Source organism: Ascaphus truei, chromosome 3 (assembly GCF_040206685.1).
Source record: "Ascaphus truei isolate aAscTru1 chromosome 3, aAscTru1.hap1, whole genome shotgun sequence".
NCBI lineage: Eukaryota > Metazoa > Chordata > Amphibia > Anura > Ascaphidae > Ascaphus > Ascaphus truei.
In genome coordinates, this window is record NC_134485.1 from 255,187,899 (window position 1) to 255,259,987 (window position 72,089).

The following is a 72,089-nucleotide window of genomic DNA, read 5'->3' on the forward strand; positions in this document are numbered from 1 at the left end:
CAATTACCAGGCCTTCTGGGCCTGCAGACTGGTACTTCGCTACCTCTTTGTCTTGTGACTGTTTGGCTTTTGGACCTTCCTCCATCAATGTACCTTCAGCGTTTGAGACTAAAGATCGGTCATTCACCGCAAGTTCTATGTTTGGTTCCACACCATTTAGCTTCAGTATTTCAGCTTGGACGGGATTCTCATTAGCTCCAAGTGTTCCCCATGGCACTTTTCTTTGACAGTCGACAGACTTGAAGATTTGGGCCTTTCTTTCCTGACTCATTACCTTACTCTGATAGGAGTACCACTGGAGCTCCAGTGACGCTTTTCCCCACGTACAAACGTGGACAGCTTTCTGCCTTATTCTTGAGATCGCATCTTTATATTAGCTGTTTTTCTGGCAAGAACGCTACTTCGGGCCCCGTTGACATGGTTGTAGGGCTGGAGTTTTATGGCGTCACTCCACTGTAATTTGGCCCTTTTTTTCCGTGTTTTAGTGTAAAGCAGTTTGGGAGTACTGCAATGGCATTGCAGATATGGTTATCGAACTGCCCCGCTTGCTTAGGATGATATAGGATCTGTGTCTGGACTGTATGGCGCCAGTCATAGTGCGTTTACTCACATGGCTTTCTCCCGCCATCCTTCCTAGGATAAACATCCCGCAGCATTTCTGAAATGTCAGATTATCTTTTCCTATTTGTAGCAGGTTTAGTTCCCCAGCAAGAGTCCTCTGTTTCTTATGTGCTTCCTGCAATTCTCCTGCCATCTTTTCTATGGTCTCCCTCTGTGACCCCAGTGTCTCTTTTAAAAATTTTTATCTCAATATCTTTGGCCTCCAATGCCTTCCGAGCTGGTTCTATTTTCTTTTTAACAGCTTCAGCTTGATCCTGCAGTTCCCATTTTAGAGCATCCACCTCTTCCTGGTGCATGCTCTGCGCCTGCATCAGCGCCTCCATCATATTTCGGAGCTTGGCGAATTTCATTGTTGTTTGCGTTTTCCATGCCTCTTTCTCCTGGGTGAACTGACTTTTCTTCCAGTGATGCTTTGGTGGTGCTTAGTGTGGCCGTCTGTTCCTCAGGTTGCTCTGCGGGGACACGCTGGGTACTCAGATGGTACTGCAGCATGGAGTATGTTGCTCCAGGGAGTAATCTTTTTGCAGTACTTTTTCTGCATTCACCAGTGCTTCCCGCACTTCTAATTTTTCCTGGATCAATTGCTTCTTTACATTTTCTACTTGGTGAAGTTTCTTATCTCTTTCACTGACCTGGTCAGTCAAGTCTGAATTTTTCTGTCTCAGAGTTGTCTTTGCTTTTCTTATAGTCTCTAAGCGAATCATGATCTCTCCCTCCGCACCCTTCAATTCACAGACCTCTGTGCTGAGAGCGTGGGCCTCATGGCGTGAGAGTTCCAGCTCTGTGCTGGGGATCTGTATCTCTTTCTGGGAGACTTTTAGCCCTTTATGCAGCCTTATTTCTGCACTCTCCGGTACTTTTTGCACGCCAGAATTCTCCTGTGTAAATTCTCTCTTTACCCTACCAAGCTCTTCTTTGAGTGTGTGAGCCTCTTGCTGAGAAATGCTTAATTTTGTGAAGAGGTTTTGAACGTCTTTCTGGCATAACTCATAATACAGTTTCCAGTCAGTACTTGTTTTCTCTGATTCGCTCGGCTTTCTGTACATGGTGGTAGCAGTATCCTTTGTCGACTCAAGGTCAGTCAAATGTGAAGCTTCTTCCTCCTAGCTTTGGTTCTCCATTTTTACTGTCTCTATATCAGTCAGGGCCTTCTCATAGGTCTTCTTTAATGTACATAACTCTGTGTTTAGACATGACTGGCGAGAGTGTTCCAGCTCTATTTTAAGAGCGTGAACCTCTTTTTTTGAGACGTCCAATTCTCTATGGCAATTGTGAACCTCTTGCATAATCTCCTCAATTTTCTGTTTCAGATTAGCAATCATTTTATCAGACGCTTCTTACCCAAGCGTTCCGTTCTGGGCATCACAATTGGTGGAGAATGCGGGCATTCCAAAAGGCACTAAGCAGCGGAAACTGTGGGTTTGAAAATAAATGCAGTGATTGACCGCTCAACTGAAGTGAAAAGCAAGTAAAGTCTGCTCCCCTGTGTATGACTAGTTGATGAAGATTTTTTTATGAAGAAAGTGGAAATTTCAGCTACCATGAGCTGAGTGTAAAGAAAGGATTGCTGTGCGGTATAAAGGAAATAGCGTCTCCAATAGGTCAAGGTGAAGAATACACCTGAAGGTTGAAAATTGAGGAATTTCTGACCACGCTTCAGCACAGAAAAACAGAATGTTCTGGTATCCTAATGCAAAGTTTGCAGCAATTGGCAAAGACCCAAGAATATACTGCGACATTGGTACAACATTCTTCAAAAATACAAACAGAGAATGCTGCTACCTTAATGCAAGGTTTACAACAAATGACAAAATCCCAAAAATGAAAACACTGCGTTGTTAGTAGAGCAGATGGCGAGGTCTCTACATCATACTCTAAAGGAAGAGCAACACGAGGGGCAACTTCATCTACACCAGGAGCTTCTAGTGTTGGGAAAGTGAATTACCGCCCAAACTAGCGGGGCCCCATGGGTCACTCGCCAGGTAAAATCGCACCTCGTTCATAAAATGACAATGGACGATGACGTTAAGGCGTACTTGTCAATTTTCGAGTGCTCCACAGTACGCGAAGGGTGGCCAGCTGAGCAGTGGGCTGGAATAATTGCTCCCTTCCTGGTGGGTGACTGACAAAAAGCCTATTATGACTTGGAGCCAGAGCAAGCTAAAGACTATGACATCCTGAAGGCGGAGATTATGGCATGGCTAGGGGTCAACCTTCTCGGTTCGGGCCAACGGTTCCATTCCTGGCGTTATGATTCAGAGAAACTCCCCACTCTCAACTCTACGACTTTATACACTCTGTAAGGATGTGGCTCCAGCCTGAGGTATATACCACTGCTGCAGTTGTCGAAAGAGTCGTCATACACCGGTTCCTGAGGGGTCTTTCCTGCAGCATCCAGAAGTGGGTGAGCCAGAGTGACCCCAAAGACGCCGAACAGTTGGTCGCCTTAGTCGAACGTTAATTGACTGCCGAGGAGATGTCCAGGAGTTCAAGTCTAGATGAGTTTTCCGATTCTCGCTTCCTGCGCATCAGTAGGTCCGATAATACTGTTCCTCAGAATAACCGTCCCCAAGGACTCATAGACTTGCATAAAGGAGTAGGAAGTCTCACAGCACCTAGGAGGGACTCTGGTCCCATTATTCCCAGTAGACTGGAGACAAAACCCCGAATCAGTTTTGGAAAGTATACAGAGTGCTTCAAATGCCATGAACTTGGACATGTAGCCGCAGTTTGCCCTCAGAATGTGGACCAAATGGAATGTAACCTTTCTGTGGAGCATTCTTCGCGCAGGGTTTCTACGGTTAAACACAATCCTTTCAGTTCAGAAGAGGAGGAGGAGGACTCATATTTAGCCCTGCATAAAGGACAGCCTCTGTGGTTAACAGAAGCTGCAGGAAATGTTTACCCTGTTGGGTCAGGAAAGACCACAGATGAACTACAGCACAGAGCACTTGGCGCAATCGTTACAGGAATGACGACAAGCCTTGGGATGACAAAGGCTACCAATACCGCCATAAGCAGAAAGCCGAATGAGTCAGAAAGAAAGAGTGTTGACTGGAAATAGCTCTACGAGGTGTCCCAACAAGACGTTCAACACCTCATCACCAAGCTAGAAGTTTCTCAGTGAGAGGCTTCCACGTTAAAAACAGAGCTGGGTATAGTAAAGCAGCAAGTACTACAGGAGAGACTGAGTACCCAGTGGTCCCCACCGAGCAGCATGAGGAGCTGAAGGCCACCCTGAGCCTTACCTGTGCATCACTGGAAGCAGAATAAGAAAAAACAAAAAACTTCAAAACCTTGGTGTCTGAAAAGTTGAAATTGGATAAAAGGTTTACAGAATTAAACTTACAGAAAAATCTAGAGCTAAAGCAGATAACTGAACACACGTACCAGCAACTCACAACTCTGCAGGAGGACAACCTCACAAGAGACAGAAAATAGCACCAAGAAAGCACAATCTGTGCACAGTGCGGGGGAGGGAGAGGGTAATGAGAGGAGCTGCAGCTGTTGCCTATGCAGCCTCAGGGAACTTGAACACTGCAGAGGAGATACCTGCCACAGATGGAGCAGCCTGCAGCAGTGGAGGAGAGAGGTCACAACCAGCCACAGATGGTGCAGCACAGAGGAGCATCCCAGGAGAAGCTGGAGAGTGTCCAGGGATAGCAGAAGGCAGGCAGAGCACAGGGTCTGCATGCAGAGGTGCCAGCACAGGGTCCAGCAGTTACCCCCAGTTTCCAAGCCCCACAGCCAAGCGGATAAATGTGGCGAGACTGCGATATAAAGGTACTGGGGATATCCCTGATAAGTGTTTTATTAGCAGAGACCTTCTGAAAGAATCTATGGGGTTTCAGGCCTGAGACTTTTTACCTTTATACACACCCCAGGTAGCAGGGAGTATGATGTAAGCTTTAAAACGGGAGATCTGTTAGAAGCTTATTGGCATAGATTTGAAGATTTGAAACTCACAGACCTGTGGAAAGACGTTGTGGCCATTCCTGTGAGTCGTCCAGCAACTACAATAGTGACTATTATTTTTCACAATGAGGCTGTTGCTAAGCAGGACATTATATATTGGTTACAGAGGCAATGCACTTTACTTTCTGACTTGGAAAAATAGAGGAGGTGATCTGGGAAGGAGGGTGGTTGTAGACAGGGGGCTGGAGGTGTAAAGTCAAACTGCGGGAGAAATATGGGATTGTTCATCAACTCCCAAATTCCCGTTTCATTGGGGGGAGGGGGTGCAGGGGGTCTGTTTCTACATTGACCAGCCCAGACTTTGCTTCAAATGTGGATCTAACAGACATTTCAGTGGAAGTTGTGCAAACTTAGGTGCAGTCAGTGTGGGGTTTTCGGGTATAACTGTTCTGTTTGTCCTAATGTTGTGTTGTGTAATTTGTGCGGGGACAGGGTAATTCATTTAGGGAGTGTCCTGACACAGTGCACAATAATGCCCCCAGGATAGCGAGACAGCCCTAGAAGAGGAGACCACTGTAGTGGAGGACATCCATGTATTTGTTCAGCCCTCATCTTTGTTGCCAGATACTGGAATAAATGCATATGGGAATAGATCTCCAGAGTCATGTGAGGCCCCTAGTAATAAAGAGAGTACTGCTATGGAGATATCCTCAGAGCAGAAGGGTGAGCAGGAGCCAACAGAGACAGGAGGGGTGCAGCATCCAACAGGGGTAGGATGGGAGTATGTAGCTTCAACAATAAAAAAGGCATGGGTAAAAAAGCCACCATGTGGAGATATCGGGGATCCCCACCTTGAATGCTTTTGATGTACTGACCTAGGGGGCCATTATGGAGGAGGGAGAAACACAAGAAGCCCCCAAAAGTGAGGGAGAAGAGGAGCAAATAGAAGTTACTGTGAGAAAAAAAGATGTATCTGCCCACTGACCCCTAACAGCCTATACAGGTGACACTGTGAAGAGTAACACTATTAGGTCTAACATTCCCTGTGTTATTGCAGAGTGGGACAATGTGACTATTTGATATTTTGGATTGGTGTATTTTTTTCTCCCTTTTGTGTAGAATGTAATATTTGATGTTTTTGTATTGTATATATGTTGCCTGTATTTCAACAAATAAAATTGCTGGAAGTGACACAGAGTGAGAGAGACTGTTTTCCCCAGAGAAGGGGGGAGATAGAAGTGCTCAACAGCTGTGGAAGCTGTTACAGAGGAAACTTCAGAGGAGTTTCCCTGGGCTCAAGTGGGGGCTGAGTTCCTCTAGAAAGACAGGAGGAGAGACCGTGCTGAAGCAGGGACATCTGCTCCAAAGGAATGACAGATAAACAAAAACACTTTATTGTTGTATGCAGAGACTGTGTTACATAGTTGCATATGCCACGGCATGTTTTTGGCTTGGGCACCAGTTTAGCTGGCCATGCAGTTAGTGAGGCTGAAAGCTATGGTGTAGTTAGTTTTCCCTAAAGGGAATATGAGTTATTTTTATGTGTTGGTTTGATTTAAAGGGGTGGTGGGCCTGGTATATGATTTAATCGCTATAAATAAAACCTCTGCAGTTAAACTTTAAACAGTGTTTCCGGCCTTTAATTGGGACAAAAGAGACAGCAATGTGGTCTGGGCATCACTATATATATATTTACATAGCCAGTATAACCAAACCCACACTGATGAGACCCATTAAGGTCAAAACGGCTGTCTGTGGGTGGGTTTACTAGCTATGCATCTTAACCCTGGCTGTGCTCAAACTGTGACCATGCAGCAAGCTTAAGCCTATAGGGAACCATGTTAATGGTTTTGAAGCAAAAGGTGGCACTGTGTGCTCATTTGCATGTCATTTCCCAGAATCCCTTGCTGCAGTGGAAGTGCTGTGTGCTGGGTGATAATGGTGAGAAGCAGGGTTGCAGACCTGTCTAAGACATGCAAATGAGCACACAGTAATATTTCCATTTGCTATATGCTTTGCTATGGGGGTTTTTGTCACTTTTTTGTACCCACTATAACTAAACTTAACCTACTGGATACATGAATTGGGGACCTTACATCCCCAGGGTCTTAACCGTGATTATGACTTGACGGGCCTCTGAGGAGTGGACTTTATGTGGCCGAAGGATGCTAATATTGGTTATCTATCGGTGGGATGCTATTTGGGATAGTGGCGTTTTATTATGGTACTACCCCATTTGTGCCAACCATTACCATTTTGCTCCTTGTTAGTCCATACACATGCTATGTGTACCCGCAATTATCTCAGTATATACACGTGACCAGTTTGTGGGGTTCCCCCTGGTTTTCGTGTAAATCCGTAGTACTCAACGTATTAGGTTCTGTACCTCCTGTATTATATTGTACCCTACATACTGACTTTATATCATCCTGCTTGTTACCTGGGCACCAGCCCATCTGATATGGACTATTCATTGCAGTTTAAAATATGACATGTCTGTCCGTTTACTTTAATTGTATTTTTGCCTTAATTGTTCTATCCATCCTCTCCATTGCGTCCCTGTCCCTCTTTTATTTATTTATTAGTCACTTATGATGTGTTATGAATATTTTTTATTGCTCTCTTTGGTTGTGGAACTGCTGTTCACTTTGTTAGTCAAGATTTTTGGATATGCAGTTGGAGAGTTTAATGACAGAGTGAACCAAGCTTGGAGATGGTTTGTCCACTCCTAACTTTCAGCTGAGTGTTGTTTAGTAATTATATGATGCATACACGGGCTCTGATTGGCTGTATAGTTACGCATCAGTATATACACAGCTGCTGGGTGTTTGCAATCTTGTTCTCTATGGTTTTCTCTATGGTTGTTCTTCCTATATATTCCACTTTCTTTTCATTGACAATACAGAGCTTGAGAAAAGACCTTGTGGTCAGAAACGTACGTCTCTCTGCTAGAGTTTCTGTGATTGCCTGATGTATATCGTGGATTAAAACAACTTTTCAATTTGAGTGTGCTGCGGATTCTACCTTTTGTATATCCCACAGACTGGCCGGTGTTCCCAGTCTATCTGCCAGCACCTGGATTTCTGATAAGTATTTATTACTATTTGTATGAGTATAGTTCCTTTCTTGTGTGCACCCAGCTTCAGTTTTTGTGTATATATATACTATATATATTTATAATTTACTAATACTGTGGTAGCTAAGACAGATACTTGAAGGGCGCAGTCTTTTTTGTCTGTTAAATTGTATATATATATATATATTATATATATATATGTATATATATATATATATATATATATATATGTATATGTATGTATATATATGTATGTATATATATATATATATATATATATATATATATACATATACATATATATATATACACATACATATATATATATATATATATATATATATATATATATATATATGTATATATATACAATTTAACAGACAAAAAAGACTGCGCCCTTCAAGTATCTGTCTTAGCTACCACAGTATTAGTAAATAAATTAAATACAATTAACTCCTATCAATAAATTATCAAATATCAGTAGCAAAGTTATGAATAATCTGAATAACACACAAATACAAATAATAATTAAAACTAAATAATTAATTAATAAAATAAAATGAATAGTGTGAGTTAGTGACTTAGGGCCTCATGCAGTAAGCGTTGATAAGGGAAATATGGCCATGTTATAGCCAAAATTGGGTTTGAGATTCAGTAAGCGCCGATAAGTGCTTCATATCGCCAGGTTTCGGAGCCGATAATTTGGTTATGGCCAGTCGCCTGCCGATAAGCCTGTTTTCGACACTGATCGCCACTTTTTTAAATCGGCTGGATTCAACAAAAAAAAACAGCTTATCGGGGCTGATCGGCACTACGAAATTGAGATGTTATGGCCGATTTCTCCCGCCAACTAAAGTTGGCATTTTGGACGGGAGAACGATCGCTAAGGCTGCCGGAACGGCACTTAGAAAAAAAACATCTTCTGTACATCAATGGAAGTCAATGGAGCGGGGACGTATAACAGTATAGTACTGTTTACGTTTCATTGCTCACAATACAAGGGGGATTTGCATTACAGTGTGGGGGCATTCCCTGCATTGTGTCACAGCTGACGTGTCTTATTTGCATAACATTCGACTTTTACATGTTTTCAGCATTTGCGGGTCACATTACTCATCATGTGATGATGTGGCAAGGGAAAATACTATACTACACTCTTAAAGGAGAACCTCACATCATATCACACATTTTACTCAACTCAGCGACAATTATTTACATGATGTCACACATGTCACACATGTCACACATACACAGTATATTAATCTTCCTTTACATTACACAATGCTTGTAATGTGACACGCATCTTTAAACGTTCATGTACATCTGTATTCTCATGTTTACATATACTTTTGGGTCCTCCCTATTTTCATGACGTCACTTATTGGACGCTCAATCACATTGCATGTTTACATTGTAACCGTTGCATTACAAGCACTTCAACCTAACTTATACACACATGTACAGTAATTCATCATTGGGACACCTTGTAAACTCATTCTATACCAACTATCCTCCTTACACAAATGCATGCATATGCACACGACTATTCATTGTTGCCAACATGTCACAATAACATGGATAATTACACATGTTACACAAAACTTTTCCCACGTCAATCTCAGCCTTTTTGTCTCATTACATGACTGACTCTTGCGTTCACAAGTGTTACATGCATTGCACATGCAACTATTTATTTGCAAGCAATCTTTGTACAAAGCTTCACGTCACATCATTGCCAAATATCATCATTCCCTGCAGAATACACACAACAAATACTTAGAACAACAAGTGCACACAGCTTGCCACAGAAGTACTTTATTATGTTAATGTAACACCTTGCATTTTACTATGTCACCTGACATCATCACATACCTATTTAAAGGACGCACATTACCTGCTCATTCACAGCTACTCATTTCAAAATGTTGCGAATGTTTAGGAGACGCAGGAACATTCTTTTCTATGACATGCTTGCTGATCAAGAGAATGATATAGGGCAAGGTAGGGACACACCGAGGGACAGTGACAGTGACGCGGATACGACAGGGACAGGGAGAGGGACAGGCCGAGGGACAGGTAGAGGGACAGGAGATCAGAGGAGAAGACAGAGGAGACAACTTGTGCCTCGTCCGCGTCTGTACAGGGAGAGAACCCTGTTAGATGGGATGAGTGAGGAGGAGATTGTAAGTCGCTATCGTTTGAGTTCAGCAGCAATCTTAGCTCTTTATGAGGAGATAAGGGGGGATTTAGATTTTTTCACAGCCAGAGGTCGTGCAGTCCCTGGGCTTGTTAAAATGCTGTGCTCATTACATTATCTTGCTTCCGCGTCATACCAGACAACTGTGGGCATAGTGGGCGGGGTCTCGCAATCTACATTCTCGCGGGCCTTGACCCAGTTTCTCTATGCACTCAATAGACGCGCTAGGAATTATATTCATTTTCCTACAGAGGCAACAGAGTGGCTGGAAGTCAGGACTGGCTTTTATAATATAGCAGGGATACCATCTGTGCTGGGTGCAATCGATTGCACACATGTTGCTTTGATTGCACCTAGTCAGAGTGAGCATGTGTACCGCAATCGGAAGCACTACCATTCACTCAATGTACAGGTGGTATGTGATGCCACGATGAGGATAATGCATGTGGTACCCAAGTTCCCTGGTTCCAGTCACGATTCCTCTATCCTGAGGAACTCTTCAGTCTTCCATGCGTTCGAAGAGGGACATTTTGAACCTGGTTGGCTGCTGGGTGAGTACATATTTACATGTTCTAACACAAAACACATGTTGATTTAGGAATGTTGGCATTGTACAATTTGATCACTAATGTCAGCTTATGTGTGCTCCATTCATTATAGGTGACTCAGGATACGGAATTAGGCCGTGGCTCTTGACTCCGGTGCTAAACCCTCAAACTGAAGCAGAGGACAGGTACAATGCAGCCCATATATCTACAAGATCTGTTATAGAGAGGACATTTGGCCTACTCAAGACCAGGTTTAGGTGTCTGGACAGAACTGGTGGGGCTCTTCTATACAAGCCTCAAAAAGTGTCTGATATTATCCTTGCCTGTTGCATTTTGCACAATGTTGCACTCAGGCACAATGTACAGTCAGACCTAGCTGAGGCTTTGGTAGACGAGCATCCCACCCATGTAGCTGCTGAAAATGAACAAACAGCCAGTGGTGGCCAGACACGACAGAATCTCATCAATTCATTTTTTTCTTGTAAGTACAAACTCATATGTTCCTAGTACTACTTTTATAGTTTAATTATGTTATATTAACAATAATGTTTCTTTATATAACCTTCTGTTAGGACACAGATGAATATGGGTTGCACACCTTTCTTTTCTCTGCTGTGTGCACAAAGGGATGTGGCACCGGTATGTTATTGTTGCACAGGTTATATAATCCCTCTTCAATTGTACTTTAGTTGTGTGTATGTGAATACAACTTGGGTAACAAAGCAATAATATTTTAGCATTGTGTTATTCCTTATGCTAAGACAAAACACATATTATGCCCATAATCATTCATGCTTCTAGTATGCTTACATACAATGTTATTGGTGCAGTGTAACATGTACATCCATATGATGTGTACACCAGGCTGATTTACATTTTGAATGTCATGAAATATACATGGTGTTGTACATTTAACACCAAATACACACTTTGCTGTGTTGTTTACGGTACTGAAGATGGCATGTCAATGTTTGCAATTTATATATTGTTCCTTTGCATTATAGGTATATCTCCAGTATGACTGATCATGGTATGTATATTTGCTGACATCTCTCATAAGATGTGGCTACCTCAATCTTCCTATAATTATTGGAACTAAAAACCCAACATATTGGTTTAAACACAAATGTTACATATATGTACTTTCTGTATCATGTATATGCATTTAGCTACTCTTGAGCTTTCATGTGCATTGTATTACAAAATGATTACTCACATTTCATCACATTTTATGTATGTTTCCTTATAATTTCCATTAATGTAATATAGAGGTGGTTGGAGAAAAGGGGATAACTGTACTTATTTGTTTACTTACGGGAGCACATTCATCACTAGCATAGACACACTTTTTAAGACAACTGTTTGTGTCTCTATCAATTGGTGTAGGATCCATGTATAACACCGACAAATGATAACACCAGCTTTATTATGGTAGCTTATATCATCATATTGACTATACTATGTATTTCTAAACGATTAATAAACACAGTAAACTATAGTTAGTTAGGTTAATGAAATATACACAGAAACGTACTTCATAACATGATGGTGATGTCATATTCAGAACATCATGCATTGGAGGGGACCATAACATCTGGCCACTAACATTATTTGCTACAGTCCCAAACCATTTTATCTACATACCCATGTAACAAGAGATTTTAAAAATAAATGGCTACTTGGTTGTAAGTGTCCTTTACATTGGGAGAAGGAGTGGCTCACTGAGTAAAGACACACACTGGCACTGATAGTTTGAAGCAGGGGAGTCTGGTTCAATTCCCGGTGTGGGCTCCTTGTGACCTTGGCCAAGTCACTTTATCTCCCTGTGCCTCATGCGGAAAAAAAACATTTGTACGTTCCACGGGCCAGGGACCTCAGGCTGAAACATGTGTCTGTAAATCGCTGCGTACAACTAGCAGCCCTATACATGAACATGCTCATATTATTATTATTATTGTTACATAGTTTCGACAGTCATACGTTCCATTACATATTAGAATACACAAATGTGTTAGCAGAGTGGGAATGGTTGTTATATATAAAACACACCATGTCATAAAATGTTAGTAGTCATTAAAGAACACTCAATAAAAATTCATGAGGCACTCTTTTGCAACATCATTATGTTAATTAAGTGCTTATGCAATATAGGCATAAGGGTATCACATTTTTAATTGTTTGTTAATAAGCGCTGCAAGCAATATAAAATTAGTTCCATATGTAGTATAGTAGTCGGTGGCTCCTCCTCACAATCATCTCATATAAAGGTAGACTCTTCTGAAATCATACATTGATCCGATTGTATCTTCCCCGACATCTCTGAAATACAGCAAACACATGATGGTCAAAGATGGCACCTTACTAGATATGCATCCGTGACAACGCGTTACGCAGCTCTATATGATTGTGTAGATACACACGTCAGTCACTTATATGTTAGAAGTAAAACTGTTCATCAGTATGTAATGTTTCTTTACATTTGTAGCAGGCATAACTATGTATAAGAAGTGAACGTTGCCTGTATACTGAAAGATGTGCGCGCACATCTTTGTGTGCGCACGCACTTCACGCTTGGCTCCACTAACTGTTAGCGCATGCGCAAAACAAAGCGTACGTTGTGCGTTCAATACATGTTGAAAATACCAGTAAACATAACATCTTTATTTCAAATACAATGAAGACGAAACTACATTCGTTCTAAACGAGTACATCTGTATTCTTTTTAAACAGACGTGTTTGAACAGAAAGCACGGCCGATAACACAATGCGCAAATGCAATACGTGTGACGTCATGTTAAGCCAGCGTGAAACGCACGCTAACACTCCTCCCACTCAATTAACATTCGGCTAACGCCCAGGGTACGCCTACAAACACTGAGCCGCACGCATCACACACTGCAGTTACCGTTACTATAACAAAACATGACAGCCAATAGGCTTTGAGGCGCGCACGTCGCTTGGGGGCGGGACTTACATCACTAATCCTTTTTAAGGACGCCTTGGCCCATGACAAGGGTCCCACGTCATACGTGGTGGACCCGGTTTTCAATGTTGTAGATGTTGCATGATAACAAAACAGGTATGTGTTAGAGTAATGGTAAAATGTTGCTAATATGTTTAAAGGGATAGGAAAGTACGTATATTTATTCCGTCAGCAATGTGTACTACTCTTTCAGGTCCTACTATATTGTATTAGGAAACAATTTGTTTGTGATCGCTACATGTTATGCAGTCTGCAATGTTACGCTGTATCCACGCATTGAAAGTGAAAATGGTGGTTACAAAAAAAAAAAAAATTTAAACGCAGAGTCAACGCATAACGATTGTTATATTTACCATTCTTCTAGAATTAACTCTTCGCCTGGCTGCAACTGGTCGCTCCAGAAATGCAAGCCATTTTCATCCACGCTTAACCCAACCGCTGAATCCAGTATGGCACATATCTCCTCCAGGATGCGCTCATAGGAATCGCCACTGCTTTCTTCAAATAATTGGTCGGGAGGTAGGTTCATTTCTTCCGGTTCCCATTCCAATGCAATTTCAGCTGAAAGGCTTGGTACATAATCATAGTACTTTTGTTCTTGTACAATGTGGGTTTCAGGAATGGAGGCTGCAGATATTGCAGCACGTATCGATTCAAACGGATCAGTAGTAGCGGATACATTGCTATTGCCATTAGGAATAAATATGCCTTTCACGACAATATAAGTGCCGTCTTTCAGGATAAATTGTTTTTCCGGGGCAATCTTCCAGAAACCATAGGTGTGTTGTAGCTTATCCTGGTCACGTTCAAAAAAGTCATTACTTGATAAAGTGAATCTTATTGAGGAATTAAAATTCCGTGCATGCTTACGGTCTTGGTAATAAGGATATTTTGCTCGAATGAAATCATCGATTTGGCGTGTGCTTGCTTTCTGTCCGCGACTGTTCAAGATGGCTTCACAGATCATGTACTTATACCCTAAAAGGGGATTAATATTGTTAACGAATTCATCAGCCATGTCTGAGTAGCACAAAAGCTGTGTGCAGGTCTGTGTTATTTGCTCATCAAAATGAATGTGCTGAATGGCTAACAAACTCCTGTTTTTCCTTGTCAAGGTCAACAAAAGTAACTACTTTGACTCCTTATTTCAAACGCCAATTGGATTTGTTTGTCTAATTGGGTTAACAGTTGTGGTTCGTGATATGGGACTGTGGGAGAAACATTTCTCCTTCTTTTATCTCGTTTGTGAAAAACATCCCTAGACTGTGAATGCGTTCACATAGTGTTTTTTTGAAAACTAACAAAGACCAGTGTGTGAAAATATTTCTTAGCCAGGCATATCAGTAAAAACACACCTGCAAAAAGAAATGTTTTTTCCCCGCTTACATTTCTGTGTGTATGTGAAAGTCTGGTTAACTCCCTGTCTGCATGAGTTTAAATACGTGTGTATATATATATATATATATATATATATATATATATATATAAATATATCTCTTATAAAAATATATATATATTTATATATAATATTTTTTTTTTTTTTATATTGCAGGAGTACACACAACATTGATGGCATTAAGTATACCTTGTATGAAACCTATTTAAATGGTGAGAAACATGATTGAATTAAGTAATAAACATTTGTTTAAGCACAATACTGTTAGAGTCTCATACTTAGGATATTTCTCAAACATTAGGCCTGTATTATTAAAATAGTGTGCTTTCACAAGGAAGCATGAAGTGTATTAGTTTGTGTATACCAGTTTATATAGTACTATATATATATATATATATATATATATATATATATATATATATATATATATATATATATATATATATATATATATATATATATACACACACATATATACATATATATATATATATATATATATATATATATATATACACATATATACATATATATATACACATATATACATATATATATACACATATATACATATATATATACACATATATACATATATATATACACATATATACATATATATATATATATACACACACTCACACTCACACTCACTCAGTGTGTGTGTGTGTGTGTGTGTGTGTGTATATATATTATTATACATTCTGAGATGTTATAGAAACGAACACACAACTGATTAAAGGACAAAATTACAATGGCCAAGCAAGGCAAAGGTAAGTAATAATTTACACATAATCCTGCTGTACACGTACAAGAAAGATGTTTGCACTTACTTAGGTGTTTTAATAATTGCATGTGACTAATATGCATATGCAATTCTTACATCAATTAACACACCCAAATGCAATGTTTTGCTGCAAAGTCAATGGCAGCTTCTCTAAACTTAGCAACTGGCTCCTGGTGGACCATTACTGAACAGACGATTACAACATAAATATTTATAACACAATTAATTATGAGTGTTAACATTTCCAAAACTTCACGTGTACAAGAACATAGTTGAAAGTTTGGAAACAACACAGTCTTCAGCATACATACAATAGTAATTAGATAATGTGAAGTCAACAAAACAAGGCCAAAGACATATTTTCTGAATTATAACATTTATTTTTTTTGTTCCTTTTGCGAGCGAGTAACAGGCCTGCTTGTTGTCTCTTGAATTTTCCTTTTTCTTTTGCCACCAACTTTAGGCACAACAGAGCCACTTTGAGTGGCCTCTGGCACTTCACGGGCAGGGCTTGTGGCCAGTGACTGTTCACCTACGGGGCTTGTGGCCAGTGACTCACCTACAGGGCTTTTGGGCAGTGATTCACCTACAGGGCTTTTGGGCAGTGATTCACCTACAGGGCTTTTGGGCAGCGATTCACCTACAGGGCTTTTGGGCAGCGACTCACCTACAGGGCTTTTGGGCAGCGACTCACCTACAGGGCTTTTGGGCAGCGATTCACCTACAGGGCTTTTGGGTAGTGACTGTTCACGGACAGGGCTTGTGCCCAGTGACACATGTGAGCAAGTTGGTAGACACTGCACAAGTGATGGTTGGTCTGTTTCATGTGTGTCTTTTGTTGTTTTTGACCAAAAACTGGTCAGTAGTAACTGCTTATATTTTGTTTTTGTGGGCTCCTTTGTAGGTGTCAGCTGCTGATTTTGTACAGATGGCAGTGGTAGTATGTCATCAGGAACCTGCACAGCAATCTCTGCTACTTGACCGGTAACATTTGGGCCTGGTGAATGAATATCAGATGAATGTGGTGAAAACTGACCTGCATGAACAGATCCTGGCTGGGAGGTGTTGAATTGTGGTACATTAGTCATTCTCCAGTAATTAGCTTGTGTTTGCTGAACAACTAATGCTTCGAATGAGGTGTTGATTTTTTGCAACTGTTTAGGCACTTCAATGAAGACTCTGTGGAGATGTGCCAATTGTGATACTGTTTCTTCCTGCAGTCCAATCATCCTTTCCAGCACTGTCATCATGTCTGAATGGCGACGATTTTCTGCGTCCACTATTTTTCCCTCTGAAGCTACAATTGCATCGTATGTGGAAGTTGATGGACGATTTGGCGGTACAACAGTTTCTATTGGCACCTCTTCATGGTCACATGATTGTATTTCAGTCTCTTCTGTGGCGTCATCCTCATCATACTCATCATCCTCATCACCATGATGTTCTAAAAAGAAATGTACACATTATTAAATGGCATGTTAATGTATGCTGTGTTACTATGTAATTGTACTATGTCCTAAGTAACACCTAACATGTTAGCATACGTTTTATAACCTCATTAAAAACTACCTTGACTTACGAATAATGTTTGGACTCAGTATGAAATATGAATGAATGAAAAGTTGCTCTAAACTCAGAAGTCCTACATGATAATTAACATCACTAACACAATACATGTTGCCTTACACTTAATTTTCACTGACACTAAGTAATCCTATTTAAAGAAGATGTGCAAAACAAATAATGCACATGACAACATAACATATAGAAGAGCACATATTATATGGCCAGCAAATGATACACTCACCTTCTAGTAGTGTTGAGCTGGCTGACCCAGGTGAAGACACTTGTTCCATCTCAGGTGACACATGTCCTCCAGGGGCAACTATATATAACAATAACATAAGTTTTACATTTACATGTGTAAATATTGAACAAACACTTATTGTATGTTCTGTATTTATGATTAACTAACAACATCAGTTCCTTAACCGAAAATGTGTGTGAAAGTGAACATAAATAGTTGTAATAACACTGTACATGCCTGTGTACTTAGAATTTTTGAGTTCCCTAACATACAACATACTATGTTTCTGCAGTAATGCGTGAGGATAAATAGATTAAATGAGTACATAAAAATCATATGTTGTGTAGTGATATCAGTATCATAATGTACATAACTATCATGAGATGACCATTCACAATGGTTATCATGAAGGTGGTCATATTGCAAAAAGTGTTGTTTTTGGTAGAGGATATGTGTGGTACATTAATCGAAGATGTGGCACACCTGAATGTGGCTGTGACTCAACAAGACAACACATGCAGTGTGTGATAATGTGTCTTTCATAGTAGTTCAACTATAGATATGAGTGAACTAATGTGTGACGTACGCTTTGATAAGTAATGAGTTGTTGGGGCATTTAGTAGCTAGAGTTAAGCTTTCAAATGAGTGTGATTAACTTCAGTTGTGCTATTCAGGTTGTAAGAAAGGTATTCCCTTCCCCAAAAAGCCTAATCAGCCACACCTTTCAATGACTTGAAACAGGTGCAAATGGTGTGAACTAAGTTGACCGTGAAATGAGGCTGTAATTAGTGTGTGTGCTGAACCCCACCCCCTCTGTTGAAGTGTATGCTGTGATGAGATATTAATTGCAGCTGCTTTAACACAATGGTAGATGAGCTAAGTAGTCATCTGCAGTGTTTAAGTTATGAAAACAATGACATAACATATGCTACGTGTGCCTCATTATGCTGTCTGTATATGACATAAAGCAAAAATGGACCTTTTCATAAGCAACTATAGATGTGTTAGTGCCAGTGATGTTTGTAGGCCGTTACATGCAATTTCTTTGATGCATGCTTAAAATAGGCAGTAATGTCATGTTTGTCGGAGTAAAATCAATAAAATACACAATAACATGATACATATTTCTGTTCTGTACCTGTAGCTACTAATAATTTCTCATGAACATGTGTTACACGTGTACTACCCTGTTGTTCCCCATCTTCGCCCACCATCAATTGCTTCCACTGCAGCTATGCATTTTGGGAATTCACATGTAAATGAGCACGCAATGGCACGTGCTATATTAGTTACTGCTTTTAGTACGACTACTACATATATGTCTATTTTGAGATATATATATACAGAATCAGACATATACATATATAGATGCAGGTATGCTTATATTGTGAAGACAGTATAAAAAGCAGTGTAACTATGCAAAATAACTGTAAGCAACGACACGCCTAGTACAGTAATATTTATCACCTGCTGGAAATTGTGACGGATAAATTCCAATGTCACGGTCACCAGCCAAGCCTTCCACGACGACGGTAAGTAATTTTGGCCGAAGCAGCTCCTCCAATGGAGTCAATATGAGACGTTGTGGTGTGGGCCCACCTCCAGTGCCAGTAGCATGCACGCGTTGGTCTTGTATTTTCTTTTTCAATTTGGACCTAATATCATCAAATCTTTTCCGACAATGATACTTGTCCCTGACACTATTCCCACAGGCATTGACACCAATGACTATTGTGTCCCACATTTCTTTTTTGCTTGCTGCACTTGTCCGCCCTTGAAAAACATATAAAAGATATGAGGTAAATGAATAATAATATAAGCACCAGTTTCCTACACTGCTAGCTGTTCCAAGTGATAGCAAACATGCTGTTTTATGTGTAATATGTGCAGCACATGAGCATTCACTACTAAACCTATACATGTAAGCAAGGTTGCATTCATATTGTATGCAGTTCTGGCAAATTGACCGCCTGTGTTTATTTGTCCTTGTAAGGCATGATAAAAAGCTGTGTTTCCACACTAATGAACATAGAAAGATATTGTGTACCCATATTTGCATATGAACAAAACTCAGATGACCTAGGATCACATGTATTTGAATAATAAATGTAAAGTTACACTTACCTACTAAATGTCCATATATACTGTCATAGTGCTCCAGAATGCCAGTGACAAGAGCCCTATTTTCCTGGTCATTGAAGCGAGGATTACGTGGCTTCTCCACACGTTTTTTCCGAGCAGGTTTAGGGTCAGAGCTTGGCTGGTGCTGACTGGACTCTCCTTCTTCCAATGGAAGAGCCTCCAAAAGCTGGCCACCAGCAAGCACGCCACCACCATCCACCCCATCAGCAACTGCGCCACCAGCAGCACTCCCAGCACCAGCACTCCCACTCCTAGCACCAGCACTCCCACTCCTAGCACCAGCACTCACACTCCTAGCACCAGCACTCCCAGCACCAGCACTCCCACTCACAGCAACAGCACTCCCACTCCCAGCACCAGCACTCCCACTCACAGCAACAGCACTCCCACTCCCAACAACAGCACTCCCACTCCCAACAACAGCACTCCCACTCCCAGCAACACCACTCGCAGCACCAGCACTCCCACTCCCAACAACAGCACTCCCACTCCCAGCAACACCACTCGGTGCACCAGCAACATCACTCCCCTGAACAGAACGTTCACTCCGACGCGTACTCCCACGAGTAGCACTCCCACTCCCACCAGCATCACTCTTCCCACGCTTTGCGGGCATACTTCCAGCACTCACAAAAAACAGACAAGAAATGTACAGGCAATCACACGACCCACTTCCACATATAAAACAAGACAAAGATGTAAACAAAACAACAAAGGACAAAGCTCACCCAATACACAACAAGTCTCTCAGTCAATATGCAAATGTTCAATCGTCCAGCTCTGTGCGTCTCTCTCTCTCTCTCTCTCACTCCCAACAACACAGAGAATGATTAGCAGTACACGTTGCCTTTAAATATGGCGCGCAATCAAAAACATGCTTGTTTCGCCTGATTCAGCAAGATTTGTGATTGTGCAACCTAACAGCACCCCGCCACGCACGCCGATACACCTGTGTGTGATCGGCTCATCATCGTGAGAGTGGGCGGATTTGTTTTCTGGTTGATTTTGAATGTATTCGGCACTTACTGCATACGGAGAGGGAAAAACGCCAATAACATGACTAATCGATAAGCTTGCCGATTTCACATAATCGTCGCTTACTGCATGAGGCCCTTAATGTCCAAAAATATGCATGATGAAAAATTTGCTAACACAAAAAAAAGAAAATATAAAAAATCAATTAAAAAAACATAAAAAAAGAAATAGTCCTGTATAAATTGAGGAATATGGATGATGGCACACTATTCTGGATACTGGCTGCTCTCTACAAGGAACCAACGACCTCCCAGTGGATCTACAAGACAACAAAAAAGAAAGCTCCCGATAATAGTGTAATATGAAATGTACACATTTAATTCCAATATTAAGTCCAACAGATTTAAACTCACAAACAAATGTGAAATAAAAGCATGTAATGAGTATACTCATTCGCCAATCGCCGAAATGCTCCGCTCTGCTCACACGTCTCTCCTTTCCTCCATGGAGTCCCAGCTCTTCTTAGCCACCCTCCAGCAGGGGCCTTGGAGAATGTACAACCTCTCTCGGTTTGACCCGGAAGTCCACCGCTCACTGCAGCAACTCCGGATGGGAGGATTAGCAATGTGACCTCGTAGGGGTAGAGGGGAGGGGGCAGGAGTTCGCAGATATATAACAGTGTGACAAAGTCCCGGCAGCAAGCAAGGTAGGAATGAGTATGAATGGTCAGTAACTCACACTATACTGACTTTCCCAGCGCGTTTCTTCACACTAAGGTGATTTCTTCAGGTGATATCTCCAATAAAAAAGGTATTACCTAATACTGAAGAACTCATTTATTCTACACTATCGCAACTGGACTAACATGGCTATTTTCTGCTTTATTTATATATATATATACCACATCACCTTGATAAAGGTCCCGCTCGCGGACCGAAACGTTGGAATGATGTCTTGTTGATTTAATACATTATTTTTGACTACCTTCTGGAGTGCTGTCTTTGATATTCGTCTACACACGGTATCGTATTGTTTATATATATATATATATATATATATATATATATATATATATATATATATATATATATATAGCAACTGTAAATATTCCTGTATATTCATTTGCATGTCTTAGACAGGTCTGCAACCCTGTCTTTCACCATTATCACCCAGCAAACAGCACTTCCACTGCAGCAAGGGATTCTGGGAAATGACATGCAAATGAGCACACAGTGCCACCTTTTATCTCATGCTCACATTACATGAGCAACCCTTAGTCAATGCATGCTGCTTTAAACACAGCTTTTAAGCAAGGACTTGGGAGATGCAAAGTCAGTTAACCCACTCACAGACATGTTTCAACCTTGATGGGTCTCATCAGTGTGAGGTTGGCTTACTGACATTTGCTCAAATGAGATAAGAGTAGGTAATCACCACGACTATTAAGGTTATGGTGGGTAAAAAAAGTGACTAAAACCCTCCACAGTAAAGCATAAAGCAACTGTAAATATTCCTGTATATTCATTTGCATGTCTTAGACAGGTCTGCAACCCTGTCTTTCACCATTATCACCCAGCAAACAGCACTTCCACTGCAGCAAGGGATTCTGGGAAATGACATGCAAATGAGCACACAGTGCCACCTTTTATCTCATGCTCACATTACATGAGCAACCCTTATACACACACACACAGTATATATATATATATATATATATATATATATACAAGCAAAGACACTAGTATCAAAGCAAAAAGCAGATGCTCATCCCATAGGTATCAAATAGGTATAGTTACCAGTCCAGAGTCCAGCAAGAAGAGACAGTACACTGCATGATATAATCCAAAAAGTATTGTATTGTTACAAAAAAACACACCGCAGCCATGTTTCGGTCGCACAGAGAGACCTTCCTCAGGGCCGTGCAAAAGTCAAATGACCGTGACCATCTATACATACCCCAACCCACAGTGCACCAAACATACATCAACCAATCACCTGTGATTTTTGTATATAATACAAAACATGAAATACAGTATGCAAATCAAATATATAAAGGGGTATAAAAAATAACCTACACTGCTTTCTTCCAGATCTGACTCTCGAGCTTCACACGGAAGACATCGGAATCCCCTCTAACCCAGAAGACAGGTAGGGAACACCTCCCCTCCAATGTATAACATTGCGGGAATGCGGGTACCTGGACATTGAGGGACTGTGGATCAGGTAAGATCCCAGGCGGGATTGCTGCTTTAGATATTGTGAAGCGGGGTCATCCAGGCACTAGTTATGGGGTTCAGGAAACTAGTCATTCACATCTGGCTTTTTTTTCTAAATCCGACATATACACACACACACACACACACGTAACAAGGACTAATTGTAGTATAATGTACTACAATAAATAAACTTATGTCAAAAACTAATGTTGTTCTTACTAGGAATTTATTATTTTTTTGTTAAAAAAGCTGGCCTGGGGGCGGGGCTAGGTGGCGTGTAGATTTTTTTGTTCGCGAGTAGATTTTTGGGTGATTTGTCGACCACTGTATATATACACACACACACAGTATATATATATATATATTTATACACACACACACACACACACACACACACACACACACACACACACACACACACACACACACACACACACACACACACACACACACACACACACACACACACACACACACACACACACACACACAGTATATGTATCTTTACTGAGTGCTGTCTATGATTACTAGACCTCGGAACGGTAACGTATGATTATATTATCTATATGGGATATGCACCTGCAGCTTACCAGCACCTACAGGAGTGCCAACTGTTCTATTTGACTATATATATAGTCAAATAGAACAGTTGGCACTCCTGTAGGTGCTGGTAAGCTGCAGGTGCATATCCCATATAGATAATATAATCATACGTTACCGTTCCGAGGTCTAGTAATCATAGACAGCACTCAGTAAAGATACATATACTGTGTGTGTGTGTGTGTGTGTGTGTGTGTGTGTGTGTGTGTGTGTGTGTGTGTGTGTGTGTGTGTGTGTGTGTGTGTGTGTTTGTGTGTGTGTGTGTGTGTGTGTGTGTGTGTGTGTATAAATATATATATATATATACTGTGTGTGTGTATATATACAGTGGTCGACAAAAGTGGTCGACTATATATATAGTCAAATAGAACAGTTGGCACTCTTGTAGGTGCTGGTAAGCTGCAGGTGCATATCCCATATAGATAATATAATCATACGTTACCGTTCCATGGTCTAGTAATCATAGACAGCACTCAGTAAAGATACGTCAAAATGGTGTATTAGTGATAGCAGTGATACATCAAGAAACCCAACGTTTCGGTCCTCCAAGACGAGACCTTCCTCTGGGCCTTAAGCGCAGTATGTATAGACATGGCCTTAAGCACTCATGGGAAGAAAGTTCTCATGTCTGTAGTAACTCATGCAACTGCGATCTCGGTTTAGGCCACCGCTAGGTGTCCCGAACAGTTGCATAAATTTGTATTCATGCTACCGTCTCTCTTGCGGTGTTCTAAGATTACCTTTGAGTATGGTCACCTTCAGATCGTTCATCTTATAGCCAGAATCAGAGAAATGTTCGCCGACAGGACTGTCTCTTGTTCTGCGTGTGATGCTGTGGTGATGCAGATTCATTCTTTTGTTTGCCCCTGTCCCATCTCACCTATGTAGTAGCAGCCCCCTGGGCATTTCATGCATATGATGAGGTACACGACATTGCTGGAGAAACAGGTGACAACATTGCTGGAAGAACAGGTGAACCTTCCTCTGATTTTGTACTCCAGATTACTGTGTGGTATTTATATTGTGCCTGCTGTGTGGAGCATTGCGCAGATTTTGCATCTTGTGTCCTGGCATGGTCATGTCCTGCATCCAGTTGTACTGTTGAATATTTTACTGCTCACTATCATTTTCTTGAGATTATGAGGTTGTCTGTATGATAATAGGGGTGTTTCAGGGAAAATCTGTTGCAGTGTTGCATCTTCCTGGAGAATGGGTTGTAGTTCCCTGGTGATCTTACGTAGGGCTTCTAGGTATGGGTTATATGTGACTACCAAAGGTACCCTGTCGCTTGTCTCTTTCTGTCTGTATTCAAGGAGATCACTTCTTGGTATTCTGGTGGCTTTGTGGATCTGCATTTCTTCAATTCTGTGGTTGTATTCACGGTTTATAAAATCCGATCTCAAGGCTGTAATCCGTTTGCCTCTGTCTGCTGTGTCAGAGCATATCTGGTTGTATCATATGGCTTGACTGTAGATGGTTGAATGCTTAGTGTGTGTGTGGGGTGGAAGCTGTTGTCCCTCAAATAGTTGGTTCTGTCTGTATATTTGCGTATACAGAAGTCTGTAGCTGGTTATTCTGTATTGTAATGGTGGTGTCTAGGAAATATACTTCGTCCGGGGAATGGTTGAGGTTGAGGTTGATGTACAGGTGGAACGTATTGAATTTCTCATGGAACTGTAGGAAGTCCTATTCATCAGAGGTCTAAATCAGGAGGATGTCATTGATGTTCCGAAGAAATGAAGGGGTTTCAAGTGACAGGTGGAAAGAAAGTCACTTTCCAGTTTTGCACAGAACAGATTGGCATACTGTGGCACCATCCGAGTGCCCATAGTGGTCCCGGTTGTCTGGAGGTATCATTTCCAAATGTGAATTAGTTATGGGTCAGAATAAATTTGATGCATTTAGTCACTGTCTCTGTGAGTGGCTCCTGCGGTCCCAGAAAGTATCTGCAGGCTGAAATCCCATCTTTGTGGGGGATGTTTGTGTAAAGTGATTCTACATCCATGGTTGCTAGAAGTGTTCCTGTTGGGAGGGGGCCAATGGCATTCAGTTTTTTTAGCAGGTCGGTGTTGTCCTGGATATAGCTGGGTGTTTTCCTGACAAGTGGTTTTAGAATACCTTCCAATCAGCCAGATATATTCTCATTCAGTGTGTGTGTATATATATATATATATATATATATTGCTTAAATATGCTGTTTCCTTGAGCCTTCAAAACTGCCCTTTCCGTTGTACACTACACAACCTCTGAACAAAACATGCCAACACCAAATAATGGTTACAAATGGCTATAGCTTTATTTCCACAAAGCATTACAGGAATATTAAACCAGGAAAGTATCTCAGGAACCAGGGAGGTCCTCGGACCTGAAATTATAATAAAGAAAGAAGGTCTGGTGGGGAGACTGCTCCTTTTTTGAATAGAGCACATCCCATATAATGTAAGATACATACAGTGCTTCCTGTTGATTCAATTAATTTGCAAATTTGTAAGAAAAATAATATGTTTCATTTAAAAGGAAGTGCAATATGAATGACATTCTCTCATCCTACTTGTGGATGTGTGTGGGAGGATAATATTTAGCATTTCATGTATTTTAATCACTTTTTGTTACGCACGTAGAAGATCTTGAGTTGTCCTTGTATATGTTGTTAATTTCTTCAACTGATTTCTATTTTACTTCCACAGTTTCAATATTCTTCAGAGTTTTAATACCAATGCGTCACATATGCATAACAATAAATAAACCAATATATACAGGCGGTTTTCGGTTATCGATACAATGCATTTTTTGAAAATAGTGTCGGATAGTGAAGCGTTGTAATGCAAATCCCTTTTTCCCATAAGATCAATATTACAAATTGATGTTACGTTCCTGACCAAGGCCAAGAAGGCATTTTTAACACAAAATAACCCAGAATATTGCACTCAGGAAATAATATATGCAGTGCATATAGTAATTATGATGTATAAATATTATTTCTATTAAATATAACTATATACAATATAAGCAATATAAATTATTAGAGGAAGGAAGAAGGTGAATTGAGTGTATCTTGAGGGGATTTAGAAGTGTTTTTTTTTTTAGGTGATTTGGAAGTTTTTGGAAGGGCTCTAGAAAGGGAATTTTGAATGGGTTCTTGGAAGGAGATTAGAAGGGGATTTGGAAGGACTTTTTGGAGGGGATATAGGTGGACTACTCCTAGGAGTCCGAAGTGGAGTGGGTGATTTAGTTCTCTTGAAGAAGCTCTTTAAGGAAGTCTGCACAGATGCTTTCCTTTTCTGCCTATAGAGCTCTCTGTAGCCACTGATTATGTTGGACATGCCTCAACTGACTGAAGAGCTGCGTTCAATGGTAGGGTAATGTTCATCACATATGGCTAATAGACTATCAATGTGCTTAAATGTTAACAGATTTGTTGTTATGGCTTTACGAGGAGAAATCTACAGTATTAAACAGATTACTGTGTCTCCTCTTCATCTGCAATTGTTTACTGTTCTAATTACAGAAGGTCTTCATTGCTTAATTCCTTACAATGTGATGCCAGCATTTTATCAAGATCCTCCTTTTCCACCTCTAAAGATCTATCTTTACTCAGTTGCACAATGTGACGACTCAGGGGATTCCTTCCCTCCTTGTCCCTCTCTCCCATCTCCTTTCACTTCCCACTCCTCTCCCTTGCCTTCTACCTCTCTCCCATTGCCGCAGCGTGTACCCCGCAGGTCTCGCATACCTACGCGGTCCCTGAGTCCCTGCTATGATGCTTCCCCTCTCTCGCGGTGCCCGCGTTACCTTCCCCAAATGTTTCCTCCACTCCCTTACCTTCTTCCAGCGTGGTACCCGCGGCACGGTGCTCCGTGCACCTGGTGACGCGGCCGGTACGTGCGCACTCTCAACTCACGGAGGGCGCACGCACACGCTCCTCCTCTGGGCGCCGTGAACCGTCCGCCCCCTCCTCTCGGTCCCTGCAGGCCATTTCCTTGGTGCAGCCGGTGCGTGCGTCTCCTCTGCCCACGGAGGGCGCGCGCACACGTCCCTCCTCTGGGCTATGTGCCCCTGCTGTTTCTTCCCCTTACTCCTTGCGGGCCGTCTCTGTGCTGCAGCCTGTGCGCGCGCACCCCCACCTTACAGAGGGCGCGCGCACACGCTCCTCTTATCCTGGCTGTCATGTCTCCGCCTCCCAAACCCTGCAGGCCATTCCCCTGACTGCCCCTTCTGTCTCCTCCTCTTCTCTCCCTGACCTATCCCTATTGTCTCCCACTTCGCTCTCTCCTCCTCCCCTCTTTCCTATTGGTGTTCCCTCCTTTATTACCCCTGTCTGTCCACTTCTTCATCGCTCTGCATAGTTCCTGTTTCCCTGTGTGTACCTGACCTATGCTGTGCTCCCTCTGTGTCCCTGCTATTTCCTGCTCCTGTGTTTACCTTGGATTTCCCTGGCATTCGACCCCTGCTCTCTGGTACCCCCTTGAACCTTGCTACGAACTCTACCATGCTGACCTCTGGCTTCCTAGGACCTGGCACGACTCTACCCTCTGGACTCCTGGACATTGGCACACGGACACGACTATTCTCATGGACACCCCCAAGCATTGCAAGTATACTACTAACACTCCTCCAACAGGCCCAGCAAAGCTATACCATACTCCGGGCTTACTCCCACTGATGTGGGTGAGTGGTGTCATACCATTCCCACCTCAGTACTGGGGTTATGCCAGGTCTGCGGGCATACAGGCGTGACACACAACACTTTGAGTAACCACAAATAAAAAAGAGAGAGAGAGAATGAATCTAAATGTTGTATAGTAAATGTGAATATTGAGCAATACAGATGCATATCAACATAGCAAAAAAGTCACAGTATTTCAACAAAAGGATATAGGATAGATGGGCTGGATAAATCTTGGGATATGAGCTTCTTCTGTGGAATAAACCAATTTCCAAATAGATCTAAAGAACAAAAAGCAGAAGTTCTTTAAGCCAGCAAACAGCAGGGGAGCAGCAGGACTCTGGCGGTGCTAGGGGGAAATCCGCACCCGGTTTTCAGTGGCAGTTCACGGCTGCCAAACAATATATGTTTATATGTTCTTTTTGTGATTGTTTCTTAATGAGAAGAGTTGCGGACTGAAATAAACACTGATTAGTAATATGAATCCTGACAGAAACACCAAGTAAGTATTGTAATTGGAAAGCCATGTAAGTAGAGGAGATGGGATAGAGATCACCGTGGAACAGTCAGTTAATTGACCGCATGAAATTTAATTTAATGTCCCTGTTTATTTGTGGTTCCCAATATTGTATATGAGTAATCTAAATGACATTGTGCCAAGCATTTTCATATCTATAGTAAACTGCATCATGTATCACTGTGATGGGTTAAAACTGGATTAAGAGTCACAATTTTAAGACATAAATTACACAACCCAAACTAGAGCATGTGAGATGTTATTTTGTTGACTCGAAAGCCGAATGATGGGGCTTATGTATCAAGCCAAAGTTGTTTAATTTTCAACCTGCATCTTATCATATCAATGTATCAAATTCTTTGCTCCACGTTTGCACCGTTTGCATCATCTTGCAGTCTGTCAGTAGGAGGCGATAGAGAAGAGTTACATGATGCACAGATTGTAATAAGATGGAGAAAACGACGTCTCTATACGTCACTTTTGTATCTTGTATTTGAATCAAAAAAATCCGCCAGCTGAAGTAAAAAAAATTTGGCAAACAATGTGCGTCAAATCTGAGAAACACTTTAATACATTTGATGCAAATGGAAGCACTGCTTCTAAACGAGCTTCATTGTACACTTTCTTTACATTGATACATCTCGTCCGATATTTGCATTGTTTTAGGAAAGCTAATAGTCATTCAGAAACTCTAGTTTAATACAAAAACATACTTGTCACTCATCCATTAAATTACTCTGATCACTCCAACATGTTAAATAACTTCACTTAGGTCCTGTCAATTCGATCTCCAAAGGTTAATTGATTGATCTTTACTGTCGTGGCTGTTATAAAAATAGAGTGCTCAAACCTATCTATTAATCCCTATAGGTCTACTTGAGGATGTGCCATATAAATAGTAGGATGAAATTAACCGTTTTCCATTGAAACCGTTTTATCCAAACTGCTCCTCAAATGTACTTATATTTAAAGCATAAAACTTAAACATTTTAGTCTATACTAAAATTGCATGATCTATATAAGGGGTGCGCAAACTTTTTTCTTTGCAACCCCCTGCCTTCTCTCCGTACACACCCAACCCCTTCCCCCCTTACCTTTTCTCTGGCATCGACGGCATCATTTGACGTCACGACATAATGTGAGACAAGGTAAGAGATATACAGAGGCCTTGTGCACTCCCCCGGCATTTAATATAAATGTTGTGGGGAAAGTGCAGGGCCTCTGTTAGCGCCGTGCCCCACCCCACCATAAAATGTAGTGTCCCCCAGTTTGCGCACCCCTGATCTATATGATAAAATGTAGTAATAAGTTATTTTTTTCCCCTAACACTTAAAAATATGCATAGCGTTTGGCTGACAAATTGAATCTTCTAAGTGTCTATAACAATGTAAAATTGTTTATATTGAAATACTTATATGCAATCAATAATTGGGAAATGTACACAATGGTAATGTCAGCATATGTTTGATTAGTGGAAATGCATATCTGTTTTTAAAGTTCACAAACCATACATTCAGCATTTTCCGGGACTAAACTAACATCAGCGCTCCATGGAGCTTTAGTGGGATTTCCAGAAGTCATGCTCTTTATCAGCAATTGCATATTTGTTACTGTCATCATTCTTTCCAATAGCATGAACAGGACAAAGGAGGATTCACAAGGGCAATGTGATAACTAATCATCCAAAAAAAAACCCTGAACCTGGTCAAATTACACTCTTTCCAGCATTTACCCTTTTACTACTTAAAGTAGCAAGCACAGGTCCCCATATGTAGACCCTTTTTCTTTACCAAAATATTGTAAAACATGGAAAAGCTATTAATATTTAGTTTCCTTTTTTTATTTCCCTCCTGTGCCTTGTATCGTAGATACTTAAATCCATCACAGGCCCCTGCTTTTAAGAACATTTTATGAAGCGGATGAATAGTACAAGGATACTGAAAACAGGGTGAAGAGAATATGATTTCTGATTTTGAAAGGTTGCAATACTATTCTGGATCCAGGGTCATGTCTAGGGTATGAATGAACCCAGCTAGCTTCAACTCAGCCCTCTTTCCAAAGCACAACAAGTCCTGTATATTTTCTTCACTTTATTTAGGAAAGCAGCAATAAAAACAGGCACTTGTGGATAAGATGTTTGTGTTGGAAAGGTGTATCTCTGTGGATGCTTTGTAGTTAAGGGCAGGTGAAAAGAATTGGCCTTGCCATGGGGGTGTAACAGAGATGGGTGCTGTACTCACGGTCTCCAAAGTGGAAAAGGAAGTGCGGGGGAATGTGGGTAAAGGGAATAGTCTTGGGACAGACTATCTGGAAACAAACAGGGGGGAGGGCAGAATAGCCCATTCTGAGAAGAATCTCAGAGGTTGCTGTAGCAACTTACTGGCTACCTGCTCACAGGCAGAAAGGGCAACATATTGATACATCACCCAGGCACGGTGTGTGTGTGTGTGGAACAAATGCATGCAGCTGAACTTAAGGAGCTGACAAGCAGAAGGGGGGTCAAACAGAAATGTGATTCTTGTTCCATGACAAATACATCTCCAATTTGAGATAAACATTCAAGATTATTGCTTCAAAAGTGATGAGATGGCGAACCATTGTATGTGCTGTTTGCCAATTGCACCTGAGGTTTCATATTCTGATGATTAATAAGTACAGTAGCATGTTCCCAGGCAACCCCACTGCACAAAATACAGATCCATGAATGGTAGATAATTAGGTCGACAACCAGATTCCATGTTATCAGCCTCAGAGCCCTATGAGGAAGTAACTGTTTGCCATAAAACACGTCAGGGGTGATTCTAGAAAGTACACAGAATCGGCTATAATTTCCCATTCAAGTCAACAGGATTGTGATCAGCCGGCTTGGACCTTATGGAATCAGCCCTTTCGTGTAGGTAATTTGCTGTCTTTAGCTATTTGGAGGCTCAATAAAAGTTATGTTTTACTTTGGTGTTGTAACTGTAGATTGAGCCCTATTTACATCTTTCTTTTCAAGTATATTATTGAATAGGAGCTCTCTATTAGCTGGATCTGGGGGAGAGCTTTTCCCTTTGATTGATATGTTAATTCAGAGTCAGACAATGCTTCTCATTCCTTACGCAAAGTAGCTTAATGCAGCTTCAGTAAGAAGACATTTATTTGTAGCCTGTTCCTGTTATTATGAAGCCAGGACCCCCCAAGATTACTCACTGCAATTTACTGCCAACCAAGTATGTCCAATGCTCAGGAAAATGCTAGGATTTACAGAACATGATTTACACTGTGTGGTACACTCATTAGCAAATCTCTATTCTTGAAGGTTAGTATTTATTTCAAGATTAACACTTTTTCATTTTAATAAATTGTCAGCACTGTCCAGTATGACATTAAAAAAATATATATATATATATATATATATATATATATATATATATATATATATATATATAAAGCAGAAAATAGCCGTGTTAGTCCAGTTGCGATAGTGCAGAATAAATGAGTTCTCCAGTATTCGGTGATACCTTTTTATTGGACTAACAATTTATGTCATAGGACAAGCTTTCGAGAGTTATCCTCTCTTCTTCAGGTCATATATATATATATATATAAAACTTTTGAGTAGAAATTACATGTATCTCTTTTACAAAAGATAAAGAACCCCAATGCAAAATCTAACATGACATATCATATGGGTGAATACTCAATACTTAAGACTTCTTCATATTAGAGAGGTAAAGAGAACGATTGCCGAGATAGTGTTAGGACTTGCAGAAAGAGGGCACACTTAGACATGGTCTGCAAGCTTAGAATGCTTTGGAAAAAGGGTTTAACTAAGTGACCCCCACTTATGAGGAATGCACAGATAAGCATTTAACTATATGATTTGTCATGTTTGATGCAGCATTGGGGTTCTCTGTCACATACAGAATAGCACTCCTTTTGACATAAAACATATGGTGAGGTGGGTCTGGGTTTGAGCTTACAGGGGCTGTGTGTGTGTATCTCTTTTACAAGTTAACAAATGCAAGCATAAAGGACCACTTAGATTCAGACATCATTTCTTACCACTATATAGTGCTAGAAAGTAGTTATTGATGATAACCCTATTAGGCCTATCTATTAATCCTTTGATTGCCGGAGGGACTGTAGAACCAGAGTGTAGTCACATGACCACGTTTGAGAATGGTGACATCCCTTAACCCATTACGATTAAGCCTAGAGTGATCATCAAAATATAAATCATTTTAATGTCTTTTATTACTGATTATAGGCTAATGCAGTCAAATTCTGGGCATTATTGAAATTCCTGCCCTCTGATTGGTTAAAATTCCGGGCATTATCCAATCAGTAATGCCCGGAATTTTAGCTGCTTGCAAAGTGTTGATTTCAATGTGATTATTTCCAGTGTGTGTGTGTGTGTGTGTGTGTGTGTGTGTGTGTGTGTGTCAGTCAGCAGCAGCGTTTATGAGTGTAGCAGCAGCTGTGTGTATGTGTGTGCTGTGCTGTTGTGTTGTATGTGTGTGTTGCAGCAGTTTGTGTGTGTAGAGGTGCTGTGTTGTGTGTGTGTGTAGAGGTGATGTGGTGTATGTGTGTCAATGTCAGCAGCAGTGTTTATGGGTGTAGCAGCAGTGTGTGTGCTGTGCTATGCTGTTGTTTTGTATGTGTCTGTGTAGCAGCATCAGCAGCAGCAGCAGCAGCAGCAGAGTTTGTGTGTAGCAGCAGTTTGTGTTTGTATATAGAGCTGTTGTGTTGTGTGTTGAGCTGGTGTGTGTGTGTGTGTGTGTGTGTGTGTGTGTGTGTGTGTGTGTGTGTGTGTGTGTGTGTGTGTGTGTGTGTGTGTGTGTGTGTACACACAGAGGGGGCGGCAGTGTGTGGATATAGATATCTGCAGTGTAAGCATATATAGAGGTGGTTTCATGTATATACCATTTTATTTTAATTAAAAAATCTATTTAACTATACAAAAGTGTCTATTATTTATGAAATAAGCCTACATTTAGCCTATAATAGTAATAATCCCCTCAGAACAGGGCATTACTGGCCAATAATGCCCTGGCTGGGTTAAAGTCCCAGCCAGGGCATTATTGGCCAGTAATGCCCTGTTCTTCGGGGATTATTACTTAAATATAATAGAGGTGACGCAAAGTAGAAACATTTTATGTTAACATTGCCAAATTTTAAGATATTATCCCATACTCAAAAATCATATATCCTTTACTTGAGAAACCTGAAGTCATTTTTAGCAAAACACCCAATTTAAAGAGCAGATTTGCCCCCGCCTACTTTAAGAAGAAAAAGACTGACAACAATCCCAGCTGGCTCAGTAGACCTAAAGGTTTTTTGGGTTGCATTATGTGCAAGACATGTACCCATAAGGACCAGGATAAATTGAAATTCATCTCTAATCATACTGGAGACGTATTTTATATAGAGTTACATTAACTGCAAATATACATTTGTGGTTTAATCGCCCGACTTCAACTGATCCCATTCTGCAGCGAAGAGGTGCTTGATGGTAAAAAGGAGTACTGCAGGGATTCTCAAGAGGTTTTTCAGGGGTTCTCAAGCTCCCCCAACAAGTCTGATTTTCAGGATATCCCTGCTTCACCACAGGTGGCTCAATCACTCCCTGCTTGAGTACAGATGGCTCAATCAGAGGCTCAGTCTTCGAATGAGCCACCTGTGCTGAAGCAGGGATATCCTGAAAACCTGACCTGTTGGGGGATCTTGATGACTGTAGTTGAGAACCCCTGGAGTACTGTGTACAGGCTATATTCCTCAAACTGGCATGATTCTAGGGTTAAATACAAATGCCACTACAGTGGAATTTTGGACAATTACACTTCTGAATATAATAAGCTTTTTAAGTTGCACCGATTCATCTGCGTGTGGACAGAAATACTTGTCAGTGTTGGATCAGTATATTGAATATTGCATATATTAGTTTTCTCTTTTTCTTTGAGTTTTTTTTCTTCTATCTTTTTAAGTTTTCTAATACGTTATTATTGAAGATTTGTCCTATTGCTTGCCATTACCCGCATAGCGGATGGAAGAGTTGTAACGTGTGCATGAGTGTCTGTAATATCAAGATAAATACACGGATAGATAAATACAAGATAAATACAAACATGTCTAGCACAATTAACAAACACCCCAGTAGCATTGTTAACAAGGCTCAGTTGCACTTACTGTATTTCTATTCCGTTGTAAAAATGGCATTGTACTTCTAGAGAGAGATTTCAAAGACACTGTAATTAAAATGTGTGTAAATTAAACACACACTTGGAGTGCACATTATGTGGTAAATTAGTACAGAAAAGCACAGATAAATGTACATCTTTTGGGTTATCCCGGACCCCATGATGTGACGGGTATTATTGACCTTTGTACAATTATTTAAACCCTGTAGCAATTCTCAGCGTATGTCAGTGTTCTGTTATTAGACAAGTTTAATTGGGATCTATCCTGCTGCTCCTAACAAGTATTTAATTAACTTCCAGGCAGGATAATTAGCTTTAGATTGTGGCTGATTTTCTGCCTCACCTTCTGTTGACACTTGGCCTACAGTACAGTACATCAGCCTACTCTACTGACAGTGTAATGGATAGGATCTCTGAAAAGCCAAATGTCAAGCCTGATTGGTCTAATAAAAAAAAAAGAAGATAAAATACATAATAATTACTATCAGGTCATGGTCCGAAAAGGCATCAAAGGCCACAGATCAGACAGACAGAACAAAAGCCTGTAAACTGGAAAGGATGGAAGAATAATTAAACAGGATCCATCCGTCTGTAAAAAAACAAAAACAAAAACGAATGACACAGAGACACTACAAAGCACCGAAATAAAGACACAGCAACACATAAAAAAGTGAGTCTGTTTGTTGAATGCTGCACCATAACAAATACATACACAAGAACACAGAGATAGCCATGTGCTAAATGCATGAATTGTAAAGTAGTATAACTGGGATTTTACTAGTTTACTGCTAGAGATGTGTGAACTGTTAGCAAAAGTTTGCAAACTCTCAAAAATGTGCTGTTTTTTAAGAACAAACTGATGCTTGACTGAAAAATGTGCAGGTTCATATTGCTCTGACTAATGTGCATGTCTAATTGGTCATGTGATCTTTTTTTTTTTTTTTTTTTAACGAACAACAAATATAAAAAATGTAAACACAGAATTGTTCTACCAATTTTTTGACTCCCCACACACATTTAACAAAAATGTGGAAATTACCTAAAAATTTGCCCAATTGTTTGCCCAAAATGTGAGGACTAAAACCCAAAGAGTTTGCACATCTCTAATTACTGCATAGTGGGGGGTATGTTTGAATAGTCAGAAATGGTTATTATGGTGTAAAAGTGATGCTCGGATTGAATTTCATGTTACATCAATGTACAGTATCATCGAGCTTTGCATGAATTTTGCATTACTGACTGATTTGAGAAGTGAATGTAAGAGCGCTTAAGGCCATATTTGCCAGTCAGTGTTATCCACCCCCAAAAAACACCTTGCAGCTCATGCACTTGAATAGGTCAGGAAGTGAAATATGTCTTATGGAATGGTAGTACTTAGGATTGTAAATGTGTGCCTCAGTGAGGAGTTACATGCTGCTGTTTGTATTGAAAAACAAATTTGAGAACTGAACTAAGGCAAGTTTTCACATTTCTACCTATTTTGTATAGGAAAAGTTTGACAGATCTGAAGTGTCATTACTCTCTATTCTTAGGCCTGGGACCCGCTGCGCCCGGCGGCGCGGGCGGCTGCACGGGCTTTCCCCACCAGCAGGGGAATCCTCCCAAGCCGGTCCCGGTCCCCCCTGGCTGCACAGCTTACTACACGCTTTGACGCGTCAGCCGCTACGGGATACAAGAGAATTGTAATCCCAAGCGGGAACGAGTCACGTGGTGTGGCTGTGAGCAAATGAGGAGAGGAAGCTTCGGGAGGAGGAGAGGCTTCGGGGAGCGGGGAGGAGTGTGGAGGGAAAGCAGCATGAGTGCCTGTCTGTGTTTGTGTATGTGTGTGTCTGAGTGCCTATCTGTGTTTGTGTATGTGTGTGCCTGAGTGCGTGAGTGCCTGCCTCTGTGTGTGTGTGTGTGTGTATGTGTGTATGAGTGCCTGCCTGCGTGCGTGTGTGTGTGCGTGTGTGTGTGTGTGAGAGAGTGCCTGCGTGTATTTATGAGTGCCAGCCCGAGCCCGTGGAGGGAGGGAGGGGGGGGGAGAGTAGCCACGCCCCCCCTCCCGCTCAAGCCTCCCACTCCCGCCCACATCCCGCTCTGGCTCCTGCTCCCTACAGACAGCATATCGCGGTCTGTGTATGTCAGCGCCCCGCCTGTCTGCAGTGCGGGAGCACTGACGGAGGGAGCGGGGCCTTAGCCTTATGTAGCCCTGTTTCCTAATGAATACAGTGCGCTACCAATGCTGTTCAACCTGTTGGCTCGCAGGGCCTAAGCCTCCACCATGGAGAGTCTGGGGCAACACATATGAATACAAATAACCTTTTACCAAGTGCAGCGCCTCCACCTGTGATGGCTCCCAGCAGAGTGGAAGTTGTTCCTCACAGGACAATAATACCATACCACGCACACAGCATATAAAACAACCAATGAATTTACTAATAGCAACCATAACTTTGCAGGTCATAAACAGGTGTCCCTCTGTATAGGAGACACTATAATACGGCGTCTCACAGGACGCAACCACTTCACCGTATACCCCCACCGTGTCTAGTTCCCCACACCACAATCCCACCCCCCAAAGTGAGGTATGTGTGTGTGACTGCGCAGCCACTATGTTCTGATGTTATAGTTGGTGCACTTGTGGATGTTACCTGCCGAGCGCTCCAGCGCTCGGGCCTGCCAACGGACTTCGCAAAGGATCCGACGACGGAGACACTCCAGGGATACCTTCCGGGGCGATCCAACCCGGTCGGCTGCTGCTGGGCTTGCAAAGGTCTGAGCCCAAACCTCTGTATGGTACCGCGGCAGTCTCTGGGTCTGACAACTCTCCTACTGATACTAAGGGCGGGTTCCTATCTTAGGGCCTTTCCCTACATCAGCTTCACTCACTGTGACTCAGGGACTAACTGGGCCGGGGGTATGTGGCCTAGTGTAGGGGCTACTTGCCTCCCTACACGCAGAGCTCCTTCTCCTTCCTCCTCCGGCTCGGCTCTGCCAGCGTGCTCCCCTGCGCAACCTCCTAACTCTTCCTCCCGTGAATCCGCCCGCCCTATTGGCTCCCTGGCGTCACCTGGTCTCGCTAAGGGTCCTGGGACTCGTAGTCCCGTGAGCTGCACCCTATCGGATTGCCTCCTGTTTCGTGTGCTCTCGCAACCCCTTGCTGCACATGCGCGACCTTCGCTCCATCACCCCCTCCACGGGCTCCCTGCGCATGTGCGAATATCCAACATGGCGGCGCCCTATCGCTCGGGTCACTGTGGAGCCTCCGGTGCACCGGAGCACTCCATACACTTGCTGCAACCTTCCCTATTCTCCCAGTAAATGGAGATAGGGTGAGCCTGGGGGACCTGGCTACACTTAAAAGAATGGGCCATTACCCCATGCCAAGCACTGTGCCGCAGATGGCCAACTCTTGCCAGGCTGTGCTCTGCGGCAGCTGATAGAATTGGCTGCATCTGCGCGTGTTCATTGTTAATTTATTATGTACTAAATGTTTAAAACATTGTATGTGAATTATATCTTTTATGAATAACTCATCACATTTTAAGTTATGGTGGGTGAAAAAGGCAACATGAAACCTCCACCGTATAGCACATAGCAAATAAAAAGATCACTTGTGAGCACATTCACATGTCGCCCTGTCTAAGGCCTGTGAATGTGCTCACAAGTGATCTTTTTACTTGCGATATGTTATGAATAAGATAGACCTACCATATTGTAGGGTGTGACCATGGTTACACATGTTCCAAGTTATGATGATAACAACCCCCCCCCCTCCCCCGCTCGGCCCCTGCGTCAAATGAGACGCGGTCATGTGACGTCCCGTGGCCATTTTACGCCAGGTTACCATGACGACACATCACTGGAAAGGAAGGGAAGTATGTTATACAGGCCTCGTGCTCTCTCCCGGCATTTAATTTAAATGCCTGGGGGGAGAGCATGGGACCTCTATAGCTGCCGCCACACCCCCAGAAAATCTAGCGGCCCCCCAGTTTGTGCACCCCTGTCGTAACTGATGTATAAAAGCAAAAATCCCATTGCTTTTATTTGGGTTTGTTTTCTTTATTAGTTATGTCTTTACTATATAAATAAAATGATCAGAGTAATATATCGGCATATAGGGAGCATAAGGAAAAGTTGAATGCACTATTTTCTACTTGTGTTTATGTAAAATGTTAAATAAAAGGGAGGCCCACAGTCCATAGGGATAAAAGTGACATCTCTACATTGCCTGTCTGTTCCAAGAAACCTTGTCTGCTATGTAATCAATTATTGACATTGGATAATGTAGAGTAAACAAAAAGTCAACTAAAGTTAGCCTTTTGATTCACCAAATAATGATTTTCATTGCAACCTCTAGCTTTCACTACCATCTTAACAACAATGGCAAATGTTCCCACTACAATTTGAAGGGGAAAAAAAAAAAAATAAGAAAAGTTTGCAGAACTTTTTGTTGTCATCTTCATCATCATCCTTTAATTGTTAAGTAAATACAGACCTCCACTTAAAGAGGCAATGCAATACTTTACAGACAGTTTTAGAACAACTATAATTAAATTCAATTAATTTGTTACACAAGAGACAGCCAGGAGAAAACCCCACCAAAGAAACAGTTCAAATAATAAATGGTTACATTAAATGAACAAAGGTTATACACATTTAGTTTACAAATATTTAAATGCAGAATCAGAGATATGATTATGGGCATAAGTAACATTTACAGAGAAGATTAAAATTGTGTTAGAAGAGGTTGGAAAGACCTTCAATGTGTCAGAAGAGTATATGCCTCAAGGAGCTTACAATATATAGGCAGGGTAAGTAGGCTTTGGGTACAAGGTATGAGAGGGTTGGTGAATATTGGAAGCAATAGAAAAGCTGTAACATTACTAAACAGCAGTGAACGGCAGCAAACGGCGACACCTGTTTGGCTGTCACCTTTGGGGCGACGGAGGTGTTATGTCCCAGAGATTGTTTGTGGAAATTAAAAAAGCATCATGGCAACACACAGTAAGTAATTCAGACATGCAAAGGGAAGGGCTGATGTACTCTGGGGCAATGAGATCAGCGTTACAGCAAAAGGAACATATTAAACAAGAAAGGGCGCAAAAGAGAAAAAAACAATAAGTCTTAGTTCAATAAAATGTATAAAAAAAGACCAAATGACACTTAAATAATAAAATAGGATCATATAGATCCAATCATCCTCAAAAAAACTACCACGAGGAACAGATAAGGAACAGATGGAAAAAAATCCCACAGGCTCACAGTCCAGAATCCGATTCACCCAGCAAGATGTTAAATGTTGTGAATAGGGTAGAGGTTGGAGATTATGTCCTCGAGGAGATAGGGGGATTGCGGTAGCTGCAGGACATCCGTTGTCACGTGGCTACGTGATGACCTCACCTCAACGCGTTTCCCGTTATATGACTCTTCATCAGGGTGGATGCCTGTGGGATTTTTTTCATCTGTCCCTTACCTGTTCCCCGTGGCAGTTTCCTTATGGATGCGTGGATGATTGGAGCTATATGATCCTATTTTATTATGCAAGTATTATTTAGTCTTTTTTATACATTTTATTGAATTAAGACTTATTTTGTTTTTCTCTTTTGCGCCCTTTTTTGTTTTATTTGTTCCGGTCTAACCCCCGGCCAATCACAAAAGAATAGGAGCAGCAGAGGGATAACCACCAAATTTTGGAATCAAAGGGGACTGTTTTGGGACAGCGCGCACTGTATCTCTTTTTACAGCAAAAGGAAACAGGTTTTTGGGGGTGCTTAAACACAATTACATGACCCAAATTATTGAGGAACCAACCAGGAGAGGGGCAACACTGAATTTGGTAATATCAAACAATGTATAAGTAATAACAAATATTCAAGTCCTGGAACATTTGGGTAACAGTGATCATAACATGGTCTCATTTGAAATAAATGATCAAAAAACAGATTACTCGGGTTCAACAAAGACCTTAAACTTTAGAAAGGCAGATTTGAATAAACTGAGGACTAATCTACAAGGAATACAATGGAATTATGTTTTTGAAGGGAAAAATGTAGAAGATAAATGGGCAATCTTTAAAATATTGTTAGAAAAGCACACTTATCAGTGTATAACCTTGGGTAATAAGTAGAAAGAAACAAGTCAAAAACCAATGTGGCTAAATAAACAGGTAGGGGAGAAAATGGAAAAGAAGAGGCAGGCGTTTAGATATTTGAAAAAAAACTAACAATAGCGCTCTAACACACCCTAAATGTGACAATATACAATTCAACCACATATGTGTAAATAATAAAGCAATGTGATAATAATAACAATCAAGTGATCTAAAGAAAAAATTAAGAAACTTAGAAACAAACTGCAACCCTTGATAAAGACTGTTCCACTCGTTTTGCACCAGGTGATCCTCCAACAAATCAGGGGAGCTCGTCTCGTAGTTCTGAAATAAAGAAACACTACATAGTGTAATACTGTTGTGAATAAATTTGTGCAAACAAAGCTCAAAAATGACTACTCACAATAAAGCAGTCAAATTCAGGCAGTCATCCAAATTAAGGGGTGGATGTTCCCTGTGTATACAGCAGCCACCAGCCCCCAACCTCCAAGGAGAAAAAAAGAAGAAAGGAGACCATATAGTGCAGATGGTATTTAGTATTAAAAGGGATTAAAAAAATGCAGGCTTACACTTCATATGATCGAGGTAGGCAGTATGATATTATAGGTAGTGGGTGCTCATCTGGTCGCGATCCTTTTGAGTTCCTCACTATCCTCTGCTCCACCGCAATACTCTCGCGTCCACGCCAGGCACTCCCTTTGCGTCACTTCCGGTTGTTAAGCGAACTTCCGGATCTGATGACAGGGGTGGACCTCAGTTGTTCTTTCTCTTTGGTATGGGCTGAAACACTCTACATGTTTCGCCGTTGTTACGGCTTCATCAGGAGTGTCTGTTGGCTGCTAAACTGGGTTTTAAATACTCTAAGGCCCTCCCTCTCTGTAACATTCTATTGGCCAAACAATTATGACTCACAGGCAAACAGAGATAGTGGGCGTTGATTAGGTGCATACACCTCCATTCATTTAAACAAGGGGCATTGTTTACATACATTTTTGCCTAAATCGGCACATATGATAAAAACAACCACTTTTTATGATTCCAAAAGGAGGTACAATTTATGCAAATAATAGCCTAATGTGTCTTATAAAAACAGCATAATAAATTATATAAAATTTATAAAAAATTGTTAAAATGATAAAAACTCAAACCTAAATCTAACTTTATTTTTAACTTCATTAACGACGATAGTGGTATTTCTCAAAAAAAAGGAGACATAAAAGAAAACATAATTAATATAATATCACACATAATGTATATTTATAACATCATAAGAAATCTTTATATATCAATCCTTAAAGAAACACTCCCAATTCAATATCCACATTGAGCCCCCCTGGAGTTAGGGTTTGCAATGTGAAAATCCAATAGGTTTCTCTTTTTGTTAACTTGACATTGCGATCCCCTCCCCTCCAATGGGGTAAAACTTTTTCTAGGACCGTAAATGTCAACCCTGTGGGATTTCCTTGATGGTACTTAATGAAATGTTCTGACAGGAGATGTGTATTAACCCCTCGCCTGATGTTTCCTAAATGTCCTAAAATTCTAATTCATACATCTCTCAAGGCTTTCCCTATGTACTGTAATCCACAGGGACATGTGATCATGTAAATTACATGATCAGTTCTACAGGTGACATGTTGTTTTATATGATATTTTTCTTTTGTCACATGGGAAGTAAATGTGAATTTCTCCATTGCCCTGTGTTTACAAGCTTTGCAAACTGTACATCCATAAAAACCTTTCACTTTCGGTAACCAATTGTTTTCTATGTTCTCTTTTATTTTAGGTAGCGTGCTGGGAGCCAAAAGATTCTTCAAGCTATTGGCCTTTCGGAATATAACTGTAGGCACTTCAGGAACTATGGAATGGAACCAGGGGAGCGTCAATACCTGAAAAAATATATACAAACTACCATAGTGCATACTGTATATAAAACAACATATAAACGGTAGGGCTCCAAGGAGCAACAGGGTGCTGGATTAGGGAATATAGTCCATAAACAGCATATAATTAGGGAGAATAGTATTCCAGAAGAGAGACAACAGAGCCAAGGATAAAAAAGCCAAATCAAATTTATCCGGAAATAGTAAAATTCAAGGCTTACAAGATACCAGATTCAAACAGGCGTGGGTAACAGGTTTAAAGATGGAACGCCGAGTCGCGACCTCGTGGACCTCCTGCACGTCTGACTTCTCCACCGGTATCTCCTGTACTGCAGACTGGATGCCGATACGTCACTTCCGGGTTTCACGGAACAGTTGGCGCCAACGGAACATCAGCTGGAGACTGTCTCCCTCAGGATGGCACGTTGAGGGTTACGCTCTACGCGTTTCGCCGTATAGGGTGGACGGCTTCGTCAGGAGTGACGTAGACCCATGGGAGGATACTATATATACCCTTCCCAATTAAAGTGACCTTTCTCCCCATAGGTCACAACGTATGATGGTCTAATTAGTTGGGTAAATCATTTACACTCACCGCTATAACAGATCTCATCAGAGTTTTATACAGATATATTAAAATACAATTTATTCTTTAATACAATATATAACAATAAAAACCATATTTTTACTCAGAACTAAAAATATATAACAAATGGTAAAACACATCTAACTCAATAGAATTAATAAAACAATCTCCACATATTTCTCTAATTAGGAAAACGTCGATTGATGTATCTCCAAGGGAAAGAAAAAGAAAAAGAAAAACACAATGAGTGTTACTTACAACAGTATATATAATCTATCGAATTCTTTACTCTTTAGTGTACATTTCATTAGTAAGTTTTTGTATATACAAACTTATACTTATAATTAATGTACATCATTCATAGAAAAGCATTTAATTCGAAGTCCACATTAAGTCCCAGTGGAACAAGTGTTTTTAGGGTGAAAATCCAGAAACTCTCTCTCTTTTTCAGAGAGATGATTCTGTTCCCACCTCTCCAGTGTGGTAACACCTGTTCTAATACAGTAAACTTAAGACCTGATGTGTCTCCGTTATGCTTTTGAATAAAATGATTAGACAGAAAGTGTGTTGTAATACCTCGTCTTATATTCCCAATATGTTCAAGTGGGTCGTTAGTCAATGCAGAAATGCCTTAAACGTGCCTCAAACTAGCCCAGAACATACCCAGCACATACCCAGAATGTAACCCGGCTAGTTTACGGCAAATGTTAGAATAAACATTGACTCTACTGTAACTGCACAGATTTAAATGTCTTTGAGGAACAATCCAAGATATTGGAAAATAGATTCTTGGATAGAAAGTACAATCCGGACAATTTAAAAACAGCCTTGACAAAAGCACGAAACCTCAGTAGGGAAAATTTATTACACACAGACAGGAATATTGAAAAAACATCTAATAAAAACAATAAGGACAAATTCAGATTTTCTTTTTTGACAAATTTTAACAGAGATTCATATAAAATTGCCAACCTCATAAGAAAACATTGGCACATTATTCGGAATGATGCACTATTAGGTAACATAGTTCCTGAAGTGCCTACAGTTATAATCCGAAAGGCCAATAGCTTGAAGAATCTTTTGGCTCCCAGCACGCTACCTAAAATAAAAGAGAACATAGAAAACAATTGGTTACCGAAAGTGAAAGGTTTTTATGGATGTACAGTTTGCAAAGCTTGTAAACACAGGACAATGGAGAAATTCACATTTACTTCCCATGTGACAAAAGAAAAATATCATATAAAACAACATGTCACCTGTAGAACTGATCATGTAATTTACATGATCACATGTCCCTGTGGATTACAGTACATAGGGAAAGCCTTGAGAGATGTACGAATTAGAATTTTAGGACATTTAGGAAACATCAGGCGAGGGGTTAATACACATCTCCTGTCAGAACATTTCATTAAGTACCATCAAGGAAATCCCACAGGGTTGACATTTACGGTCCTAGAAAAAGTTTTACCCCATTGGAGGGGAGGGGATCGCAATGTCCAGTTAACAAAAAGAGAAACCTATTGGATTTTCACATTGAAAACCCTAACTCCAGGGGGGCTCAATGTGGATATTGAATTGGGAGTGTTTCTTTAAGGATTGATATATAAAGATTTCTTATGATGTTATAAATATACATTATATGTGATATTATATTAATTATGTTTTCTTTTATGTCTCCTTTTTTTGAGAAATACCACTATCGTCGTTAATGAAGTTAAAAGTAAAGTTAGATTTAGGTTTGAGTTTTTATCATTTTAACAATTTTTTATAAATTTTATATAATTTATTATGCTGTTTTTATATGCCACATTAGGCTATTATTTGTATAAATTGTACCTCCTTTTGGAATCATAAAAAGTGGTTGTTTTTATCATATGTGCCGATTTAGGCAAAAATGTATGTAAACAATGCCCCTTTTTTAAATGAATGGAGGTGTATGCACCTAATCAACGCCCACTATCTCTGTTTGCCTGTGAGTCATAATTGTTTGGCCAATAGAATGTTACAGAGAGGGAGGGCCTTAGAGTATTTAAAACCCAGTTTAGCAGCCAACAGACACTCCTGATGAAGCTGTAACAACGGCGAAACATGTAGAGTGTTTCAGCCCATACCAAAGAGGAAGAACAACTGAGGTCCACCCCTGTCATCAGATCCGGAAGTTCACTTAACAACCGGAAGTGACTCAAAGGGAGTGCCTGGCGTGGACGCGAGAGTATTGCGGTGGAGCAGAGGATAGTGAGGAACTCAAAAGGATCGCGACCAGATGAGCACCCACTACCTATAATATCATACTGCCTACCTCGATCATATGAAGTGTAAGCCTGCATTTTTTTAATCCCTTTTAATACTAAATACCATCTGCACTATATGGTCTCTTTTCTTCTTTTTTTCTCCTTGGAGGTTGGGGGCTGGTGGCTGCTGTATACACAGGGAACATCCACCCCTTAAGTTGAATGACTGCCTGAATTTGACTGCTTTATTGTGTGTAGTCATTTTTGAGCTTTGTTTGCACAAATTTATTCACAACAGTATTACACTATGTAGTGTTTCTTTATTTCATAACTACGAGACGAGCTCCCCTGATTTGTTGGAGGATCACCTGGTTTAGATATTTGAAGTCAGAAGGGACGGAGGCATCATATCAGAATTATAAGGAATGTTACAAAAATTGCAAAAGAGCAATCAAATTAGCAAAAATGGATAATGAAAAAAAGATTGCAACAGAAAGTAAGATCAACACCAAAAAGTTGTATTTTAGATACAAAATGGGATATAGACATCCAGTGGAGTACGCTCCTAGTCAACTGCCGCTGTTTTTTTTTTTTTAAACATTCTTTTTTTTATTGGTTTTTGTATACATACATTGGAGAAATAAACATAATGTCAACTTTTGCAGTATGCACACAAATAAACTCCCTTTGTGGGACATACAACACTAAACAGACGACGTGATGGGGAAACGAAAAGACACCACAGACACTCGGACATGACTACATCGGAGAGTGGGGGAGGGGGAGGGTTGGGAGAGGGGGGGGGGGGGGGGAGAAGGAGGGGAGGGGGGGATAGGCGATGAATCTTCATCCTTTGTCCTTCCATCCGACGCTCGTGGCGGACTGCCACTGCAGTGGTACGGCACCACCCACTCGGCTGGAGTTGTACTGCCTCTGCCACATTATTGCTACCTGTGGGATCCCTACGTCCATGCCGTCCGACTCGTCACACTCCCAGGCACCCCTCATAGGAGAACTCACTTCCTTTAAATTATAGCCATATTGTGGTATCGTTCACCCCCTGGATGTCCGTCTGTGCCAACCAGGGCAGCCAGACTTTTTGGAATTTGTCGCCGGAGTCATTGATTAGGCTCGTTAATTTTTCCATTCAACTGCCGCTGTTTTTATATCCTAGAGGACAATGCCCCCCAAATCCTACAGCTCCCCGAAGCCTCACCCGGTGGGAGTCCACTCATATACCTCAAGCACAGTGTCAGAACAGAGGCACCTAGTGTCATCCCTAGCGTGGAAGAGTGTCCCTCCCCCAGGGAGCCCTAGCCAGAGCGAAGCTGGCAGCCGATGGTCCGGACAGAGCCACCACCGTACCAGCAGTTCACAGTGTCAGAAAAGGTTGGACATCTTTTTAGAAAGGGAATATACCAAATAAGTAGACATGGGATGGATTTTGATCCAGAGAGTATTCTGATTGCCAATTCTTGGAGTCAGGAAGGAATTGATTTTTCCCCTTATGTGATATTATTGGATGATATGTCACTGGGGTTTTTGTTTGCCTTCCTCTGTATCTATATACTGTAAGTATGGATATAGGTTAAAGTATCTGTCGTCTCAATTTGGCATATGTTGAACTTGAAGGACGTATGTCTTTTTTAACCTCATCTATTAAGTAACTATGTAATTATTTAAAGTCACATACAGTATCTCTATTCATGGACTTCCCATCTCTCTATATTTAAAGTACTTAGACGAGAAGTTGGACTGTCATTTTATACGCAATGAAAAGGACACATGTACAATGTGTTCAGGATTATGAATTACCTCACTTTTCTTAATATCTTAAGACTTTCAATATATCATTTCATTTTTTTCCCCCCTTAAATTATATTATAGATATTTCAGATATGTTGTGACTCATTCATGTTGTCTTGTTATTGGATCAACCCAGCAACCTGTTCAAATGACAGTTATAAATTAACTTCTGAATGGCACACCACAACACTGTGATACTAAAAGAAATGACATACTGCCTTTTGTGCTGCTCCTCTAATCTTTCTAACTTGCATAACCTTCCGACATTGCCTGACATTGAAGAGAAGGAAAGTGCCACGCTTTTCTTTATCGACAAGAAGTCAGACAGATAACAACCCCGTTTTTAACCTCTTGAGTACTGGAGAAGTTTCTTCACAGCCATTAAAGAAATAAGTAAGTCCTAATATTCTTCAGCTGAGAACCTAGCAATTTGCTGTCAAAACGACAGCTAATATAGACAGTATTAACACTTAAAAAGTGTCAGCTAAAAAGATTGTTTGACATCTTGCATCATTCTGATAGCTGTGTAGTTCTCATCTTCCTGACAAATGATTTTCCAATCTTCTCCTGTGTATCAGGCCTCACCAGTCAAACTAACGGAAAATACAGTTTCACCTTTTTGTATAGAATTCTATTGTATTTAAAATAGAAGTTCTAAGTTTAATAATGCATTGGGGAAATGATAAATAGAAATGTGTATAGAATGTTTCCAGTTTAAGGTGACGGGCTAAAGATTTGTGGTGTAGAGCTCCAGTGAGAAACTCGCACTACAAGAAAAATTGGATTGAGACGGCAGTGGGGTTAATTTGACAGATAAAGATCTAAACCTGTAATACATTTTTTTTTATTTTATTGTTTTAATTTATTATGCTACATCTTGGTACTTTTTATGCAAAAGTAAATATGTTTAAATATCTAAAAATCTAAAAAAATAATAGTTACTAAAGCTCCTGATTTGCTGCCCAACATTTTTGCCTTGATCCCTAAAAGATGCAGCTTCTTATTTTCAAAGAGGAGGAATGTTAAAATTCAGCATATTTGTTTCCTTGCAGATAGTGGATCTGTAAAGTTTCAACTTCTCATTTTTTTTAAAATGCAGCACGTGTAACACGTAATAGGCAGATTGTTTCAATGGGAAAGGTTTACACTTCCAAATATCCTCTCCCCTTTATTGTATAATATCTGCAATTTAAAGAAAGCAGGGAGAGATATGCAATTATTCTAGAGTTACAGTAGCAATTGTGGATGTACCAGCACCCAATTACTCACTCTGAAAACCAGCAGTTACCAGTTACAGAAATAACTGCAGGTACTTCTACATAACTTTTATAAAGATGTCGTTTAAATGCATGCTTGGTGCAAATGCATTATTCCATAAGCTCATTCTTATGTGTAGCTGAAGCAAATGCAGCAGAAATTATACAGTGTGTAAGAAGACACTCTCTTTAACCATTTCATTACAAGAGACTGATTGATGTGGTAGGAAATTATAAAAAAATAATAGCACCGATTATCTACACATTTTTTAAAGAACAGTAAGTACAGTACATAGAAATCCCTTGGCTTGCCAGGATATTGTTTCAGCTTTATCTTTGGATCATTGAATTTTGTAAAAAAAAAATTAAAAATGATTTTATCATTCTGACTACTGATACCGTGTTATTTTTTAATACACCTAAAGAGCTTTAAGTACCTCATTTGGAATTGTCACTTTTAAATAGCGGATAACATAATTTAATTATACATTGATGTCAGTTTCCGAAGGTCAAAATAGACGGAAAAAACAAAGGGATCTATTTGTTTTCAACAATGGATTTGAAATGTTTATCCTGATCCCACACTTAATTGATGCTCAAGCTGTTTTTATTTAGCAACAATTCCGTTGTAAAAATAAATTCTCTTTTACTATTTAGTTACAAGAGTTATGGCCAATATTGGACCTTTCTAAGTCAGCTGAAATCACTGAAACTTTACAACAATAATCCTGCACACTAAGGGGTTTATTTTATATCCGCCAAAGAGGCCGATCGGCCTTCGCACAAAAATAGCCCAACTTGTCAGTTCTGCGGATATAGAAAAAAAACCTCAAGGTGGATCAACAGTTAAAAGTCCAGCAACTATCACCATGGAGCAAACAAAGGGCTACAACCTTCAAAATATTCCAAATGACAAAATATTCCAAAATGTATTAAAAAATATTAGCACCTGAAAAACCTATGACAACAAAGTAAAGATGTAAGTATTATTGCCATCTGTAAAATGCATCTAGTCTTAAGAAATTCCTGCCTATGTACAGTATACACCTTGAAATATAGCATACATGCCTGACCAATCTATATCCATTGAAAATATAAATAATATTATTTTGAATAATATAAATAGTATATGTTGTTCACATAATTAAGTTCATCAAGAAGGAACAATTGTGCTCCCTCTTACATTAACATGAAATCTTGGGTTCCTCTATATCTACAGTACTACTGTATATGTATACCCTTATGCTACAGATACAAATCATCATTCACACTAGTGACCATAAAGGAAAAAAATCATTTTATTGACAATGATTGGTGTTTTTTGGGATTAAAGTTACTTGATCCTGGGATCCCTAATAAGGTTACACAATGCTCCAAAAATAATATTTAGACCCCAAGGGCCAAATACATTGAATTTCGATAACCTAAAAAGGTGCTTTTATTTCCAAAAATACAAAAACAAATGCATCTATTAGCATGCAGTACCATTGCACCGCAAGAAATAGGTTAAACTTTATCTCATGTGATAACCAATAGTGCATCTAGTAAAAATTGTCCCAATAGCTCGTATTTTAGTAAAAATATGCATTATTAAAATTTTTGATAAATATCAAAAGGGGGTGAACTGATGATTTTTAGTTAAAAATGTATCACCTAGTTGAAGCTGGCATTAGCCCTGTCTTTCCTATGTATATAATGGCCAATAAACAGACTATTATATACATAGGGCAGATACTGTAAGCTAAAACACCCTGAAATAGTTATTAAAAAAACATTAAAGTAAATATTAACCCCTAAGTAGCCCACTGGCAACTAGTCATTGTTTTCTAGATCGGGTCGCCGAAGCTCCGTTGTGCACTCGACAGCGGGGGACACCATCTTGGATGGTTGCACATACGGTGTGAGCCTCGCGCGCATGCGCTATACCCAGCTATTATGGCAGCCATTAGCTAGGCTACACATGGGATTTCGAGTCCCAGCAGCCCCAGGGCTGCTTACCACATGTTGCAGCATAGCCAATACGGCTGCAGGGAAATGCTGAGGAGAGAAAGGTAAATTTGGCACGCTTAGGACCGCGCATCAGTCGGGAACAGGACAGCAAGGGGTGAAGTAAGGTCCAGGGAGAAGTGCTCCGCTGAACTAGGCCAGGTATCCAATTAGGTCCCGTCTAGACCCCGACCACCATTGAACTTTTTGTACTTTAGGGAAAGCCCCCAGATAGGGACTCTTTCCCATTAGTATAGTAGAGTTAGTGACAGTGCACCGGTGACAGACACCACGCTGTGAGCTGCGGCCTGTGGTCTGGGACCAGACCACAGGCATTCTTATAGACATTCAAGGAGACACACTCCAGCAGGAGCTCCCTCCAGAGGTGGTCGCCTGAGGACAAGTGCAAGAAAGGATCCAGCAGATCGCGGCATGGGACCAGTTGCAGTTCGGCGAATCCAACTGGCTTAACACCAGTAAGGTATCTAAAGTGCACCAATGGCCATACACAGTGGGTAGCGCTATTCCACACACTATTTGGGTGTGACTGGCTCTGTGGACACCATGGTGGATCGGAGCCCAGGGCACCTCAGTACTTTTGGTGTTCCATGGGGGTGGTGTTACAGTGGGGGCAATGCATTGTGTGGCCTTGCATGATAATGTGTTATACTGTGGGTGTACTGATATATATGGATTAGTGTTGATTGTGTTCATTAAATACTCTTGTTATATACCCTGTGTGTGTATTAACTGACTGTATAGGTTCCTGAGAGGGGTTATCCTGCTGCGCTAGGATCCCTTCCAGGTGGAGGCACTGTATCAAGAGAGACGCAATCACCCCAGGCTCCCAGTGGCGGAGGATTAGGCCTCCTGTATACTACAGTTAACAGGTACACAGCAAGCATAGTTCCCTTAGACACGGGGAAAGGGGGCTACGTTTGCAGGTGCTGCTGAGATTCAGACTTGTGATGCCCAATCTAAATTGTGCTAAACCAGATCAGAGAAGGAAACATGTCCCTACCATCCCTTCAGAGCATCCATGAGTGGGCGCTATGATGCAATGCATCTTCCAGTCACGTGTTCACCATTAGCCAGGTTCCAGTATCTCTACCCTTGCCTGACCTACGCGACACCCTGAGACAGATACCGGGGTTTACTAAAGCCTGTATTTTAGATGCAAAATGGGATACAGACATCCAGTGGAGTACACTCCTAGTCAACTGCCGCTGTTATATCCCAGAGGACAATGCCCCCCAAATCCTACAGCTCCCCGAAGCCTCACCCGGTGGGAGTCCACTCATATACCTCAAGCACAGCGTCAGAACAGAGGCACCTAGTGTCATCACTAGCGTGGAAGAGTGTCAGGTGCCCACATCTGTCCCTCCCCCAGGGAGCCCTAGCCAGAGTGAAGCTGGCAGCCGATGGTCCAGACAGAGCCACCACCGTACCAGTATTTCAGATGGGCTCAGTTACTCACGGGAGACCTGCAGCAGTTGACTGAGAAAATATGTCATCTGGCCCCAGTGCAACCCTATCGCAAGTTGAAAGCCTTCTCTGGGGTGCGGCCCACACCACTGGGAGAAGAGGCAATGAAGAGTGGCGAGACCATGCAGTACAAGTACTGCCAGAGTGGACGTGCACGGACGCTGTTAAGAGACAAAGAATCGTGAATGCCCAAGGCCTCCAACATTTTACGACTATATCGTGAGTGCCATGAAGAGGCTGAAGCTCAAGACCTGATCTGGGCTCTAACCAAAGCCTATGACCTGAAAGACGACCCCATTGTGTTGCTGGCCCAGTTCCATGCCTTCAAGCAAAAGGGAGGGGGAGGACTTGTCCGATTTTCTATGACGGCTGCAGCTGACTCTGTGGACCCTGTTTAACAAGAAGGACATCCGCACGGCAGAGCTGGATGATTATATAATCAGGCAATTCTTGCGGGGAGCTTCGCTCACACACCCCCTCATGGCCAGGATCTGCTGTATGCTCTCCAGCACACCTAGTTCCCTTAGACACGGGGAAAGGGGGCTACAGTGGTTTTGTGCATTAACCATAAAATAATATACCATTACCCAGTAATTTTTTTTTTTATTTAAAAATACTTGAATAATCTCGTTCATTACCTTATAGGAAGGTTTGATCACCCTCTTTGTTGAGACTGCCCCACCCTCGCTACCCTCACCCCCAATTAGACTAGTACCCAATATCTCTATTAGCCAAATGTGACTAATAGGGGTTTTGCGCATAAAAAAAAAACGTTTAAAAAGACATTAACATTATCACTGTGGATAACTAGGCCTTCTCAATGGGGGGGGGGGGGCAAGATTTCCACATTGATAATAAATGGTAACCTGGAATTAAAATAATTACACGAACAAATATAAAATATATTAATATCCCCCTTCATTACCTTAGTGGCTAACTGCTATGAAAATGAAGGGTTAACACGTCCCGCGACTCTCACCGAGAAGCCTAAGCAGCCTCACAGGGAAACAACCCCATCACTCCTCCATTTCATAGTAATGGGCAATAGTCCTATTAGGCAAATGTGCCTAACATTACTTTTGCCCATTGGAAAGAATTCAAAATAAAAAAAAGACATAATAAATAACATAATAAAATATAAGCAATTAAATCCATTTATGTTACGCCGTTGCTGCCCGCAGACCAGACCAGTCCCCTGTGCTAAAGGGGGAAGTAGGAATACACGCACCCGCAGCAAAGGGAGCGTGTCCGGAGTGTGGTGTTAAGTGTTGCCAGGCCAGATGTATGTAAGGTAGACAATACTTGCCGGTACCGGGTGTAGGAGTAGAATACTAGTTGCCTTGCCGAGGTAAGGGAGCGGAAAGATGAGGAGGGTCAAAGTCCAAGCCAAGATCGTGGGATGCCAGAGAACACGTAGTCCGAGGAGAGCCGAGGTCGGGAGCCAAAGGGGGTAGTCGTACGAGCCGTGTCAGAACCTGCAGAATCACCAAGAGAACACCAGACAACTTCCATACGAAAACCATGTTGAGTGATGAGAGAGGGCTCAGAGATGCCTGATAAGGCTGGGCTGACCAATCAGGGATGGGGGCGGATCAGGAGGACTGCAGGGATCCTTTCCGGATTGGTGCGGCTGATACAACCCAGGTGAGCACTGGTAGTACTCTGAATATGCCTGTGCGGCGTATGGGGGCGGAGCCTTACAGCAGGAATGGAAGCTGAAGAGCGGATGCTGGGCACATGCTCTGTAAGCTGCGTGTGCACACGACAAGCGTTGGAGGACGCAATTGTGCGCGCGGGATGGAGGGACCGCGCCTCCCACTGAGAAGGAGGGGGAGCAGCAGGACCGCCAAGGGGAGCGACCCTGCGGAGACAGAGGGGCTGACGGCCCGTGGAGGCAGGTATGCGAGGTTGCGTTGCGCGCCCTGAGTCTCCCTGAGGGTTGTCTGTGTGTTGCGGGGACGGCGCTGAGAAATCAGATTCCTAACAATTGATTGGCACTGTGCCTACTATGACCTCAACGGGGGCCTAGATAACCACATTGCCAATCAATGGACACCCTAAATAAATAAAAGTCTTGCTTACCATTGCAAGGATGAAGGCTTTCATCCTCCTCCTCCTCTCTCGCACCAGAGGATCCATCCAATAAAGGCCAGAAAAAAAAACGCAAATACATCCATGCCCGATGGCACAATAAAAACCCCCAATAAAATTCCACTGCGATGCAGAGGATGACGTCATCGATGCGGGACCGCAAGAGAAGTCGCACTGACGCAACGTGCATCATCATTGGCCCAGCGGATTAGGTGGTATGATATTTTTCTTAAAACAAACCGTAATCATAAAAACATTGACAAACAACAACAATTACGAAATAATAAAAAACAAGAATAGGAATTCTTCTGTACATAATATAAATGAATATATACTATGCAAACCCCTGAACAACTGCTATAGATAATAATCATATAGTACTAAATTTATATGAATATGATGGCATAACAAGTTGTAGCTTACACCACTTATAATTATGGTAATAACTATGCTAGTATATACATACTGTATGACAAAATGTGAGTCACAGTCAATAAAAGATTTGATAGGAAATGTTTGGTTAGAATTAGATGCCGAAAAACAAGATGATGGTTTCATCAAGTGACAGATCTTACAACCCCCACATCTGAAGGAGCCTTTGGTTGTAAAATTCTGAGTGGAAATTACAGGAGGTTTAACAATACTGGGGGACACTGATGTGGCTATAGTATTTGCTCATCTATAGATGAAGCATGGGCACTTGTCTATAATATTCATCAGGCTATAGTCCATCCATAAAAGGTCCCAATGTTTACGCATTATGTACTGAACCTGATCACTATTTCTATTAAATTGAGTTATAAACATTGGGATGTCGTCCATGTCTTCGTTCAGGATGTCCCTTTCATTTTATCAAATAGGGATTGTCTATCAATAGAGGCCACCTCCTCAAAGGCTAACTGTAAAGCCTCATGCTTATATCCGCTCTGTAGAAATTGTTGGGTCAGCTCCCCAGATTGACGCAGGAAATCCTCCTCAGTGGAGCAGTTCCTCCTCAGACTGAGGAACTGACCCTTGGGGATGCCTTTGATAACCGACCGTGGATAGCAGCTGTCTGCCGGAAGGAGTGTATTTCTTCAATTTTCTTTTCTGAAAACATTCGTATGGATGTCTTTATTGGTGTCAATAAAGAGTAGAAGGTCCAGGTAGTGAATGTGGTGATGGTGCAGATAATGAGTGAATTTTAAGTTGTAAGTATTTTGATTAATAAAATAAAAAAAATGCATCAAGTGTTAGTGAATCACCCTCCCAAATCATAATCAAGTCATCAATAAAGCGTTTATAGAAAATGATGTGTTTTCTGAAAGGATTAAGACACAGTTTTTTTGGCGCCAAAATTTGAAAACAAGACATAAGTGTTGGCACTATAGTTGGGGGTACTCTGGGCATCAAACCATACTCCTTGATACAGCACATTTGGTGTGAAACGCATATTAGGGTCCACACCTCCTTTTTTGTAATGCTGGTTGGGCAATAAATTATTTATTTTTTATATCACTTGTTTCCCAATTTCTCTGGGCAGTGCGCTGCTTTATGCATTTTTTGCATTTTCTTTGCTGTGGCAGGGGTGTGTGCAAGATTTATTTAGTCTATTTATGTTGCTTAATGTTGTATTTTAAATGGGCAAATGCACTATTATCCATATGTGGATAATAGTAATTTGGGCCATTATTGTACTGTATGTGTTAGGGGGTTGAGGAGGGAGGTGGGTGTATTTAGTTAAAAGTATGTTTTTTTGGGGCACAGGATTGGTACCGCAGGCAAGTGGGGACCCCCGGACACCTGCGGGGACCACCCGGTGATCCTGTGGGGCCCCCGGACACCCGCGGGATCACCCAAGGGCCATCACCGGCCTATAGTATAATTCCTGTGCAAAAAAAAACAATTGTCCCCAATAAACATGCTATTGTGCCTTAACCCCTTCATTGCCTTAGCGGCTAGCCACTAAGGTAATGAAGCTGCTTTAATGTATTTTTTTTAATAGTGTGTGGGAGCAGGGGTTTTCCTGAGCAGAACCCCTTTGATTTCTAGCTCAGGGACCCCCTGCTTCCTGTGTTACAGGCCCCGGTATGGGGCAACGGATGTCAGTCTCGCCGCCGTCTTTTAAAGCGTCCAAGTCGCATGACGTGTGACATAAATAATGGAGAAACCGGCACCCCATACCTGGGTCTGTAACTTGGGAAGCAGGGGGTCCTTTAGGCTGAAATCAATGCAGTTCAGCTCAGGAGACCCCTGGTCCCGCACAATATTAATAAAAATGATATTAAAGCAGCTTCATTACCATACCGGATTGCCTCTATGGTAATTAATTATTTTTTATTGTTATGAGTGTTTTGATACTAGTGTAGATGAGCAGAGGGTGTCCTGAGCTTAACTGCATTAGTTTCAGCCTCGGGGACCCATTACTTCATGAGTTACAGGCCCAGATATGGGCTGCCGGTATCCCCCTGCAGGATTTAAATCCCCCAGTCACGTGACGCGGGAGCTTTAAAAGCACAGGGGATACCTGTAACTCATGACGTAGGGGGTCCCCGAGGCTGAAACCAATGCGGTTCAACTCAGGGTCTCCATGCAGTTTTTACAGGCTGCTTTTTTTCCCATCAGCTATCATGCTTTACAAGTTTAAGCGCGATATCAGGGGAAAAAACAGCTTGCGCGATAGGGCATATTTTTGGCCGCACAGACCACAATGCGCTTCACTTGTTAGTGAATCCACCGTTCAGCTTCACTTTATAACGGGCGAGTCAAAAATTCACAATCGGCTGCAAAAACTCACTGCTTGGTGCATAGCCCCCTCAATTTTCCTTCAGTGCCTCCTCATACTTCTGTTTCAGATTAGCAATCATTCGGTCAGACTTGCTCTGCTTTTCATCCATGGTGGTAATAGTAGTGTTCGCTGTATCTAGATTCGTCATTAGATCCTCTCATCCCAACTTCTGACGCTATATGTACGAGATGTGGGCAGAGGTATATAATGGAGACCAATTTTGGTGAACTTATATCTTGGCATTATTGAGCCTGTTCCTTTCTCCAGGCAAAACATACAAAACAAAAAAATAACAAAACCTTATCCGCTTGAAAGGCCTAATTTACTTCCCCAGACCCTATATGCAGGACTGGAGGGATATTCCTATTACCAGTCTATCACCCCAAAGTCTGAGGAACTACCTTAAGCAGGTGGCCCTCCATGTCAGTCTCTGGCAGGTTCCTGATCTCAGCACAGCCTTTGTGCTCAAGACAGTGTCTGTGTGCAGGCTTCTCTGCTCCCCTTCTGTCAGCCCACATGTGAGCTAAGGAATCTCTCTTCTGTTTCTCACATCAGACTTTGTCAGAGTCCTAATCAGCCATGTGAAGTCTGGTTGATTGCCTGTGTGCAATTAACCAGCTTGCTGCTGGATTTAGAGGCAGCTTCTCTCAAACAGTGATAATTCCCTGTTACAGTACACAATACAAACCATTACATATACAAGAATGTTCTTTGAAATACCATAGATTCAAATAAACAATTGATTTGACTGTTTGCATTACTTAATAATACAAAATATATTGTAATTTTATATCTGCTTCTAGTTTTCTCTCCAGCTAATTTAATGAGACCCCCTTCATACCATATATAATGGCTGTATAGGTTTGACAGACTTCAAAAAAGAATCATAATTCAGTCATCTTTAACAAATACAGTTTGAAGTTGAATTATTCATGAAATATCAATTAAAAATGAGTAACCTGCAGAGGTAGGACAAAGCAACAAGAAACAGCTAAAAGAATAGGGAACGTAATCGGTTTGATGGAAGCTCTTTCAAAAAAGACTTCACCTTGATGGTGAAAAGTGCTATACTTGCATGTGGTTATTTCCAGAGCAAATGTGTAACTTTTTCTCTGGTGCAGAAAGAGCTCTTATCAGCTTTGAATGGCTCCCAAGTAAGTAATCCTTGAAGTCCTGGTTTGACAGTTATGGCTTTTGTCACAGAATGCTTAATACTGTAGATGCTATGTTTTTGGATTGCTATTATATTTTTTGTAGTCTACAAGTGCCAATGTTTGTTTGGTTAAAAACTCAAAAGTAGACAGAAGGGATCAGCAGAGCAATATTTTGGATCAAATTATGATCAAGTTAATTCTACAGTAGAATGGTTGGCTAAATACTTAATATTTTTTCCGAATTGTAATTTTTTAAAAGTATAATAACCAAGCAGAATACTTATTTTTATAGGAAAACTATATAGTAGTATATTCGAAAGAGAAGAAAAAAAGACAAGCATGGACTTAGACAAATTTACAAATAAAGTGTGAGCCACAATAGCCTCCAATTCTCACCTACATCAATGGTAAGAATAGTGATGCATCAGAGAAGGACAGAAAGGAGAAGAGTCTATATAGTAATTATGGGTCACATATGCGGGTAAGTCAAACGTTCAGGGAGTAGAGCACCTATGGAGTGCTGCTATGGCCGGCACATGGCAGGGCTCAAGCAGTAGCATCAACATGTACTCTTCCATTGGCTTCCGGATTCCCTCCGCCGGCATCTGACGTCACGGATGACAGCTGACAACAGACTTGCATCTCCTCACACCTCCTCTGGCTCGAAACAGCACCACCTAGCAAACCCTGCACAATTAGCATGTCCTAAGCTTCGTCAAGGGATAACTAAACAGAATACTTATTTTAATAGGAAGACTATAATATATTTTACGACACCTACAGTATGGCACAGTACACATTAACTTTATTTCCTATTTTATTATCAAAGTTATATTTTCTCTGTAGTATGTAGTATGTGTTCAGTTGACATTATGGTCTACAATAGGATTACTGGGAATAAGAATGAGCACGTTCACATGTTTAATATATTAACTTTGAAGTTTCTTTGAAAGTTGGAGTCGAACTTCATAATTAGCTTTCAAATTCCAGCTGAAACCTGAGAATGATCTTCGAGTTCATTTACAGTTATTAGGCTTTTGCTACTGTTTTCACCCCCCCCCCCCCTTATTTTATTTATTAAAATTTTCAAAACTTTTACAAAAATATGTATGTTTGTATGTATGCATGTATGTCTTTATTTATATAGCACCAACAGTAGACTCTGTACACAGACAATACAGTACAATGAATTATAATAATAAATAAGCACAGCAAAGTCAGACAATAGGAAAGAAATCCCTCCCCCAGAAAGCTTACTGTCTACTGTAAGTGGTATATTGGGAGACTTACAGAGACAGCAGGTGAGGGAGTAAGTGCAGTAGATAGCAGTGCTTGGTCACAATGGTTGATAGAAGCAACTGTGGGTGTGGGACAGTAAACATGAGTCCAGGCAATTGGGATGCTTCTTTTGAGAGGTGAGATAGTCCAAAAAATAAATAGACTTCCTGTATGGTGCCAGGGCAGTGAGTTACGCTTACAAGTAACTCCGGTGGCTCAGAATGAAAGGGTCGAATTATCTGCAAAATAACTGCAAACATTTGCCCAAAAGTATCACTACCATAGATTTGAAACAACCGAGCTCCGTTTTATGGAGAAATATCTTGCCAAAAGTGGAGATATGCCCCCAAAACAGCAACAGCATCAGTCTGACAAATGGGAGAAAAAGGAGAGCCACAAAAGGGCTGACAGCCACGAGAGAAGGGGATCCGACCCATGTGAGGAAGGCACTGGCTCTTCCAACCCTTCCTCTACCCAATAAGGTATGAACTATGAAATCATTGCCTAAGCTGTAGTAAAGGAATGAATGCCTAAGCTGGAAATCAATTCAGACAAAATACAGCAGGCAATAAAAATTATTTATAGGTGATCTCACATTACATGCAACCAGGGTAGAGGAGGCAGAGATCAGGGTGGGCATAGTGTAAGATAGCCTCGACTCCCTAACCAAAAATACCTGCAAAAACAAAACAAGATACTAGAAGAGAAAATGGATGACCTAGAAAATTGGTCACGTAGGAATGACATTCACATAATTGAAGTCCAAGAATCCATCAAGCAAAATGAGCTGAGGAACTTTTACCAAAAATGGCTGCCAGACAAACTAGGATTGACAAAGAAAGAAGAATATATCAGAGTGGAGAGGGCACATAGACTGGAGCAAACCAGAGAGGATCAAAACACCAAGCCCAGGCCCATCATTGCCAGATACACTGGCGACACACTTTATTCGAGCTCGGCTAGTCCCACGAATTCGGGTATACCCGGGTGTATTGAGGTTTGTGACTGTTTTCTGCCCGAGTGCATTGAGGTATTTTCCAGGCAGGGATTGAAGCATTTTATTCCCGCTGGCTGCAATACTGCACAGTATATATATATATACTGCATTGCAATTCATGAATTTATGCCATCTGGTAGACACGCGAAGCATTGCAGCCTATTAAATCCTAATCATTATCATTTAACAGATCAGCCGCCCGTCAGCCAGGCATGAACCCAGGCTGGGAAGGCAAACACAACGGGGCTTGTCAGAGGTGAGGAGCGGCGCATTCCAGGTATCTGCCAGGTACATACTGGGTATTTGCTCGAATAAAGTGTGTCGGTGCAGTATCTAAACTTTAATGATAAAGCAAACATCATTAGAGCATTAAAAGAAAGACAACAACTACAAGTGGAAGGAATGAGACTTATGATCTTTCAATACTTCTCAGCAACAGTCTCCCAGAAGAGAAGGGAATTTGGAAAAGTGTGCACTACTCTTTTCAATCAAAAAAGAAAATTTGCTTTAACCTATCGTGCAACGTTAAAGATCTTTACAGAGGAGGGGACGAAATTCTTCACCTCCCATGAAAAGACTGAGGAATTCGTGGGGGACCTGCCTGAGACAATGGAACAAGTCAGAGCTCCACAGAGGAGATAACAGCTCATACCTCACTGCCAGGAAGACTGGGCATGAAAACTGAGACAACAAGGGAGTCAAATAACCCACAGATCTAAGAATTAACAAGAGGTTGGTAGCCTCAAAGAGGTTGGGGATACAAATGTAGTTATGGACACAGTATATTTGTACAATGACACCAAACTTAGAAGGTAGCCCGAGACCTTTAAGAGGGTAAGTTATCTTCACTATGAAAATGGCCAGGTAAAAATGACTAACAAGGGAAATTCATTCTTCAAAGGAGCGTGGTGACGAACATTTTTAAATAACTCAAAGGAAGTTCGTGAACCACACTCCTCTGGAAAAAAGAGCAGTCTTTTAAAATGAAAAAGTTGAAAAGGTTATGTTATATTTATATTTATGTTACTGTTACAGTTTCTGTTCTAGTTGTTAAGGTGTTTCAGTGTTTCCAGGAGATGTTGATGAGACCTAGCGCCCAAAAACTAACCCAGAAAGGTCTGGGGGAAAAGCAGATGACACGTATAAATAAGATAAAATGGCACAACAAAAGCAGGAGTAGTAGATAACAATGTCAGTAAAAATATTTTTCTGGAATATAAAAAGATTGAATAATCCAATTAAACGTTAAAAAAATACTAAGTTATCTAAAAATTTTAAAAAAAGAGGGTGGACATAGCTCTTCTCCAGGAAAAGCACTTAGACATCAAAGAATCCACTAAACTCCAGAGAGACTGGGTAAGCAGTGTATATTTTCACCAGCAGTTAACAAAAAGCGGGAGAAGCCATCCTGCTCAATATAAATGCTCCAATCGAGATTTTATCATCAGAAACAGGCACTAGTGTAGACTATTGCTAATAAAAATTTAAATATTGGGGAGAGAATATATTCTGAGTAACGTCTATGGTCACAATAATCACAATTCCAATTACAGTATTTCAAAGATCTTACCCAAAGACTATTAAGACAAAAATGCCATATTATAATTGTAGGGGTAGATTGGAACGCAATACAAGACACATACATGGATAGATCGGGCTTTAAGACAGGGAACCCTATAATGAACACTCAAACAAAAAATATGACATATGTGAAAGATATACTTAATCTGGTAGAAACCTGGTGGACCTTTAATCCCATGGAAAAAGAATACACATGTAACGGTGTTCCCCCCATCCCCCCCAATCGCAGATAGGGTCCATTACAGGGTTTGTGCTTTGCAATCGTCGATGCATCACCGGCTTAATCCCGGTAAGTAAACAGTTGCAGAGGCCTCACGCGATCCCCCGGCATTTAATTTAAATGCCAGGAGGGAGAGCGCGAGACCTCTGCAACTGCCCACGCCCCCCAGAAAAATCTCCCGCCCCCCCCTGGGAGTCACGCCCCCCACTTTGCGCACCGCTGGTCTAGGCCATAGTTCCTTGCGGGGAGAAATATCCCCCTGACACTACACCTAGCCTCCCTCCTTCAATATCACTTGTTCTGGAAGCGTACCTTCTTACTTCCAGCTTTGTTTTGCTGAAAGCCTGTCCTTGGGACACAGGATCAGGCTTCTCGGGTCCATAACCCAGATAATACTTAGCAGTACAGTGCCTCCATCTGCCGTAGGCTCCAGGGATGTATGGAGATGATCTCCAATGGTAGAACTTGTACTCTTCCCCCAGTTAGATCACACACCAGGCCGGAGGTATATTGTAAACAGGAACGGTATATTACTACACACTTTGCAGCAACCAACAGCTACGCAGCAGTTGTCTGCCAGACACAGTCTCCTTAGATCAGCTCCAACTGGAAATGGTCCCTGGACCATCACTACAGGCCAAGTGCACCCAGAGCCGTCCTAACTCTTCCCCACTCCCTAGCGAAGGCAGAGGTATTATCACACTCACTCCTCCCCATGGGGAAGAGCACATGTGTAGGCCCCAATCTCCGGCTCCCAGCCATGTGATTTGCCTTCTTCAGTGGGAAGGAACAACCTCCCAATTTAGGGCGGTCCTGCCCTTAAGTACAGCCAGAAGGTGGGCACCCCATTGTCCCAGCTACAACAGGATGTACCACCCCCTGCTGTCACTCAAGTGCAGTACCAAAGGTGAAGGGGAAAACCCCATACCAACTACTGGCAATCCTGTAAATACCAGGGTTTACTGCCAGCCCATTGGGTAAAATAGTAGCCAGGGGGTACCCCGCTACACTCATTTTACTCAAATGTACACTCCTCCTTCTCTAGGATAGATAGCATACTCACTAATGAAAGAATGCTCAGCCAAATCTCAAAAACTGAAATTGGAGAAATTATCATCTCAGACCATGTGCCAGTATACATGAGATAGAAATGGGAATATCAAAATGTAGTCCAAATATTTGGAGATTCCCAAACTATGTAGCTGAAAATGATAAAGTCAAAGAGTACCTACCTAAAAGCTGTAAGGAATTCAAAGCAGATAATGAAGCACATAAAGACAACCCAACCCTTTTCTGGGAAGCATCTAAGGCGGTCATTAGAGGCCAAATCATCTCATACGTTAGTAGATGTCACGGAGACCAGTACTTTTTTTTTTTTTTTTTATTACTTAAATTTTTATTGAGCATTTTCAAACATACAAAATGAGGTAAACATAACATACTACACAAAAAAAGGGGGATACAGTAATACAAATAAACTGGTTGTGGAACAGTGGAGAAGAGGGAGATCGGGGAGGGGGGAAGGGGTAGCATTTGTACCAATATCGTACTGTCTTCAACAATTTAAATATCACATGTATCACTCTGTTCAAAGTATTCTAGTCTATATATCTGCATGACGGAACCAAGGAGCCCAAACATCAGAGAATTGCGAGGTAGAGACGTTCAGATAGGCTGAGAGTTTTTCCATATAGACTATATGCCAAATTTTGTTGTTTATTTGATTTAAGGATGGGGGGGCCGGTTGTTTCCAGTTTTTGGCAATTGTACACCGTGTAGCGTTTAAAATTTGGGATATTACTCTAGCTTTTTTTTTGGAGATATTAGCCATTGGTTTTCCTAGTAATATATATACTGGGTCGTGTGTGACAGAGATTTCTAATATCTTGTGTATTAAGGTGAACACTTCCATCCATGTTTGTTGGATTTTGGGGCATGACTAGAATATGTGCAGTATATTCCCCACTTCACCACAAACGCGCCAGCACAGAGGGGAAACGCCTGGGAGAAAAGAGTGCAACCTGGCAGGAGTCATATACCATCTGAAAATTAACTTGTAAATATTCTCCTTAATTACAACGCATGATGAATTTTTGGAAGCAGCTTCCCGGATGTCTTTCCAGGTATCGAGATCTATACAGACGTTAAGATCCTTTTCCCAGGAAACCATAAATTTATCGAGGGGTTTGTTTGTTCTTGATAGAGGATAAACTGTGATATATTCTGGAGATGATGCCCTTTGTGTGGGGTTGGTGTAGACACCAGTTCTCATACAAAGTTAAAGCATGGGTTGACTTGGCTTATATATTGATTTGATATAGTGCCTAACTTGGAGAAATTTGAAGAATTCGGAGGAGGGTATATCATGGTTTGTTTGTAGCGATGCGAATGGGGGGACTTTCCCTTGGGTGAGGATATCCTTGACTCTTGTGAGTCCTTTTTGAATCCAGGTATGGGAGTGCGGGTTTCCTGTGTAAAAAGGAAGGGAGGGGTCCGAGAATAGTGGTTGCATAAGGGAAGGGGAATCGGTTAGTTGGAACTTGGTTTTGAGGGAGTCCCAGAGATTACAGGCAAAGGATATCACTGGGTTCTTGTAGATCTCAGGTGGTCTAGACTTTTTGTTGAGCCAGAGAAGATTTTTTATTTTACATGGGGAACAAACTAGGTCCTCTATCTCAACCCACCTCCTCCCGGTTGGGTTTGAGTGCCAGCTAATGAGCTGCCCTAGCTGTGCGGATCTATAGTAGTTTTATAAGTTCGGGAGAGTTAAGCCTCCTTCTGATTTGGATTTATAGAGAATATCTTTACGAACTCTGGGTCGTCTATTTTGCCAAACAAACTTCCAAATTTTCTTCTGTATATTATTTAGGTCTTTCTGACAAATTTTAACCGGAAAAGTTTGGAAGAGATAGAGGAGTCTAGGTAGAATATTCATTTTAATGGTAGTTATTCTCCCAAACCAGGATATTATATATGGATTCCAAGTGGTTAAATCCTTAGCTATCTGGTCGAAAAAGGGTTTAAAATTTGCGTTGTATAAAGTCGAGTAATCTTTTGTTAATTGGACCCCTAGATATTTAATATGGTTCGAGTTCCATTTAAAGTCGAAATTTAGTTGGAATAATTTGACTAATTCTTTAGGGAGATTTAAACTAAGGGCCATGGATTTGGAATGATTAATTTTATATCCTGAAAGGGAGCCGAATTCTGATAGATCATGAAAAAGGATAGGGAGGGATGTAAGAGGTTTTGAGAGCGTCAATAGTATATCATCCGCAAAAAGAGCCATTTTACATTCTTCCTGACCAACAGGAATACCCGCAATATTGGGGCTCATCCTTATTCGGCATGCTAATGGTTCTATGGCTAAGGCAAACAACAGAGATGCGAGCGGACAACCCTGTCTAGTTCCATTTGATATTGAAAAGGGATCAGATAGGGAGATGTTTGTCCTCACCATGGCCGTTGGTGTGGAGTATAGTGTGTTAATGCTATTTAGTATTTTGGCTGTGAATCCCATCTGCGAAAGCGTAGCTGACATAAACTGCCAGTCTAATCGATCGAACGCTTTTTCTGCGTCTAAAGAGAGTAATAGAGATGGGCACTTTGTGTTTTGTGCTACGTGTATTAGATTCACTGTCCTCCTAGTGTTGTCAAGGGCTTGTCTGCCCAGGACGAATCCCACCTGGTCCGGATGAACCAGTTTAGGGAGGATATTATTTAATCTGTTGGCTAAGATCTTTGCATAAAGTTTTAGATCAGTATTTAACAATGATATAGGTCTGTAGTTAGAGCACAGCAGAGGAACTTTCCCCTCTTTTGGGATTACCACTATGGTAGCGCGAAGCATATCTCTAGGAGGGGGAAGGCCTAGTAGCATCTCATTAAATATTTGGGTAAGAAATGGGAGGAGCATTGCGGAATATTTCTTGTAATAAAGATTAGAAAATTCATCCGGACCAGGAGCCTTCCCAATTTTCAGGGATTTTATGGCGTCCATAATTTCCAGGGGCTCTATAGATTTTTCGAAGTTTATGATATCGTTCGGGTCTAGAGTGGGGAGTCGGCATTCTGCTAGATAATTTCGAATCTTTATTGCTCTTTGGTTTTTAGCCGAGTCTCCCATTGGGCCTGGTAGGTTGTATAGGGATGTGTAATAGTCCTTAAATGTGTTGCTTATAATTTTGGGATCGTGGGATACTGAGCAATTTTTAGTGTGGATGTTATGAATTTTAGTTTTAGCTTGTTTTTGCTTTAATTTGCGCGCCAGCATTCTATCTGCTTTATTAATTTTTTCATAATATTTCTGTTGGGACCATTATATAGCTCTTTCTGCGTTTGACACCAGCAAGAGGTTTGGTTCACCCCTCACTGAGATTATCTGCCCGTAGTTTTTTTGAGATGGGTTTGACTTGTGAATAAATTCTAGTTCTGATAGTTTTTGTGTTAGTGTTTCAATTTGTTTTGTTTTTTCTTTTTTTTTCTGAGAAGCCAGGACAATCAGTTTGCCTCTTATCACTGATTTGTGGGCCTCCCAAAGGGTAAAAGAGGAAACCTCTGGGGTATTGTTTAATTCAAAGTATTGGGCCAGTTATTTTTCTATTAGTTGGAGATTTTGTGGGTTCAGTAGTAGGAATTTATTCAAGGACCACGACCTTGTTTTAATTTTGAAAGTGAGGCCAGCCAATTTGGTTATAAGCGTAGAGTGGTCTGACCAAGCATAGGGGGCAATTACTGCTGAGGAAATATTATCGCTAATTTGTTGGTCTATTAGAATATAGTCGATTCGAGAATAGCTATTATGGGGGTGAGAGAAAAAGGAGAAATCCTTAACATTGCTTTTAACGAATCTCCAGGAGTCTACCAACAATAGATCCTTGGTCATAGATACAAGTCCCCGAGTAGAGGGAACTATTTGTTGTGGTGGGGGGGAGGGGGGACTTGGAGATTTATCTAGATTGGGTCCATAATTGCATTTAGATCTCCTGCTAAAATTAAAAGGCCTTTCTGGACAGAGAGAATTAAATTTGTTAGTTCCTGGAAAAAAGATTCTTGATTTTCGTTAGGGGCATAAGTGTTGACTATTGTTATATCAATGGAGTCCAGTGACCCTGTAATGATTAGAATTCTCCCAGCGAGATCACTTTTAATTTTATCTACTTTGAAATTTAAATTTTTATGGAAAAGTGTAGCTGTGCCATTTTTTTTCGTGGGAGCTGATGAGTGGTAGACTAGGGGGTAGTCATTGCTGAACAGCAGTGACTGATCCTCCTTTTTCAAATGAGTTTCTTGTAGCAAGATTATATCTCCTGCCAGTCTTTTGGCTTCTGAAAGGCCAATACGTCTCTTTCGGGGGGTGTTTAAGCCCTTGGTGTTTTGGGATATTATATTAATCGCATGGTGGTGGTTCAAGATTCTATAATACAAATGAACAGAGTGATAACTTACATATAGTTGAAGAGTCGGTACATTCGTCTTCGGAAACGATCTGGTATGAGAACATATACAACGAGAGATATACATATTATTACATGGTAGTGGCAAATGCTTGCAAAACTTGAAGGAGGGGAGGGATAGAGAGGGAGGGGAGGGGTAAACCGAGGACCTCGGCTTCCAAACATTGTTTGGGGGGACCAGCCATAGTGGGACCCGTGGTGCGAGTCTCACAGGTTAAATGAACGTGAGGGGGGCGGGCAGTGGCCCAGCGGCTCGACGCCGCAGTGCTCCTTTGTTTAGGAGCTAAGCTTTCGAAAAGGGAAAACAAAATCACCCCAAAGAGTACGGGGTGGGTTGTGTGTGTGATCTTACACATCAGGGAAATAAAAGCAAGAATGGGGGGCATTGGACGTTATAATTGTTTACATCAACATATCATTTCTCATTTTTAGAAGCATTAAGTAGGGTTGACTGGCAGCTATAGTTTGGCAGACTCTGCATTCGTAGTCTACAGGGGGAGAGGGATAAATAACATGGAAAAAGTTACCTAAAATGTAACCTTTAATATTTTAACCTGTAATAGAGAATTGGTAGCTGAACTTTGGGAGATCAATTCTATTATTGGCAACATGTAGACTTATATTACAAAAACACTTTTATCTAGAAAACAGTTCCAAACAAACATTGTGTGTCAGTCCCTTTAAGTGTTCGGGTTAGTTAAAACTGGTTATCAAACTTTGAATGACTCGAACTTGTGGGTAACTTGGGAGAACAGTTTCACAATGAAAAAGGAAATAACCTAGATTTTGGGACGTGTATATTCTAGAAACGTAGAAACTAAAACTCAGTAACTTCTCGATGTGCAGGTTGTCTTGGTTGTTGTGACTTCATCGAGTTGGTCGATATGTTCCAGGTACCGCAACCGTTGGTTAGTTTTTAGGTGGGTTACTGAAGTGGGCCACGTCTCGATTAGAGCCTTAAGTCCAGGCCACGTTTTGGCTTGTCTGCCATCTTAAATGGGTGTTAAGTAAGTATCCAGCTCTAGTTCTTCAAGTGGGTTGGGTCTTTGCTCGCCCAGAGGTTGGTGTTTTCACCCATGCCTGGCGTTGTGTCTTAGTTGAATGACGAGGCTTTTGAGAGGCCTCCGGATCCTCTGGTTCGAGTAGACCCAATGATCATAGTTTTCCTCACCTTCTTCTGGTGAGAGTAGAATGTACATCGACTCTTGGTAAGTGAAAAATATTTTGCACGGGAAACCCCAGCGATAGCGGATTTTATTGTTCCGCAGTGAGTTGGAGATCTGCGCGAACATTCTCCGCTTATTCAGCATGATTTGAGCCAAGTACGGAAAGATGAGGAGTGGAACGTTATCCTGCTCTATCTTTGGGGTTGTTCTAGCGGCTCTCAATATTTCCTCTTTAATACGGAAATAGTGTAGGCGTGTGATCACGTCTCGTGGCTTTGCTGGGTCTAGGCCTTTCGGTCTAGGAAGCCTATGGGCTCTGTCCATCTGAAGTTTTTCATCCGATGTTTCGGGTAACAGGGACATGAAAAGCCGAGTGAGATATGCGTCCAATTGGGCATTGTCCACTTCTTCTGGGATACCTCTGATCCGCAGGTTATTGCGTCTTGCCCGGTTCTCCGTATCCTCCAGTTTTTCAAAAATAGTTTTGACTTGAGTTTTTAATTCCTCGATATCTTGCGTTTGAGTCTCCTGTGCAAGGGCGGTGTTATCCACCTTCTCCTCCAAGTCCACAATGCGGTCTCCTATGGACGCAATCTCCTCTCTGATGCTGCGGCGGAAGCTCTGCATCTCAGAGTGGAAAGAGCTTTTTAGTTCTTGTACAAACACCATCATTTCTTTATGGGTAAGGGAGCGTCCGTCTCTTCTCCAGAGTCTAGCTCTGAATCTGCGTCTCTGCCTGCAGTAGACGCTTCTTGATCTTTGGTATTTTGTTTTTTGAAGAAAAGGGATGCCTCACGCCTGGCCACCGGTTTTTTTTGTTTAGTGGATGGCATGTTTGTTGTTTTTACTTGGTACGTTTTTGACTTTGAATAGAGCTGAGTATATTTAGGTGATGTAAAAAAAAAGGAATAGTTAAGTTGGAATAAGCCCCCTCATTCCTCTGGAGACCTGATCACACACACAATGGTAGCAGTTCCATAATTGTTTTTAATTGAGCCTTTGTTCCATGTGACCTTGACTTCTCATCTGGGCATGATTTAAAGACTGTGGTGGGCCCAGTGGAACGTTTATAGAGGATGTTGGGACTCACAATAAGGATGAATTGTGGGGGAGGGAGAGTGAGTGGATTTTTATTAACACTTTCTTCCAGCTCTTTCTTTTCAGAATCACTGTATCTTTTATTTATTTAGATGCAGTTTGTGCTGTTGGGAGGAGCAAGATGGCCGCCAACCACCTCTCAGCAGTGTCTGAGTTAGTTGGGTGGACCAAGATGGCCGCCGGCTACTCCCCAGCATTGGCCGGATGGGTGAACCAAGATGGCCACCGGCCACCACTCAAACAGGGCCGCGCCGAGTGGTGAGTCTTTCCCCCTCTGGGTGGATCGTCTGTCCCCCCTCCGACAGAGCTCACAGGGCCCTGGAGCCACAAGGGAAGGCACCCGCTCGGGGTCCGCCGCGCCTCCAGTTTGCAGCTGTCAGCGCCTCACGCTTTTGCCGGCGCCATGTTGCTGCTCCGGCAGGGCACGGGCTCGGGCACGTGGGGAAATGTTTGTGAGGGAGGTGGGTGTGTGAGGGTGGTGGGCGACCCCCTGTCTGCTGCAGCGCACCTCCGCCTAGTTCTGTAAAGCGCGGCGTCTCCCCTTACCTCCTTTCATGTCTCCTATATCGGCTGGCTCCAATGCAGCCTCCCGGTCCTGGCGGCCATCTTGGAATCACTTTGGAGGCAGAGGGGTGACCCGCGATCGATTTGGAGGACGCGGAGCCAGGTGCAGACACACTGGGGGGAGCCCAAAGGTGCACTTATTTGTAACAGTCCTTGGCAAGTGATTTTGGGGTGTTTTGCCCCCGATCTTCAGGTTTGATGGGGTTTGATCGGCAGTTTCCTGAGGAGCAGAGCAAATTGCGACTAGCACGCTCAGCCTCCTGGCTACGCCCCCCGGAGACCAGGACTTTTAACACATTTATATTTATATCAAGATCATTCACTAGGCAAAATGAGGTTGTAACAACAAAATGCAGTTTATTCGGGTAAACCCGCGTGCAACACAAAGGATTCCACAAAATACAGATAAAAACACACTTACTGGGGGTCTGGGCGGGGGGGGGGGGAATCTAGGCTCAAATAGGTGCAGGGTGCCTGCTTCAGAAGACTTACCCTGACCGGGATATACACCCGGACTTCCTGGTCCTCTTTTCGGCTAAAGATCCTTGCCGTAACCGCAACATTCAATTCTCAGAACTTGGTCCTGACACCTGACTAGTCTCTGCAGGGCAGACTTTCCTTGCTTCAAAACTAAGCCGTTTGCTCTGCTATTCGTGACAAAGCAACTTTGAGAAGCCCTAGCTTCATCGACACAAGTCACAAGATGGTCTGGTTCTCTGAGTCAGCTTCCTCCTTACATACCCTCACCTGTTCTATGTTCAGCATGGAGGAAGGAGGAGTGACCAATCAGAGCGTGGGAATTCCCTTCCACCAGCCAATAGGAATAGGGGCTCGTCCTTTGGCTTATGTCAGAGGAGGGGGCGTGCCAATCTGACTCGGGTTTCCCCATGTGCGGGACATAGGAATTGACCAATGGGAAACACGCCAACATTCTCCCGCTTCCCACAGTCAATCCATTGCCACCTACTGGGCAGGAACTGCATTAGGTAGCTATAGATGGAAACCTCGCTCAAAAACCCCTGGTTTGAAAAGGGCGTGCTGCCTAGGGAGTAGCTCATAGACATATGACAGGTGTATCTACAGAGATACACAGAGAAAGAATCCCTTTGCAGGCGCACCACATGCCTTTATAGAATAAATGTGGTCAGGGTAGATATAACATGTATAATAGAAAATTTTTATTCAAATACGTGATGGTGCAATACAAATAGCAAAAGTATAGTTTATATTTACTATGTTAAAAGACACTAATGTCACAACAAATGGTCCAAAGAAGCTACTTTGGGCCCATTCAGCAGATGAGTATAGATGGTGTTGATACACTGTCTAAAGTATTTACATATATCTGAAGTATAGCAGTATATGTCTTGAGATTTGTGTCTCTCAAAACCGAGGCGACACCTGGTGGTGCTGAGATGTATTGCACCCAGGGTCTAGTTACTCGCTGTTGTGTATCTATGCTCCAAAACGTTTTGTGTGGTTTCACAGCTGGGACCACAGTTGTCGTCCACCGTTCCTCTATTATCAGTTGGTTTATGTGCTTAGCCGTTCAGTGTGGTTGGCTGGGTAAGTATCACTTCCATATAGACACACCTGTGTCTATATGGAAGTGATACTTACCCAGCCAACCACACTGAACGGCTAAGCACATAAACCAACTGATAATAGAGGAACGGTGGACGACAACTGTGGTCCCAGCTGTGAAACCACACAAAACGTTTTGGAGCATAGATACACAACAGCGAGTAACTAGACCCTGGGT

The 72,089-nt window shown here is 41.5% G+C and overlaps 1 protein-coding gene across 1 annotated transcript; it reads right to left on the reverse strand.

The window, feature by feature from the left end:
• Positions 1-15,807: 15,807 nt before the first annotated feature.
• Positions 15,808-17,404, reverse strand: LOC142491057 (uncharacterized). The gene is made up of 2 exons (XM_075593388.1): positions 17,331-17,404; positions 15,808-16,967 (listed from the first exon to the last, which is right to left on the reverse strand). The coding sequence occupies exons 1-2, from the start codon at positions 17,377-17,379 to the stop codon at positions 15,901-15,903; spliced, it is 1,116 nt and encodes a 371-aa protein (XP_075449503.1). The 5' UTR covers positions 17,380-17,404; the 3' UTR covers positions 15,808-15,900.
• Positions 17,405-72,089: the final 54,685 nt, after the last annotated feature.

Bases quoted from the DNA above. Each gene is read 5' to 3' on its own strand.
- LOC142491057 (XM_075593388.1), bottom strand. From the start codon at position 17,379: ATGGAACAAGTGTCTTCACCTGGGTCAGCCAGCTCAACACTACTAGAA. The intron at 16,968-17,330 runs GTGAGTGTATCA...ATTTCTTTTTAG, and splicing joins CAGCTCAACACTACTAGAAG to AACATCATGGTGATGAGGAT.